The sequence below is a fragment of the Ursus americanus genome, chromosome 3 (assembly GCF_024610735.1).
Source record: "Ursus americanus isolate L20-20 chromosome 3, mUrsAme1.1.p, whole genome shotgun sequence".
Lineage (NCBI taxonomy): Eukaryota > Metazoa > Chordata > Mammalia > Carnivora > Ursidae > Ursus > Ursus americanus.
Window position 1 is genome coordinate 50570595 of NC_142129.1, and position 72089 is coordinate 50642683.

General features: G+C 39.7%; 1 protein-coding gene and 1 pseudogene across 9 annotated transcripts; one reads left to right on the forward strand and one right to left on the reverse strand.

Annotated features, from left to right (window-relative positions):
- Nucleotides 1–1102: 1102 nt before the first annotated feature.
- CCDC126 (coiled-coil domain containing 126) lies at nucleotides 1103–53129 on the reverse strand. 9 transcript variants are annotated; one of them, XM_087860969.1, is made up of 8 exons: nucleotides 52883–53129; nucleotides 52395–52473; nucleotides 48008–48218; nucleotides 45478–45530; nucleotides 44746–44864; nucleotides 43078–43179; nucleotides 37793–38173; nucleotides 1103–8613 (listed from the first exon to the last, which is right to left on the reverse strand). In XM_087860969.1, exons 7-8 carry the CDS (start codon nucleotides 38025–38027, stop codon nucleotides 8429–8431), a joined length of 420 nt encoding a protein of 139 aa, XP_087717095.1. In that variant the 5' UTR covers nucleotides 38028–38173; nucleotides 43078–43179; nucleotides 44746–44864; nucleotides 45478–45530; nucleotides 48008–48218; nucleotides 52395–52473; nucleotides 52883–53129; the 3' UTR covers nucleotides 1103–8428. The 9 variants fall into 9 exon arrangements, with proteins under 9 accessions (XP_087717095.1, XP_045648985.1, XP_045648989.1 ...); XM_045793029.2 differs by lacking the exon at nucleotides 43078–43179; XM_045793033.2 differs by lacking the exons at nucleotides 43078–43179; nucleotides 48008–48218.
- Nucleotides 53130–61087: 7958 nt separating this feature from the next.
- On the forward strand, nucleotides 61088–61488 carry LOC123789583 (intraflagellar transport protein 20 homolog pseudogene; annotated as a pseudogene).
- Nucleotides 61489–72089: the final 10601 nt, after the last annotated feature.

Consider the following 72089-nt stretch of genomic DNA (forward strand, 5'->3'; position numbering starts at 1 on the left):
CATGCAAAGAGCTGAGAGACGAGCATTCCAGACAGAGGCAAGAGCATAAATGACTGACCGAATGCTGAAACAGAGCCCACAGGTGATATGAGATCCCACAGAAGAAGGATCAATCCTTTGAGGTTGGGAACCAGAAACCTAGAATCCTAAGGAGGTAAAACGAGAGAGCACATCAGAGAAAAGGACCAGGCATTCCAGGCAAGGAAATGGAAAGGAACAAATCTGGACTGTGTGATGGAAAACAGGGCAGTCACACCTGACAAGAGGAAACAATAGGACTGTTTCATGGCCGTGACCAGTTCTGGGCTGGGCTTCATCAGTTTGGAATTCCAACATTACCTTCTAAGATGGCAAGAGCGCTCCAGCTGCGCGTAGAGTGGGAACACCGTTCCCATGTGGCCAGCACTCGGGCAAGAAATACTAGTTATTTTGGCTTTGCAGAAGCAAAGCAAAATACTTTCCTTCTGGCCTGAGTTGTGAAGAAACGAATTCTCCCCACTTTGGCACCAGTGGCACAAGCGTAGACTCCCGGAAGACAGGGGTGGAAGGTGTAGCTTAAATCTTCCTGGGGGTAAAAGAAGGATCCAAGGCCGTCATTTCCCTGGTGAAGTTAACTGAGCCCTAATCAACAATAAGAACAATTGCCTCCTTTTAGAGTTGTGGCCTCGGCTTCCTTTTTAGCCTCAGGAAAACTTTATCATTCTAGAAACAGGGCAGAGCCGCTACTCCTGTGGTCTCTCAGCCCCTGAGATGAGACTGTGTCAGAAAAGTCACTCATTTGAATCAGAGAAAGAGCTGCTTTTCATCTGCTCTTCACCATGGTTATTTAGCACTGTATTGAAACCCAATATTGTTTTTAGTACGTGATTTTAGGGAAGAAGATAAAAAGAACTAAGTCATGCAGAGAGACAGAAAGTGATTTTATCTTAAAATTCTCAAGAATTATACCACTTTCCCTAGGAGACTTTAATTCCAAATGCCACTTAGTTATTTTCCAAAGCAGAAAATGACAGCAGCCTGTCTGAGGAGAAAAAGAGAACAAACCACATTAATATATCAAAACCACCTCCCCAACCCCACCACCACCACCACCCCCACCCCCTGCCAACTTATACCTGCCTTCCTCCTGCAACTGTTTCTTTGCCTGGAAGCTAAAAGGAGAAGGATATTTGTAGCTAAAAGGCACTCTTAACAGTTAGCAATAAGCAGTCTTTACATTCTTTACATTTTTAAATACATCAGGTTCCGGGGAAGACCAAGCAGCTGCCCTTTTATTATATGGAGCAAGTAAATGCTAAAAACAAGGATTTCCAGGTCACTTTTTACCTCACTGGTCTATAGAGAGGTCGTTTCCAGTCTGATGACCAGTGTGTGGAGTGGACCAGAAAGAAAAGAGGTGGATCCAGAGCTTCTGCAATTTAAAATGCTCTCAAGGGGCGCCTGGGTGGCACAGCGGTTAAGCGTCTGCCTTCGGCTCAGGGCGTGATCCCGGCGTTATGGGATCGAGCCCCACATCAGGCTCCTCTGCTATGAGCCTGCTTCTTCCTCTCCCACTCCCCCTGCTTGTGTTCCCTCTCTCGCTGGCTGTCTCTATCTCTAATAAATAAATAAAATCTTTAAAAATAAAAAAAATAAAATAAAATGCTCTCAAATCTTGGGGCGCCTGGGTGTGCAATAGATTGAGTGTCCGACTCTTGGTTTCGGCTCAGGTCATGACCTCAGGGTCTTGAGATCAAGCTTCACGTTGGGCTCCATGCTCAGCACCGAGTTTGCTTAAGATTCTCTCTCCCTCTTCCTTGACCCCATTCCCACCAAATAAATAAATAAATATTTTTAAAATAAAATAAAATGCTCTCAAAGCAACAGGCAAGCTTCGGAGAAATGGCCAGATGTTTTTAAGGCTTTGTTAATATTTTAGAAAACTCAAGAGATACTATGTGAAACTCTTAAATCAGACACTATCATTATTGAGACAATCTTGGGCTTCCTCCAGAGTCATCAAATGGTCCATCTGTAAACCTAAGGAGTTTACAAAGAGGAAAACAGACCAAGAGAGTGGTGTTGAATCCCACTCTGTCTGGCCTCTAAGGAACTGGAAAATGATAGAAATATTTTGGCCCCACAAAAATCCCTAACCTAAGCCTTGTGAATAAAATCTTAGCGCTAGATTTTACGGTGACAGAGAACTGCTGTAGGTGAGTTGATGGTGCCCTGAATCCCACGCTGGGCTCAAGAAATGGCCCTGAGGGTAGACTGAGAAGATTCTGTTCGCCCTGGAAAAATCTGCATAAGCCAATCCTTCCCTTCCCTTTATTGCAAGATTGGATGTGAGAGACACTATCGTGGCAGGCTCATTTATAAACTCCCAAATACAATAGCCTGGTACTCCCAGCCAGTTCCCCAGGAATGGATTCACCTATGAATTCCAAGCCCTGGCCAACCTGGGCATCAGGATCCTGGGTGGTGGGCTACCATCAAGGCCAGGGCGCCAAATGCATATTGTGTGATGCCCTGCAGACTCTGCGCTCGCTGCTCACCCAGACCTTTAGGAGCAAAGTAAGGAGTGGAGAGAGAAGCAGATCTCTCTTTTGAATCAAAGAAGAGGAATTCCTACGTGCTAGGAACAAGATGGAGTGTACTTAAGCCAAGATTAGAAGAACAGAGGGTAAGACATGGTGGTCAAGAGCACAATCTCTGGAGACAGACCCTTTTGGGTTTGAATCTCTGTTGTATGGTCTGTAAGATCTGTGACCAGAGCCCCCATATCCAGTTTCTCTGCACCATAGTCCCTTATCTAGAAAACGAGGGTAATAGAACCTCACAAAGTTGTTTTGAAGATCAAACATGATACTGTACATGAAAAGCACTGTACAGGGCACAGTCCTTGGTAGATGCTCAATAATTATGACCATAATGATCCCATTAAATGGGGGCATTATTAAAAACAGATCTCCAAATCCTTCCTGCTATAAAGCTTTCCTCCCAGAGCACATTCCAGTTTTGAATAGTTTTCTTTTTTTTTTTAAGATTTTATTTATTTATTTGAGAGAGAGAGCATGAGCTGGCAGGAGAAGCACAGAGAGAGGGAGAAGCAGGCTCCCCACTGAGCAGGGAGCCGGACATGGGGCTCTATCCCAGGACCCTGGGATCATGATCTGAGCTGAAGGCAGACACTTAACCGGCTGAGCCACCCAGACGCCCCTTGAATAGTTTTAATATAAGAGGTGTAGAGCTTCCACCAGGAGGCAGACCAGTGGCCCCTTACCTGGCAGAGGTCCCCTTTCTATGCTCTCCTGCTTCAATCATCCACTCAAGTCTTTTGGACTGAAACTCCCAATTGAGATTCAAAGAAAAGAGTAAAAGGGAATTTTTTCTCTCCTTTTCAAAGTCATGAAGATGAGAAACAAATAAGCCAACAAACAAAAACATTTATGTCAAAACTGAACATAACCTAATGTTATGTATAAATTCCCAAACACCAGTGGCTCGAAATGTTTTGTTCCCTGAAGCCTTGATACCATCTCTACCATGATACTCTCCCACCTAAAAAGACTCCTCAGAACCTTAGTTTATTTCTTTGCCTGAAAAATTGGTAAATAGTAAAGAAAGGGTGGGTAGGTGGATGAATTAAGCACCTGAGAAAGTTAAACGAAAAACGATTTACTCAAATGAACAATGCTGCTTATCAACAATTAGAAGCAATGTGAAGTTATCCTTGACCTAAGGAAGGACTCAAAGGAGGTCCTAAAGTCATTCTGGAAGTACATTTGGAAGATACAGACATTGGTAAGACCTAAAAACCATTAATTTTTAGAAAAATCTTCATAGCCTATCTTCCTTACTTAAATACAGACTAATATTACTGAGCCAAAGGTGCAAAATGACAAACTTGATCTGATTAAGCACAAGTCTGTCAACGGACCAATCACCTCCCAGCTCTCTTACCAAATTATGGATTGGTGACTCTACATTTTATTCCCCGTCTTTTTCCTACTCTGCAAAACGCTTCTAGCCTGGTGTGTATGATCTAAAACAAGGTCTGAGGATGATCAGCCATTTTGGTTTTCCATCCTTGTAATTCTATACAAGTGGAGCTATTTCACCACTTTATTTTGTCTCCCCCAAATGGCTATTAATCACACTTTACTGGATCCCCCACTACCACCTAAAACAATGACAGCATGGAATAATGGCAAGAGAACAACCTCTAGATGTGTCCCATACCTAGGTCTCAATCCTTCGCTTGCAAGCAAAATGTCTAATAATTAAGGGAAAGACGCATCAGCTGTGATAGAGCCACACAGCAGAAGAGCCATGAAAGTTATATACTTACTAACTTGGAAAGAAGTTCTTACATTATACAGAAAGAATGTCTGGTATAATTTTTAAAAATATAAATAAAGGTATAGATGCACAAAGCAAAAGGTGTAGAATGGCTTAGTAACTACTTTTAACAAATACTTCTCAGGCACTTAGTATGTGCCAGACACCGTTGCACACGCCCAGATTGTATCAGTGAACAAAATGAAGTCCCCGTCTTCACAGAGCCTAGATTCTAAGACGCATCGGAAAAAACACAATACAGTAATATACGATTTAATGTTAGGTATATCACAACTATGAAGAAAAGTACAACAGTAATAAGAGTGCTAAAGACATGCTAATTTAGGTAGATGGTCAGAGACAACTTCCCTTAAAAAGTAACACCTGAATATGGGGGGGGGGGGGGCATGAAAATGTCTGAGAATGAGAGTTGCAAATAGAGGAATATCAAGTTTCAAGTTGCTGAGGCAAAAGCATGTGTGTATGTCCTGAGAAGAGAAAGTCAATATGGCTGAAGAGGAATTAAGGAGGAGGGTAGTTAGAGATGAAGTTAGGAGGCAGACAGGAGCAAATTAGGGTTTTTCAGGCCACAGTGAAAATGCTCGATTTTATTTTAAGTAGAAATGGTAAGACAATAGAGAGTGTGGGCAGGAGAGAGGAGATTCACATTTATATACGAAAATGTCAACAGCAGTTATCTGTAGACAGAAAAATTTCAGATTTGTCCCCCCACTTTGGTTTTCTGTATTTATTCTCATTTTCATATTCATTTCTTTCTCTCCTCTCTAGCTCATTAGCTCTCTCAAAAGATGAACTCTACCATTACCCCAACCAAAAGTTAAGAATCATTCAGGGACTTCCATTATTTAAAAAATGGTTTCAGGGGCACCTGGGTGGCTTGGGGCGCCTGGGTGGCTCAGTCAGTTAGGCATCTGCCTTCGGCTCAGGTCATGATCTCAGGATCCTGGATCGAGTCCTGCATAGGGCTCCCTGCTTGGCAGGGAGCCTGCTTCTCCCTCTGCCTCTGCCTACCTCTCCTCCTGCCTGTGCTCTCTCTCTGTCAAATAAATAAATAAAATCTTTTTTAAAAAATGGTTTCAATTCACTCATTCATTCATTCATTCATTCATGTCTCTTTCATTAATTCATGTCCCCTTTTCAAGTAAACACTTCTCTAAAAAAGGGGGGGGGGACTATAACTGTATCAATAGCTATTCAGCTGAAAGTGTTCGGTTAAAAACATAACACTGTTTGCAATTAATCCAAACATACAAGTCAGAGGTTCCTATGTAAGCTATTAACACTTTAGCCTTTTGAGACAGAATTAAGTAAGACGAGGCAGATTCTATAAATTCAAAAGAAGGAAGAACGTGGTGTCACTAAAAAGGCAGATCCGAGGGGCGCTTAGGTGATGCAGACCATTGAGCGCCCAACTCTTGGTTTAGGCTCAGGTCATTATCTCACACCCCTCTTCCTCCCCACGTGCATGTATGCGCACTCTCTCTTTCTCTCTCTCTCTAATAAATAAATAAATCTTTTTAAAGAAAAAGCAGACCTGAGCCTCTATACTCTACCCAACTCCACAGTCAAGGTCCTCAGTTATTTCTTGAAGATAAATGAGACTCAAGTTACCGTTAACTATATGAAATAATGTTTAAATTACTTTTTATTTTTGCCAGTATACTGCTTAAAGATATTCTGAAATAACCCAAATGAACTCTGAAATAAATTTGAAAGTTTTTAGTATGTTTAGTGATACCCTCTGTGCTGAGGTCCTGATTAATTAAGATTAACTGAAAATATAAATACTATGATATGACTCTTAAAAACTCAACATTAGGGGCACCTTGGTGGCTCAGCAGGTTAAGTGTCTGACTCTTGTCCTGAGATCATGCCCCACGTCAGCCTCCGTACTCAGTGGGGAGTCTGCTTGAGGGTTCGTTCTCTCCCTCTCCCTCTGCCCCTCCCCTCCTCAAATAAACAAATAAATCTTAAAAAAAAGAAAAAGGAAAATTGCCTTGCTCATGACAAGAGAGTCTGAGTTCAGGAATTGATGGAACCAAGACTGGGGATTATGATCAGAGTGGTTCTCACATTTACACCCTTAAGTTAAAGTTTACTGTTGAGTTTTTTATCTTTTTAAAGATTTATTTATTTATTTTAGAGAGAAAGAGAGCACGAGTAGGAGGCACAGAGGAAGAGACAGAATCTCAAGCAGACTCCACACTGAGCGTGGAGCCAGATGCAGGGCCCAATTTCACAACCCTGAGGATCCCAGGACCCCAAGATCATGACCCAAGCCAAAACCAAGAGTTGGCCACCTAACAGACTGAGACACCCAGGTATTCCTTCGTTGTGTTCTTTCAAAAAAGGCATCTGCAGTTGATAGAACAAAACCCCAAATTATCTAAGATTCCTTTCAGTCATTTACCACTTATTAAATGTACAACCACTATTAAAGGGAAAAACTTATAACACTTTGTGAGTACAAATAATATATTTTATTTCATCCCTGAAAACAAAAACAAAAAACAAAAATGTCCACATCTAATAAGACTGAACAATTATTCCAAACTTCACCTGGCAATGGTATGTAATTAATTTCTTCACATAAAGATAGAGTATACAGAAAAGAGTTTAGAAAGCTACCTTTCATGAAACAATATTTTCTCATACTTATTTTAATAAAGCATTATAATTATTGCTACTATGTGTGGTAGCATATTATAATAACGAACAATACAATATCCAAAACTAAATTCAATATAGCCTAAATCTAGAAGCTAGCTGCACTTCAGCAGTTATTATAGAGAATAAATACTACGAAATATAGGGCACCATACGGCAATTAAATTTGCTACAAAGGAAATTTAAATAAAGGTGTACTTTGCTCTATCCTAGAATTACCCATGATTAGGATTTCTTGTGCTATATACAATAGCTGTTTTCCTGAAAAGAGAGTCAATCTTCATAACTTAAATTATATTTTAAATGTTCTTAATCGTTTTTAACTGGTCATTATATAAAATGAATACCTAATGTATCTGTTACACAAATCCACAATTCCATAAAGCCAGATACTCTCACATAATGTCAATATTTTCCAAGCAATTTAATGCAGCACAAATACCTTTATTATATACACCTGGCTAAAGACCTTAAGCACCCAGTCTCACAAACATCTTAGTCTCCCCTTACACTGCCAACAAAACAAAAGCAAAAATTACCCAAATAAGGAAATAATGTGCTTTCCACCTAACACACTCAAAGGATTTAACTTTCAAATTAATATTCATGTATGTGAAAAATCATGAATTAATACTTTACTTATTTTTAACCTCATCATAAAAATATCTTCTATTCTTCAGAATATATGTAAGAAAATGTTATGTATGAGACTAGAGATTATTATTTATGTTATTTAATTGTCTCGATGTTTAGAATAGGTTACGGACAGTGGCTATTAACCATTTCAAGATTACACCCTTACAAATGTAATTTTTCAAAATATACAATAATTAACCTCCAGTTATTCTGAAGGATAGTGCAAATGAAGACATTCTTTGGGTCATGATTTCAAAACCTTATTTTCAACATCATACTTCCTTTCCCTGCTCATAATCTGAGTAACAAAATATAGTACTGGAAGTAAGCACATTTACTAATAACATTAGTCTAACAGTTAAACCTACTGAGAACAAATGACAAAATGACTCAATAACAATATCCTCCACTTGTCTAAAAAACATGTGATATATTTAAATAAATATTTTATAGAAATGAACCCATGTCTTTCAGTGTTTTTGTTCCACCTTGATCTCAAACACAAAAGATTTATAAAGATCACCTACCTGCTTACTACCATCAACCATGTCACCAAATTCCCTTTAAGGATATAGTACAGCATTGAGGAGACTTGCCTGAAAGCAAACAATAACTTTTAAAATTATGTACAGAATTAGAGTTCTGTGAATCCAGCATATTCCTCAGAAATGCGTGGGGCTTTTATTGTACAGTATTACTCTATCCTAGCCAGCAACTGAAAAGCTTTCTGCCATAGGACATGACCCACGGTGGATGTAGCCGCACAGGTGATCTTCAACTGCTATCTAATGCTGCCCGACGCGTTGATCCTTTTATTTGTGGTGACTGGCACCAGGTTTCCACCAGTGCCATTGGTAGTGTTGGTCGCCGAACCGTTCACAACAATATAGTCGACCTTGTTCTCCAGCTTTACCAAGCGTTGTAAAATGTCATCTAAAAGGACAGCAATTGTTCTTTTTAGATCCGCTAGGGGAAAAAAATCAGAATAAACTGGGTTAAACACTGATAGAGCACTTCATATTTGTATTTTCCTAGTATGAGCAGGGGAGGGAAAGTGAAACATTACTGAGTCATCAGAGAGAAAATATACTAGAGACAAAGTGCTCATACTACACATAGGAAAAAACCTAAGTATTTTAATCAATAGCATCACATATAGAGCTTCCCAAAGGAATTTCAGAGTTATAAATATGAAACTCACTTTTCTAGTGCAATAAAACACATTTAAAGTCTGGTTCGAAACTGTATTCCCTTGTAAGGAACCCCATTTACCTTGAGTTTCTGAAGCAGTTTGTAAAGACACCTGTAAAAACCAGGTGAGCTAAGTAAGAAATTCAATGAAATGCCGAAACAAGAAACCTGGATCCCCCAGAGGCTGAAGTGTGTGTGTGAGTGCGGGAGCCTAGGATTCAGGGCAGATGCCAGGAAACTGATTAGTGCGACAGAGATCCTAGCAGTGGTACTGACTTAAATTTCTTCCAAAATGACAGGGGAGTTTCTATCTTTTTGGGAGGTTAAGGGGTTTCAATAGGATTTACCTGGAAAGAATGAAATTATGACTCTTCCTTAGAATTATGTTTTTCAAGCTTCTCAAAGATACCTAGTACATATGAGGTACTCAGTAAGTGGCAACTAATATTGTTATTTTTTGCTGGTCCCAAACCAAAAAAGCAACTCAAGCCCTAACAAACATCTAACAATTGTTAAGTTTGCTGACAGTTCTGTAACAAAGAGATCAGAAAAAGCACAAGCAAAATAAAAAACAGATAAATTGGACTTCATCAAAATTTAAAACTTTTGGCCATCAAAGAACATTATCCAGAAACTGAAAATAACAAGCAGAATGGAAGACAATATTTGCAAATTATGTATCTGACAAGGGCTTAATCTCAAAAGCATATAAAGAACCCCTAAATTAAACAACAAAAGGATGAGCAACCCAATTTTTTAAGTGAGCAAAGAACTTGAAAAGACATTTCCCCAAATAAGATATGCAAATGGATAATAAGCACAAGAAGAGATACCCAACATCACAATGCGATACCACTTCAACTTACTAGGACGGCTAGAATCAAAGAAAGGGAAAAACAGTACAGGGTACTGGAACAAAAATAGAAACATGCTCAACGGAACAGAATGGAGACTCCAGAAATAAACCTGTGCTTATACTGTCAATTAATCCATGACAAAGAAGGCAAGAATACACAATAGGAAAAAGACAGTGTCTTCAACAAACGGTGCTAGGAAAACTGGACAGCTTCATGCAAAAGAATGAAATTGGACCATTTTCTAACATCATACACAAAAATAAACTCAACATGGATTAAAAACCTAAATGTGAGGGGCACCTCGGAGGCTCAGCCAGTTAAGCGTCTGTCTTCAGCTCAGGTCATGATCCCAGGGTCGTGGGATCAAGCCCTGAATCAGGCTTCCTGCTCAGCGGGGAGCCTGTTTCTCCCTCTCCCTCTGCTCCCCCCCCCCCAGTGCTCTCTCTCTCTCAAATAAATAAATAAAAATCTTAAAAAAAAAAAAAACCCTAAATGTGAGACCTAAATTCCTACAAGAAAATATAAGCAGTACTTTCTTTGACATTGGCCATAGAAACATTTTTCTAGATAGGTCTTCTCTGGCAAGGGAAACAAAAGCAAAATTAAAGTATTGGGACTACAAAATAAAAAGCTTTTGCACAGGGAAGGAATCCATCAACAAAACAAAAAAGGCAACCTACTGAATGGGAAAAGATATGTGCAAATTATCCCAGAAGGGGTGAATATCCAAAATATATAAAGAACTTATACAACGCAACACCAAAAAAACAAATAATATGATTAAAAATGGGCAGAGGACCATTATAGACATTTTTTCCAAAGAAGACACAGATAGCCAACAGATACATGAAAAGATGCTCAACATCACTTATCATCAGGGAAATGAATGCAAATCAAAATCACAATGAGAGGGGTACCTGGGTGGCTCAGTCAGTTAGCATCTGCCTTCAGCTCAGGTCATGATCCTGGGGAACTGGGATTAAGCCCCAAGTCAGGATACCCTGCTCAGCGGGGAACCTGCTTCTCCCTCTCCCCACTGCTCATGCTATCTCTCTCTCTCTTTCCTTCAAATAAATAAAGTCTTAAAAAATTTAAATTTAAATTAAAAAAACACCCACAATGAGATATCACCTTACGCCATCAGGATAGCTAAAATCAAAATAAGAAATAACAAGTGTTAGTGAGGATGTGGAGAAAAAGGAACCCTCGTACACTATTAGTGGGAATGCAAATTGGTGCAACCACTGTGGAAAATAGTATGGAGATTCCTCAAAACATTAAAAATAGAATTACCATATAATTCAGTAATTCCACTACTGGGTATTTATCCAAAGAAAACAAAAACATTAACTTGAAAAGATACAAGCACCCCTATGTTTACTGCAACATTATTTACAACAGCCAAGATACGGAAGCAACTCAAGTGTCCATCCATAAATGAATGGATAAAGAAGATGTATTATACATACAATGGAATATTATTCAGCCATAAGAAGAATGAAATCTTGCCATCTGCAACAACATGGATGGAGCTAGAGAGTATAATGCTAAGTGAAATAAGTCAAACGGAAAAAGACAAATACTGTATGATTTCATTCATATGTAGAATTTAAGAAAAAAAACAAATGAACAAACAAAGAAAAAAACAGATTTGCAAATACAGAGAACTGGTGGTTGCCAGAGGGGAGGTGTGTAGGGGAGACGGGTAAAATAGATAAAAGAGGATTAAGAGTACACTTATCTTGATGAGTGCTAAGTAACATACAGTCTGAATCATTCATTATATCGTACACTTGAAACTACTAATAACACTGCATGTTAATTATACTTCAATAAAAAAAAATTTTTAGAAGAAAATAAGCATTGGTAAGCATATGAAGAAACTGGAACTCTCATACACTGCTGGTGTGAATACCCAATGGTACAGCCATTGTAGAAACCAGTTTGGCAATTCCTCAAAAAGCTAAATATAAAATTACCACATGACCCTGGAATTCCACTCCTAGGCTTGTATATATTCTCCCAAATTGAAAAGAGACTCACCAATATTCATAAGGTGGAATACTGGTGTACAAGGTGGAAGCAACCCAAGTGTCCATGAATAGATGAAGAGATTGACAAAATGTGGTATATACATGCAATGGAATATTACTTAGCCATAAAAGGGATGATGTTCTTTTTTTTTTTTTTTTTAGGGTGGGGGGTCAGAGGAAGAGGGAGAATCTTAAGCAGGCTCCAAACCCAGCTTGGAGCCCCACGCAGGGCTCCATCTCACGACCCTGAGATCATGACCTAAGCCAAAATTAAGAGTCGGACACTTAACTGACTGAGCCACCCAGGTGCCCCAAAAGGGCTGATGTTCTGAGACATGCTACATTACAACATGGATGGATTTAAAGACATTATACAAAGTAAAATAAGCCAGACAAAAAAGGGGATGAATATCATATGGTTCCACTTATGTGAACTATCTAGAATAGACAAATTAATAAAGACAAAAAGTAGATTAGGATACCAAAGGCCAGGGAAATGGGGAAATGACAAGTTCTTGCTTAATGGTTAGTTTCTTGTTTAGAGTGATGCAAGTTTTAGAAAGTTAATAGTAATGGCTATACAACACTGTGACTATAACGCCACTGAACTGGATACTTTAAAAATGGCTAAAATTGCAAATTTTATGTTATATATATTTATTACAATGTTTAAAAAGTGAAAAAAAATATCAGAAAGGAGTAGTGAGAGTAGTGGTAGTGGGTGGTGGTAAAGGGTAATTAGAAAATGCTTATTAAAAATAAAAAAAAAATTAGAAAATACTAAAAAATAAAACAAAAAATCAATGTAATATAAACTGAGGGGAAAACTTTATTTGGAGGAAGACTAGGCATGGAAGAATGACACTTTCCAAGAAATGTATCTTCTGGCATCATTCATCATGAGAACTTACATATTCTAATTTGGTGGAAATGTATAAGAAAAAAAAGTATAAGAAAAATCCTGTGACAAGAAGCATTTAGGGATGAAATGTCAAATTGTACCCCCAAAAGTATATACATTTGTATAGAGAAGGAAAGATAAAAATAAATGCAGAAAAGTTTTTAGCAAATGTTGAGCAGACATGAAAGATATAGGATGTTTATTATACAATTTTCCCTAATTTTCTGTAGATTGAAAATTTTCAAAATAAAAGATCAGGGAGAGGAGACATTTCTTTATTAAGATCTTCTCATCAAGAGTTACAATAGTATTAGGTAAATAGGAGAGAATTCAATCTTTTTTAAAAAATCCTTTAGCAACAAGACTAAAGGATCTGTTTTCCCTGGGGGTTACCTCCTGTATATTTGAAGACATAGCAACATAGGCTAGAGAGGTCTAGATAGAATAGACCGGAATTTGTCTACCAGCAAGTTAATATAAAATGAAGCTAAAGCTAGGATGTTTGACACCAATTATAAAGGTACAGGCTAATCATTGATTAGAATTATGGTTTAACAGCAATTAAAGGAAAAGGTGGAACTAATGAGAAACAACTATATGGTAATTTTACTTTAATAATGTCCTAAATTGTTAAATGTACCCTTCCAAATATTCTAAAATCAATTTGGTTTTGTTTTGTTTTGTTCGAGACAGAGAGAGAGAGAGAGCATGTGAGGGAGCAGGGAGGTCAGAGGGAGAATCTCAGGCAGGCTCCAGGCCCAGCACAGAGCCTGACACAGGGCTTAATCACACAACCCTGAGATTATAACCTGAGCTGAAATCAAGAGTCAGAGCTTAACCGACTGAGCCACCCAGGCACCCCTAAAATCAACTGTTTTAATAAAACATTACAAAAAACTCAGATTGTAACCATTTTGCTCCATGACATAAAATCAGTTAGTTGACAAAAATAAAACTACTGTTTCCTCAACTTGGGATTCTTTTGAATATACCAAAATTCCCTTTCTCTAAATTCACAATATAATTTTATGTTTACATCCAATGGGATTACATATTTATGGGAATCACATGTTTATATTATATGGGTACCCCACAGTACTTCTCCACAAAGCCCATCGTTGAAGGCGCTGGCAATAGTAACTCCTTTCCTGTCCCTTTTCAGAACTCCTAAAAGCTACCTGAAAGCAGACACCATATCTTACCCATCCTTTTACTCTCAGCTCACCATTTTGATACTTACCACACAGTGAACACTCAACAAATGTTAGAAACAAAATTTGCTGAATGTCTGACTCATGTGTTTGATAGGTGATATCACTGTTGAGACTGATGTAAAGGATCAGATTTAGGAAATAAAGCCCTTTTTATTTATTTATTAGAGAGAGAGAGCATGGGCAGTGGAGGGGCAGAGGGTGATGGAGAAGCAGATTCCCCACTGAGCATGGAGCCCTATGTGGGACTCGATCACAGGACCCTGAGATTGACCTGAAAGTCAGACGCTTAACCGACTGAGCCACCCAGCCACCCTGGAAATAAAGCCTTTTAAGGTTGTTCTATTCCTGCTTTAAGCTTCCCTCTTCTGGAAGAAGAAATCAAATAGTTTAAAGGGGGGAAAAAAGGAAAAGAAAGAAAAAACATGAGCTATAACAAAGACATAGATACCGTCAAAATTGTACCTAGCCCAATTATTTCGCTATGCACAAAAACCAAAAGGAGGATATAACGCTATTAAATATACTAAAAATATTGCATATAAAAAGATTTTAACTACACTAAACATAATCAGGGACTGTGAGGCACAGCAGGGAGCAACTATCACACTAAGGCCTATGGAACACAGGGAAAAAGCAGTGATGTAACCAGAGCCCAAGTCCAAGGCCATCCAGGGGAAAACAAAACCTGAGGCAGAGAGGGAGGGAGAAAAATACCCTAGCCTTTCCCTTCCTCCTCCTTTCTAAACTCCTGCCAATGCTCCCCATTGGCTGAACCCAGGCAGAAGCTCGCTGATTTGGGAACTTGGGAAACACAACCTACTCAAATCACCCTCCCTTGAGATACAGAACAGAAGAGAGAAAGGATAAGTAACAAATCTGAAGGCAACCAGGCACAGGACCAGCATGAACAGCAAGTGTACATGCCTTCGCGAACCCAGTACTTATGTCTCTCTGCTTTGATTTATCTCTTGTTTGTACCTCAATAGGTTTTGCTGTTAGTATTCTTATGAGCTGCCTCAAATCTGCTATATAGAAGAGAGGCAGATATAAATACAGATAACCACGGGTGTAACAAAAAAAGAAATAAAATGTAGTAAAATGCAAAATGATTAATGAAAAGTATTTATTATATAAGTCAAAAACTTTGCCTTATTAATATTTTTCAAATTCAAATTGACCTTTTACCACCATTAACATCAGCTTAATGGTACAAGGAAGAAAGCTTAGAAGTCACTTCTTTTTTTTTTTTTTTTTTAAGATTTTATTTATTTATTTGACAGAGAGACAGCCAGCGAGAGAGGGAACACAAGCAGGGGGAGTGGAAGAGGAAGAAGCAGGCTCCCAGTGGAGGAGCCTGACGTGGGGCTCAATCCCACAACGCCGGGATCACGCCCTGAGCCAAAGGCAGACGCCCAACCGCTGTGTAACCCAGGCGCCCCTAGAAGTCACTTCTTAATTGTCAAAGCGAATTACCTACTATAAAGTTTTATTATGAAGCGAGCAATAAAAAAAGAATGCTTCCTAAGAAACACGAACTAATTTAAATTGAACAAAGACAGCATTGTTGGGTGAAAGTGGTTTCAAAAACCTCATAAACTCTACAATTAAATGTACATTAACTGTTGAATCTTTTACATTTCTAATACAGCCACCTTCTCCCACTGAGTACTGAATAAATTGTGTCATTCAATGAATTTATTACTTCTTTACTTCAGAGCGCAAGATATACTGTGTAGACCTCATAAGTGGATCCAGATATGTTCCTGTCAAATTTTAAATACAAATTAAATGCCTAGGGACGTAAAATAAGCGTAATTTTTCTTAAATGAGTAAAGAAAAGCTACATTTTAAACAGCCACATCAAAATCACTTCTAGTAGGAATTCTGAAATTAACTTTCCTTTAACATATTTAGAATATAAAACCTACTCATTTTATAGTTTGGTTTGCTTTTTTTTAAAATGGTAAATAACTTTCTGACTTTGAGATAATTGTAGATTTACATAGAGTTGTAAGAAGTAATAAATACAGAAATTCCTGTACCCTTACCCAGTTTCCCCCAATACTAACATCTTATAAACTATATACAATACTACAACCAGAATACTGACATTAATACAGACAAAACGCAGAATATTTCCATCACCTCAAAAATCTCTGTTACCCTTTCATAGTAATACCCACTTCCTTCTCATTAGGCTGTTAATATGATAAATTACTTTGATTGATTGTAAAAACTGAACCAGCCCTGAATCCTGGAATAAAAACCACTTAGTCTTGGTGTTAAATTCTGGGCACATGGGTGGCTCAGTCAATTAAGCGATGGCCTCTTTAATTTCAGCTCGGGTCATGATCTCAGGGTCCTGGGATCAAGCCCTGCATCCGACTCTGTGCTCAGCACAGAGTCTGCTTGTCCTACTTCCTCTCTCTCTCTCTCAAGTAAGTAAATAAAATCTTAAAAAATCTTATATGTTGCTGAATTCTGTTTGCTAATATTTTCCTAAGGATTTTCATATCTATATTCTTGAGAGATATTGGTCTATAGTTTTAGTTCTTAAACTATCTTTGTCTGATTATGATATAAAGATATTACTATCTTCCTAAAATGAACTGAGAAATGTTCTCTCCTATGGTCTGGAAAAGACTGTGTGGAATTGATATTCCTATTTAAACTTCTGAGAGAACTATCCAGTGAAGCCATCTGGGCCTAGAGATTTCTTTGCGGGGAGTTCTTAAACTATAAATTAATTGTCCTAATAGTTATAGAACTCCCACAATTTTTATATCGTATTTTCATTTAGTTCAAACTGTTTTTTAAATTTCCCTTCAGACTTCTTTGACCCATAGATTATTTAGAAATGTGTTGTTTAGTTTCCAAATACTTGGAGATTTTCCGTTACTGATTTCTAATTTGAGTTCATTGTGGTCAGAGAACACACTGTATGAGTTTAATTATTTTAAATGGATTGAGATTTGCTTTATGGCCTGTATGATCTATTTTGGTAACTATTCGATGGACTCAAAAAACAGGTATATTCTGCTGCTGTTGATGGAGCTTCTATATGTGTAAATAAGATCCCATTGGTTAGATTGTATTCTTCAGTTCTCCTATACCTTTGCAGATTTTCTAAGTAGTTCTATCAGTTCCTGAGAGGGGGGTGGTTAAGGTCTCAAATTATAATTGTGGATTTACCTGTTTCTCCTTTTAATTCTATCACTTTGTAGATACAAATTTAGAATTGTTATTTCTTCTTGGTGGTTTGACCCTTTTATGATTATACAATGTCCTTCTCTGACTTTGCTAGTTTTCTTTGCTCTGAAGTCTGCTTTATCTGATATTAATGGAGCCCCTACTGCTTTCCTTTGATTAATGTTTGCATGATATATCTTTTTCCATCCTTTTACTTTCAGCCAGCTAATATTAAATTTGAAATGAGTTTCTTGCAGAGAGCACATAGTTGGGTCACGTTTCCTAATCCAGTCTGCCAATGTCTTTTAACTGGTATACTTAGAACATTTATATTTAGGGACTGGGTGGCTCAGTTGGTTAAGTATCAAATTCTGTATTTTTAAAAAATATTTATTTATTTAAGTAATCCTTACACCCAACATGGGGCTCGAACTCATGACCCCAAAATCAAGAGCTGCGTGTTCTTCTGACTGAGCCAGCCTGGCGCCCCTAGAATTTTGTATTGATAGCTCTTTCCTTTCGGCACCTGAAGAATATTTTGTCACTTCATTCAGGCCTCAATGCTTTCTAATGAGAAATACACTGTTATTTGAATTATTTTTCTACTATAAGGTGACATTTTTTTTTTCTCTAGTTGCATTTAAGATTTTTTTTCTACTTGCTCTTCAAGTTTTCAGAAGTTTAATTACGATAAATCTTGACATGGATTTTAGGGGGCTTACTCTACTTAGGGTTCACTCAGCTTCTTAAATCTGAAGTCTATGTCTCACCAAATTTAGGAAGTTTGCAACCATTATCTTTTTGAGTACTTTTCCAGCTCTGCCCTTATTCTCCTCTCCTTCCAAAACTCCAATGACACAAATGTTACATCTTTTGTTATAGTTCCACAGGTTTCTAAATCTATTTTGTCTCTTGCTCAGATTGGGTAATTATATTGTTCTACATTCCAGTTCACTGATTTTTTCATTTCCATTCTTTTAAGTCAATCTGCTGAGCTTTTTATTTCAATTACTGTACTTTTCAGTTCAAAAGCTCCCGTTTTAAACTGAGGGCCTCAGAGGGGAGGGGGGCGGCGGAATGGGATAGACCGGTGATGGGTAGTAAGGAGGGCACGTGTTGCATGGTGCACTGGGTGTTATACACAACTAATGAATCATCGAACTTTACATCGGAAACCGGGGATGTACTGTATGGTGACTAACATAATATAATAAAAAATCATTAAAAAAAAAAAAAGCTCCCGTTTTAAACTGAGGGCCTCAGAGGGGAGGGGTCGGGGGAATGGGATAGACCAGTGATGGGTAGTAAGGAGGGCACGTATTGCATGGTGCACTGGGTGTTATACGCAACTAATGAATCATCGAACTTTACATCGGAAACCAGGGATGTACTGTATGGTGACTAACATAATATACTAAAAAAAACATTAAAAAAAAATAAGTTCCCGTTTTGTTTTTTCTTTATATGTTCTATTTATCTGCTGAGACTTTCTATTCCTTTGTTGAGGCTATTATTTTCATTTGCTCTGTGTTCATTAATTCCTCACTGAAGCATTTTTAATGACTGCTTTAAAATCTTTTTCAGATAATTCTAGCACCTGCCAATGATTGTCTTCTCTCATTCAGTTAGAGATTTTCCCAATTCTTGGTATGACAAGTGATTTATATTTGAAACCTGGACGCTTACATATTAGTTTATGAGATCCTGGATCTTATTTAAACCTCCTGTGTTAGATGGCTTTGTCTGATACCACTGTGGCAGGGCAGAGGAGTGCCTCCTTACTCTTGCCAGGTGGAACGAGAAGGCTAAGTTCCCTGTTTAGCCTCCACTGTCACCTGAAGGTGGTGAGCTCTTCATCACTGCTGAATGAAGGTAGGAGCTTCAAGTCCCCAAGTACTCTTCATTGATACTGTGATGGGGATGACCTCCTTACCCCTGAGCAACAGTGAAAGTCCTGACTCTCCATTAAGACTCCTCCGACATCACCCCAGAGGGTGTGGGATGGGCACCTCATTACTGCCAGGTGGGCATGAAGTCCTAGTCTTCACTGGCACCATGAGGGAGTGGGATGTTGGATGCCTCATTCTAGCATCACCAGGGTGGAAATGTAGCCTCCCCATTTGGCCTTTGATCATGCAGGTGGTGGTGCAGCCACGGTATTTTTCTGTGATGTCTGGCTGGAGAATTGTTATTGTCTAAAAGTTTTCTGTCTTGCCAGGCTGCCCCTTTCTTGGCTACAAGAACAGGTTTCTGTTGGGGAGGTTACCAGCTTCTTCAGCTCTAAGTCTGGAATATATGAGGTTAAAACAAAACAAAACAGGAGCACCTGGGTGGCTCAGTTGGTTAAGCATCTTCCTTTGGCTCAGGTCATGATCCTGGGGTCCTGGGATCAAACCCTGCATCAGGGCTACCTGCTCAGGGGGGAGCCTGCTTCTTCCTCTCCCTTTACCCCTCCCCCCACCCGTTCTTGTGCTCTCTCATTCTGTTTCTCTAATAAATAAATAAAATCTTTAAAAAAACAAAAATTAAAAAACTGAGATCATACCACTCTGTCCTGAGGTCCCTAGCCAGTCTGACTTTTTCTCTTCTAGATCCTTATGTTTGTTTTATATAAAATGTCCAGAGTTTTCTGTTGTACTTCTCCCTCTCCCTCTGCCCCTACCCCTGTTTGTAAGCTTCCTCTCTCTCTCTCAAATAAATAAAATCTTAAAAAAAAAAAAAAAGATATTCTGTAGCAGCTTTTTTCCTGAAAATGTTTATAGCACTGTTGGTATAGTGTGGAGAAACTGGCACTTTCACACTGGTGGCAAAGTGGTAGTAGGAATGTACTGGTGGAGTCATTCTGAAGGACAATCTCACAAATGTCTAATTTAACATGCATATCCTTGACCAAAAAATTCCACTTCTAGGAAATCTATCCCCTGGAAACATTCACACAAACATGAAATACCCACACACTTACACTCATACATATATTTCATACTGTACAAACATACATACATTGCAGCACTGAATTAAACACAAAAAAGGTCAGCCAACAAATTATCCATCATAAGGGCAGGGGTGGGGGCAGGTTAAGGAACAGTTATAAAATGAAACAATATTAAGTCGTTGTAAAGGATAATAGACCTATATGTAATAACATGGAAAGATATTCACAGTAATTAAGTGAAAACAGATAAGCTGCAAACTAGTATGCACAGTACAATCTCATTTTTGTTCAAAATCAAACAATGTGCTAGATCATGTGTAGGCAAACTACAGCTGGTTGGGTGACTGTCTTGGTAAATAAGTTCCATGGCTGGAACACAGCCATGCTCATTTATTGCAATGGAGACCATATGACCCACAAATCTGAAAATATTTACTATTTAGCCCTCAAAGGAAAAGTATACTACCCCAATACGGGCCAAATTAACTGACATTCTCTCTGCCCTACTTCTACTTCTCTATGTTGTATATTTCTGCAATATTTGAATGTTTATAATAAACATTTATATTCAGAAATAAGAAAAGCAATATTTCAGGGGACTGGTTAAATACCAATGATGTAGGTATATATTCACTGACATAGAAGTATTTCCACCATATATTAAATTTTAAAACACAGTTTATCAAATACCATACATAGATACGTCTGATGGTTGCTTTCAAAACCAAGACGTTATGCACAGCTGGGGAGCATAGCACAGATGGCTGCTACCCTTTAAAATATCACAGTTATTTTGCTCAAGTAGAAGGAATTTATTTTCAAGTATTTCTCTTGTTCTAAAAGATTTGCTTCTTCGTTGTTTCTATCAGCATCCTCAGAGTAAGCCGAATGCAGAACAATGTAATTCCCGCATCTCTATCTGCCCCAAATACCTCCATCTCAGTGTACACCGCTCCTTACCTCTAAGTCATCTAAATTTGATCCTCAGGAGCAAATGCAGGCTAACCCTCATCAATTCATAAGAATCGGCTTAAAGGGGAGAAGAAATAACAGAAAGTGTCCAGGGCACTCCCAGATAAAGAGGGTAAACTGAAAAAAGGCATCTAATCTCTGTTGACTCTGAATGAAAGAGGACTTCAACCACCTCCATTTTGACCTCAGTCTGTACTTTCTAATTAAGTTCTTCTTTCCAGCTTATCTCTTAACTCAGGCAAAAGATCTTGTGGACAAAGCATCCCATGATGGGAACCCAAACTACCCCCTCAAGTATAAGGACTGCCCTGAGCCAGCAAGACCCTGCATGACTGACCCCAAGACAGTGATCAACTGAACCTTCACTGCCTACCTGCACGTACCCACCAACCTATGTCCCACATTTTCTTTATATAAGCCTGGAAGTATTTTTGGCATTTTGGAGACAGGCTTAGGGACAGTAGTCCACTGTCTCCCAGTGGTGGCCTCACTGAAATAAATTCCTTTCTTGTTTCACCACTTCTCATATCTCTGCCTCTGCATTTTGTCAGGGCAAGTGGCAGAACCTGATCTGTTTCAGCCCCCCAAAGCCAGATGTTCTCACACCCCTGCATCTTGGCTACATGGATACTCCACCAAAACAGTAAGGGTGCTTTTTGCTCTTCTTTTCTTTCTTTCCTTTTTAAAGCATAAAACCACGAGACCAAAGATAGCAGAAGATGAGACAATAGCAAGACAACTCCAGAAGCTGGAAAGCAGAGGGATGAGTGTTAGCTGACTTAGCAGGCCTGAAGATGTTGGATCTTCGTAGAAAAACCAAGAAGCAATTCAATTATCTCCAAGGAACTGTGAGGTTCTTAAAAGGCCCAGGAATTGTTATACTGGGTACAATGAAAATAGAGGTTGGAGGTGCACCTGGGTGGCTCAGCCATTAAGCATCTGCCTTTGGCTCAGGTCGTGATCCCAGGGTCCTGGGATTGAGCCCCACATAGGGCTCCCTGCTCAGCGGGAAGCCTGCTTCTCCCTCTCCCACTCCCCCTGCTTGTGTTCCCTCTCTCGCTGTGTCTCTCTCTGTCAAATAAACAAAATCTTAAAAAAAAAAAAAAATAGGGGTTGGAGCACTTGGGTGGCTCAGTCGGTTAAGCATCTGACTCTTGATCTCACATCAGGTCTCAATCTCAGGGTCATGAGTTCAAGGCCCTCATTAGGCTCCACACTGGGTATTGAGCCTACTTTAAAAACGAAAAGAAAATAGGGGTAAAGAAAGGACTAAAACAGAAGAACTGGGTGAAAACTTATGTATTTTGACATTTGATTCCTAAATTATCTAGGACACTCCCACACTGGGCAATAGCCCCTCACCCACTGCAGAAAATCTGAGATGCATTTTCTTTTTATTTTTTTTTAAGATTGTATTTATTTATTTGACAGAGAGACAGCCAGCGAGAGAGGGAACACAAGCAGGGGGAGTGAGAGAGGAAGAAGTAGGCTCCTAGCGGAGAAGCCTGATGTGGGGCTCGATCCCAGAACGCTGGGATCACGCCCTGAGCCGAAGGCAGACGCTTAATGACTGCACCACCCAGGAGCCCCTGAGATGCATTTTCTGAAGCCAGTAAAATAGTTGAGGGCCTGGGTACCACACTGAAAACTCAGAGAGTAAATGAAAATTTACATTCACATTTCACTCACTCAGTGAGGCTGAGACTACCCCTCCTCCCCCACCCCTTTTCCTCTCATTCAGATCCTAGACACTTGGAGGCCTATACTCTCCAGCAAGAGACTAAAGTCCTTCTCTAGGGAATCTGACCAGATCAAGAGGAAAGGCTGAAATACACTGATATTTGGGATACCACAAAGAAATAGACACTGATATTATATAAGAAAGTTTGGCTGGTCTTTGTCCCTAGTACCTGGAAGGTAGCCTCTAAATGTTTGGAAATTCTTGAGTGATAAGAGCTTCTGTTATTCACAGTGGGCCCCTGGGACCCCACCTGATAGTTTATATTAACAAGGTGACTGAGACTGGGCCCCTAGGTAGTTTGTGCTAATGAGAGACTCAGGATGGGGGCGGGGCATGCCAGAAAGACCAAACTATGTGATTAACAAGTCAGGACTTTTCAGTAATGTCAGAGAGAGAAGGGCTGGAAATCAAATTCAACCATCTGGCCAATAATCCAATCAATCACACCTGCACAGGGGTGCCTGGGTGACTCAGCTGGTTAAGTGTCTGCCTTCGGCTCAGGTCCTGATCATTCTGGGATCATGCTGCCCGTCCCACTCCCCGCTCAACAGGGAGTCTTCTTCTCCCTCTGCCCCTCCCCCTGCTTGTGCTCTCTCCCTCACTCTGCACACACTCTCTCTCTGAAATAAACAAATAAAATCTCTATATTTTTTAAATTTATTTGAGAGAGAGTGTGTGTACGAGTGGGGGGGAGGGGCAGAAGGAGAGGGAGAAGCATTCCTCACTGAGCAGGGAGCCCAACACAGGGCTTGACCCCAGGACCCTGGGATCATGACCTGAGCTGAAGACATACATTTAAACAACTGAGCCACCCAGGCATCCCTAAATGAAATCCTTAAAAAACGAAACAAAACAAAACAAAACAAAACCACACCTACACAATAAAACCCCATTAAAATTCTGGACACAAAACCCAGGTTAGCTTTCCTAGTTATATTCCCACTACTACCCAGGATCACTTGGGACTGGTATCAGAACCCTGGGACTAGCCACTGATATACAGCTGTACTAAAATCAACTTTTTGGATGACAGGAACCAAATGGTCCCTAGGGTAGAGCAATATAACACTGGAAACTCCTTTTCCAACACATTGATTTTGCTGACACAAAAGATAAAGTGCTGGTGTTTTTCAAGCTGCAACCTGAAATAATTACCAATCAGAATCTACATAACACTCTTGTTTTATCAATGTTAGAATCACCTATAAATTCCCTTTATGCTGTCTGCAAGAGACTCATTTTAGGGGCACCTGGGTGGCTCAGTCAGTTAAGTGGCTGCCTTCGGCTCAGGTCATGATCCCAGGGTCCTGGGATCGAGCCCCACATCAGGTTCCCTGCTGCTGCTCCTCCTGCTTGTGTTTGCTCTCTCCCTCTCTCTCTGTGTCAAATAAATAAATAAAGAACCTTAAAAAAAAACTCATTTTAGACACAAAGACACCTCTAGATTAAAAGTGAGGGGGTAGAAAACGATTTATCATGCTAATGAACATCAAAAGAAAGCTGGGGTGGCAATCCTTATATCAGACGAATTAGATTTTAAACCAAAGACTGTAATAAAAGATGAGGAAGGACACTATATCATAATTAAAGGGTCTACCCAATAAGCAGATCTAACAACTATAAATATTTATGCCCGTAACATGGGAGAAACCAATTATATAAACCAATTAATAACAAATTAAAAAAACACATTGACAGTAATACAATAATAGTAGGGTAAACTTTAACACCCCACTCACTGCAATGGACAGATCATCTACACAGAAGATCAACAAGAAAATAAGGGCTTTGAATGACACACTGGACCAGATGGACTTCACAGATACATACAGTGCATTCCATCCTAAAGCAACAGAATACACATTCTTCTCAAGTGCACATGAAGCATTCTTCAGAATAGATCACATACTGGGTCACAAATAAGGTCTCAACCAGCACCAAAAGATTGGATATTTTCTGCATATTTTCAGACCGCAATGCTTTAAAACTTGAACTCAATCACAAGAGGAAAGTTGGAAAGAACTCAAATACACGGAGGATAAAGAGCATCCTACTAAAGAATGAATGAGTCAACTAGGAAACTAAAGAAGAATTTTAAAAATTCATGGAAACAAATGAAAATGAAAACACGACTGTTCAAAACCTTTGGGATGCAGCAAAGGCAGTCCTAAGAAGAAAGTATATAGCAATACAAGCCTTTTGCAAGAAACAAGAAAGGTCCCAAATATAGAACCTAACCTTACACCTAAAGGAGCTGGAGAAAGAACAGCAAATAAAGTCTAAACCAGCAGGAAAAGAGAATAAAGATCAGAGCAGAAATCAATGAAGTAGAAACCAAAAGAACAGAACAGACCAATGAAACTAAACCCTTGACCAGACTTACCAAAAAGAAAAGAGAAAGGACCCAAATAAATAAAATCATGAATGAAAGAGGAGCGATCACAACCAACACTGAAGAAATACAAACAATTAAAAGAACATATTATGAGCAACTATATGCCAACAAGTTAGGCAATCTGGAAAAAATGGATGCATTCCTAGAGACACATTAACTACCAAAACTGAAACAGTAAGAAACAGAAAACCAGAACAGATGCATAACCAGCAAGGAAACTGAAGCAGTAATCAAAAATCTCCCAACAGGGGTGCCTGGGTAGCGCAGTCGTTAAGCGTCTGCCTTCGGCTCAGGGCATGATCCCGGCGTTCCGGGATCAAGTCCCACATCGGGCTCCTCAGCTAGGAGCCTGCTTCTTCCTCTCCCTCTCCCCTGCTGTGTTCCCTCTCTCGCTGGCTGTCTCTCTGTCACATAAATAAATAAAATCTTAAAAAAAAAAAAAATCTCCCAACAAACAAGAGCCCAGGTCCAGGGGAATTCTACCAAACATTTAAAGAGGAATGAATACCTATTCTTCTGACGCTACTTCAAAAAACAGAAATGGAAGGAAAATTTCCAAACGCTTTCTATGAGGCCACCATTACCTTGATCCCAAAACCAAAGACCACATCGAAAAGGAGAATTACAAACCAACATCTCTGATGAATACGGATGCAAAAACTCTCACCAAGATATTAGCTAATAGGATCCAACAGTACGTTAAAAGGATTATTCACCAGGACGAGGTGGGATTTATTCTTGGGCTGCCAGGGTGTTCAACATCCACAAATCAATCAATGTGATACACTACATTAATAAAAGAAAGGACAAGAATCATCTGAGCCTCTCAATAGATGCAGAAAAATCATTTGACAAAGTACAGCATCCTTTCTTGATTACAACTCTTCACAGTGTAGGGACAGAGGGAACATACCTCAATATCATAAAAGCCATCTATGAAAAACACACAGCAAATATAATTTTCAATGGGGAAAAATTGAGAGCTTTCCCCTAAGGTCAGGAACATGGCAGGGATGTCCACTCTCACCAACACTGTTCAACATAGTCCTAGAAGTCCTAGCCTCAGCAATCAGACAACAAAAAGAAATAAAATGCATCCAAATCGGCAAAGAAGAAGTTAAATTCTCACTCTGCAGATGATACGATACTTTATGTGGAAAACCCAAAAGACTCCACCCCAAAACTGCTAAAACTCATACAGGAATTCAGTAGAGTGGCAGGATATAAAATCAATGCAAAGAAATCAGTTGCATTTCTATATACCAACAATGAGAGAAGAAAGAGAAATTAAGGAATGGATCCCATTTACAATTGTACCAAAAACTCAAAGATATCTAGGAATAAGAGACAAAGGATCTGTACTCAGAAAACTACAGAACACTCACGAAATTGAGAAAGACACAAAGAATGGGGAAAACGTTCCATGCTCATAGATTGGAAGAAAAAATAGTGTTAAAATGTCTATGCTACCTAGAGCAATCTACACATTCAATGAAATTCCTATCAAAATACCATCAACCTTTTTCACAGAGCTGGAACAAATAATCCTAAAATTTGTATGGAACCAGAAAAGACCCCAAATAGCCAAAGGAATGTTGAAAAAGAAAACCAAAGCTGGTGGCATCACAATCCTGGACTTCGAGCTATATTACAAAGCTATAATCAGGGGCACCTGGGCAGCTCAGTCAGTTAAGCATCTGCCTTTGGCTCAGGTCATGATCCCAGGGTCCTGGGATCGAGCCCCACGTGGAGCTCCGTGCTCTGCTTCTCCTTCTCCCTCTGCCCCTCCACACAACTTGAGCATGCACTCTCTCTCTCTCTCTTGCTCTCTCTCCTCCTTCCCTCAGTAAAATAAAATCTTAAAAAAAAAAAAAGTTGTAATCATCAAAACAGTATGGTACTGGCACAAAAACAGAAATAGACCAATGGAACAGAATAGATAACCCAGAAATGGACCCTCAACTCTATGGTCCACTAATCTTCAACAAAGCAAGAAAGAATATCCAATGGAAAAGTCTCTTCAACAAACGGTGTTGGGAAAATTGGACAGCCACATGCAGAATGAAACTGGATGTTTTCTTACACCATATACAAAAATAGACTCAAAATGGATGAAAGACCTAAACGTGAGACGGGAACCCATCAAAATCCTGGAGAACACAGGCAGCAACCTCTGTCACTTTGGCCACAGCAACTTCTTGTTGCTTTGAAGACACATCTTCAAAGGCAAACGCAAGGGAAACAAAAGCAAAAATGAACTACTGGGACTTTATCAAGACAAAAAGCTTTTGCAGGGCAAAGGAAATTGTTGACAAAACCAAAACAACCAACAGAATAAGAAAGGATATTTGCAAATGTCTTATCAGAAAAAAGGCTAGTAGCCAAAATCTATAAAGAACTTATCAAATTCAACACCCAAAGAACAAATAATCCAATCAAGAAATGGGCAGAAAACATGAACAGACATTTCTCCAAAGACATACAAATGGCCAATGGACACAAAAAAAATACTCAATATCACTAGGCATCAGGGAAATACAAATCAAAACCACAATAAGATGCCACCTCACACCAGTCAGAATGGCTAAAATTAACAAATCAGGAAATGACAGATGTTGGTAAGGATGCGGAAAAAGGGGAACCCTCCTACACTGTTGGTGGGAATGCAAGCTGATACAGCCGCTCTGGAAAACAGTATGGAGGTTCCTCAAAAAGTTGAAAACAGAGCTACCCTACAACCCAGCAATTACACTACTAGGGATTTAGCCCAAAGATACAAATGTAGCGATCCAAAGGGACACCTGCACCCCAATGTTTATAGCAGCAATATCCACAATAGCCAAACTATGGAAAGAGCGCAGATGTCCATCGACAGATGAATAAATAAAGAAGATGTGGTGTGTGTGTGTATATATATATATATATATATATACACACATACATACATACCATGGAATATTACCCAGCCATCAAAAAATCAAATCTTGCCATTTGCAACGACATGGATGGAACTAGAGGGGATTACACTAAGCAAAATAAGTCAATCAGAGAAAGACAATTATCATATGATCTCACTCCTATGTGAAATTTAAGAAACAAAACAAAGGATCATCGGGGAAGGGAGGGAAAAATGAAACAAGACAAAATCAGAGAGGGAGACAAACCGAAAGAGACTCTTAATCACAGGAAACAAACTGAGGGTTGCTAGAGGGGAGACGGGTGGGGGGATGGGGTAACTAGATGACGGGCATTAAGGAGGACACATGATGTAATGAGCACTAGGTATTATATAAGACTGATGAAGCAATGACCTCTACCTCTGAAACTAATAATACACTGTATGTTAATTAATTTTAATTTTAAAATTTAATTTGAAAAAAATAAAATAAAATCATGATTTGATGGTTATAAACGAAATATATCCTTCATAAGTAGCAGGATTTACTTAAGGTGCATATTTAACATGGATACATGTAGAAATCCAAACTTTTAAGAAAGTTGAATTCCCATCTCCAGTAAATATTTTTCTCAAAACACTTTATTAGCCTTTTGCAGGTAGACAGGGAAAAAACAAAAGTCTAATACACTAACAGTTTGTCCATGTGGAAGTAGTATATTCTTCTGAAAGAATGTTCACTTTATTCAAATTAGCATATTGAAGTAATCTGAACTATAAAAAGTCTTAGTTTTATACCTGATTGATTTTTCCTTGATATATTTACAGAGAGGTAAAATAAGTGACCGTGTTTAGTGCAGTTACAAAAAAGTCTATTTTTTTTTAAAATAAATATATAGTCATTTTCTATTTGTTCCCAATATTATTTCAATAATATCATTTTAATGAAGTGTTTGAAACGGTTTTAAAACTTTTTTGTTAACAATGATGAAACGTGGCAGGGAGGATTAAGATGGCGGAGGAGTAGGGGACCCCTTTTTCAGCTGGTCCCGAGTCGAGGTGGATAGGTACCAAACCAGCCTGAACATCCACGGAATCAGGCTGAGACGCAGGAAGATACATCTGGATCTCTACAAATGAACATCTCCAGCGCTGAGTATTGAGGTACGAAGCGGGGAGCCGTGAAACCGCACACAGATATTGGAAGATAAACGGAAGGGGGAGGGAGCTGCCGCATTCGGGCACCGGGAAGCGGTAGCCACTTGCACGGGAGGAGCGGGTGGACTCGCGGAGGGCACCTGGGAGAAAACAGACTGTGACCATGAGCGGGGAGCGCGCGACACCAGACTTCTCACGGAACTCCGGTGTGCTCACTGGAACCAGACTGAGACCGGGAGCTCCGGGAACACGTGGGAACCAGGGGCGGCTGACGGTGTTAGAAACACAAAGGACAGAGACCTGCCAGCCCTGGAAGTGAGGGCTGGGACGCCGGGTGTGGGGCGCACATCCCGGGACGCTGCAGGGTTGAGCAGCACCAACAGAAACAGAGTTAAAGTGGCCAGGACATTAGTAGAGAACGGCCCACGATTCCCTCTGTTCTGTGACAGAGGCTGAGATTCAGCCACTGCTGCTCTGACTCTCAGAAAAGGCACAGCAAACCTCCAGGGAAAGCCACCGGAGAACAAAAGCCTGGAAACACCTGCACAGGGTGCCCACCCCCATGCCCCCTCGCAGGGGACACAGAGACTCTACCCAAACAGGGTTGTCTGAGTATCGGCGCGGTAGGCCCCTCCCCCTGAAGGCAGGCTGAAAAATCAAGAAGCCCACACCCCTAAGATCCCTATAAAACAAGGGCACACGGCCTGGGTCCCGGTCAATAATTTGGGCTCTGGACAACCCCGCATCCTCTCCTCATCAGAATGATGAGAAGGAGAAATCCCCCCCAGCAAAGAAAAGACAATGAGTCTGTGGCCTCTGCCACAGAACTAATGGATATGGATATAACCAAATTATCAGAAATGGTGTTCAGAGTAACAATGGTCAAGATGATGTGTAGACTTGAAAAAAGTATTAATGAAAATGTTAATGAGAATATAGAATCTCTAAGGGCGGAAATGAGAGCGAATCTGGCAGAAATTAAAAATTCTATGAGCCAAATGCAGTCAAAACTAGAGGCTCTGACGGCCAGGGTAAATGAGGCAGAGGAACGTATTAGCGAATTGGAGGATGGATTAGTAGAAGACAAAGCGAAAACAGAAGCTGGACTTAAGGGGCGCCTGGGTGGCACAGCGGTTAAGCGCCTGCCTTCGGCTCAGGGCGTGATCCCCGCGTTGTGGGATCGAGCCCCACATCAGGCTCCTCCACTGTGAGCCTGCTTCTTCCTCTCCCACTCCCCCTGCTTGTGTTCCCTCTCTCGCTGGCTAGCTCTGTTAAATAAATAAATAAAATCTTTAAAAAAAAAAAGAAGCTGGACTTAAAAAAATCCACGCCCACGAATGTAGGTTACGGGAGATTACTGACTCAATGAAACGATCCAATGTCAGAATCATCGGCATCCCCGAGGGGGTGGAGAAAAACATTGGTCTAGAAGAGATATTTGAACAAATTGTAGCTGAAAACTTCTCTAATCTAGCAAGGGAAACAAACATTCGTGTCCAAGAGGCAAAGAGGACCCCTCCCAAGCTCAACCACGACAAACCTACGCCACGTCACATCATGGTGCAATTCGCAAATATGAGATCCAAGGATACAGTATTGAAAGCGGCCAGGGCAAAGAAATCTCTCACGTACCAAGGCAAAGGTATCAGAATTACGTCAGACCTGTCTACACAGACCTGGAATGAGAGAAAGGGTTGGCGGGGGAGCATTTTTAAAACTCTTTCAGAGAAAAACATGCAGCCAAGGATCCTTTATCCAGCAAGGCTATCGTTCAGAATTGATGGAGAAATAAAGACCTTCCAGAATCGTGAGTCATTAACCAATTTCGTAACCACGAAACCAGCCCTACAGGAGATATTAAGGGGGGGTTCTATAAAGGTAAAAAGGCCCCAAGAGGGATACAGAACAGAAAGTCACAACCGATACAAACAAAGACTTTACTGGCAACATGGCATCATTAAAATCATATCTCTCGTATTCAGTCTCAATGTGAATGGCCTAAATGCTCCCATAAAAAGCCACAGGGTTGCAGATTGGATAAAAAGAAATAACACATCCATTTACTAATGACAAGAGAATCATTTTGAACCCAAAGATACATTCAGACTGAAAGTAAAGGGATGGAGTACCATCTTTCATGCAAATGGACCTCAAAAGAAAGCTGGGGTAGCAATTCTCATATCAGATAGATTGGATTTTAAACTAAAGACTATAGTTAGAGACACAGAAGGGCACTATATTATTCTTAAAGGAGGTATCCAACAAGTGGATATGACAATTATAAATATATATGCCCTCAACAGGGGAGCAGCAAGATACACAAGCCAACTCTTAACCAGAATAAAGAGACATATATATAAAAATACATTAATAGTAGGGGACGTCAACACCCCACTATCAGAAATAGACAGAACACCCTGGCAAAAACTAAGCAAAGAATCAAAGGCTTTGAATGCCATACTCAACGAGTTGGACCTCATAGATATATATAGAACACTACACCCCAGAACCAAAGAATACTCATTCTATTCTAATGCCCATGGAACAGTCTCAAGAACAGACCATGTTCTGGGACACAAAACAGGTCTCAACCGATACCAAAAGACTGAAATTATTCCCTGCATATTCTCAGACCACAATGCTTTGAAAGTGGAACTCAACCACAAGGAAAAATTTGGAAGAAACTCAAACACTTGGAGACTAAGAACCATCCTGCTCAGGAATGACTCGATAAACCAGGAAATCAAAAATCAAATTAAACAATTTATGGAGACCAATGAGAATGAAAACACAACAGTCCAAAACCTATGGGATACTGCAAAGACAGTCGTAAGGGGGAAATACATAGCCACCCAAGCCTCACTCAAAAGAATAGAAAAATCTAAAATGCAGTTTTTATATTCTCACCGCAAGAAGCTGGAACAGCAACAGAGGGACAGGCCTAATCCACGCACGAGAAAGCAGTTGATCAGGATTAGAGCAGATATCAATGAATTAGAAACAAGGAGTACAGTAGAGCAGATCAACAGAACTAGAAGCTGGTTCTTTGAGAGAATTAATAAAATTGACAGACCTCTGGCAAGACTTATCCAAAAGAATAGAGAAAGGACCCAAATTAATAAAATTATGAATGAAAAAGGAGAGGTCACAACCAACAACAATGAAATTGGAAGGATTATTAGAAACTTTTATCAACAGCTTTATGCCAATAAATTAAGCAATCTGGAAGAGATGGAGGCCTTCCTGGAAATCCATAAACTACCAAGACTGAAACAGGAAGAAATTGATTTTTTAAACAGGCCAATAAATTTTGAAGAGATTGAGTCAGTGATAAACAATCTTCCAAAAAATAAAACCCCAGGCCCGGACGGTTTTCCTGGGGAATTCTACCAAACAGTCAAAGAAGAAATAATACCTATTCTCCTAAAGCTATTTCAAAAAATAGAAACAGAAGGAAAGCTACCAAACTCATTCTATGAGGCCAATATTACCTTGATCCCCAAACCAGGCAAAGACCCCAACAAAAAGGGTAATTACAGACCGATTTCCCTAATGAATATGGACGCCAAAATTCTCAACAAGATCCTGGCAAATAGAATCCAACTGTACATTAAAAGGATTATCCATCATGACCAAGTGGGATTCATCCCTGGGATGCAGGGGTGGTACAACATTCGCAAATCTATCAGTGTCTTAGATTTTATTCAGAAACAAAAATTCAGAAATCATATGATTCTCTCAATAGATGCAGAAAAAGCATTTGACAAAATACAGCATCCTTTTCTGATTAAAACCCTTCAGAGTATAGGAATAGAGGGTTCATTTCTCAAGCTCATAAAAGCCATCTATGAAAAGCCTACAGCAAATATTATTCTCAACGGGGAAGAGCTGGAAGCCTTTCCCTTACGATCAGGAACACGACAAGGATGCCCACTCTCGCCACTATTATTCAACATAGTACTAGAAGTCCTTGCAACAGCAATCAGACAACAAAAAGGGATAAAATGTATCCAAATCGGCAAAGAAGAATTCAAACCGTCTCTCTTCGCAGATGACATGATACTCTATATGGAAAACCCAAAAGAAGCCACTCCCAAACTATTAGAAGTTATAGAGCAATTCAGTAATATGGCGGGATACAAAATCAATGCTCAGAAATCAGTTGCATTTCTATACACGAATAATGAGACTGAAGAAAGAGAAATTAGGGAAGCCATCCCATTTACAATAGCACCAAAAACCATACGTTACCTTGGAATTAACAAAGACGTAAAGGATCTATATTCTAGAAACTATAAATCACTCTTGAAAGACAATGAGGAAGACACAAAAAGATGGAAAAATATTCCACGCTCATGGATCGGAAGAATTAACATAGTTAAAATGTCCATGCTACCCAGAGCAATCTATACTTTCAATGCTATCCCGATCAAAATACCAATGACTTTTTTCAAGGAACTGGAACAAATAGTCCTTAAATTTGTACGGAACCAGAAAAGGCCCCGAATCGCCAAGGAACTGTTGAAAAGGAAAAACAAAGCTGGGGGCATCACAATGCCGGATTTCGAGCTGTACTACAAAGCTGTGATCACAAAGACAGCATGGTACTGGCACAAAAACAGACACATAGACCAATGGAACAGAATAGAGAACCCAGAAATGGACCCTCGGCTCTTTGGGCAACTAATCTTTGATAAAGCAGGAAAAAACATCCAGTGGAAAAAAGACAGTCTCTTCAATAAACGGTGCTGGGAAAATTGGACAGCTACATGCAAAAGAATGAAACTTGACCACTCTCTCACACCATACACAAAAATAAACTCCAAATGGATGAAAGACCTCGATGTGAGACAGGAATCCATCAAAAATCCTGGAGGACAACATAGGCAACAACCTCTACGACACCGGCCAAAGCAATCTTTTTATGACACATCTCCAAAGGCAAGAGAAACAAAAGATAAAATGAACATGTGAGACTTCACAAAATAAAAAGCTTCTGCACAGCCAAGGAAACAATCAAAAAAACTAAGAGGCAGCCCACGGAATGGGAGAAGATATTTGCAAATGATGCTACAAATAAAAGACTGGTATCCAAGATCTACAAAGAACTTCTCAAACTCAATACGTGAGAAACAAATAAACAAATCAAAAAATGGGCAGAAGATATGAACAGACACTTTTCCAATGAAGACATACAAACGGCTAACAGACACATGAAAAAATGTTCAAAATCATTAGCCATCAGGGAAATTCAAATCAAAACCACACTAAGATACCACCTTACACCAGTTAGAATGGTAAAAATCAACAAGGCAGGAAACAGCAATTGCTGGAGAGGATGTGGAGAAAGGGGATCCCTCCTACATTGTTGATGGGAATGCAGGTTGGTGCAGCCACTCTGGAAAACAGTGTGGAGGTCCCTTAAAAAGTTAAAAATTGAGCTACCCTATGACCCAGCCATCGCAATACTGGGTATTTACCCCAAAGATACAGATGTAGTGAAGAGAAGGGCCATATGCACCCCAATGTTCATAGCAGCATTGTCCACAATAGCTAAATCGTGGAAGGAACCGAGATGCCCTTCAACAGATGACTGGATTAAGAAGCTGTGGTCCATATATACAATGGAATATTACTCAGCTATCAGAAAGAACAAGTTCTCAACATTTGCTGCAACATGGACGGCACTGGAGAAGATAATGCTAAGTGAAATAAGTCAAGCAGAGAAAGACAATTATCATATGATTTCTCTCATCTATGGAACATAAGAACTAGGAAGATCGGTAGGGGAAGAAAGGGATAAAGAAAGGGGGTAATCAGAAGGGGGAGTGAAGCATGGGAGACTATGGACTCTGAGAAACAAACTGAGGGCTTCAGAGGGGAGGGGGTGGGGGAATGGGATAGACTGGTGATGGGTAGTAAGGAGGGCACATACTGCATGGTGTACTGGGTGTTATACGCAACTAATGAATCATCAAACCTTGCATCAGAAACCAGGGATGTACTGAATGGAGACTAACATAATGTAATAAAAAAACCATTAAAAAACAAACAAACAAACAATGATGAAACGTAAAATAAACTTTGTACTATGACTGCATCACTGGTAACATCATGCAACACAGTAAATGAGTGAATAGATAAGAGAACTATAATGGATAATACCTATGTGGCATTAAAGCCACCTCCATTAGGTAAATAAAAGAAATGAATCCAATTTAAAGACAATTAAGCCAAAGGTAAAAATAAATGAATAGACTTCCTGCAATTCTTACTTTTTCTTCTGATTTTCATGAAATTTGTATTTGTGAAGGAACTTGCAAGGTATTTGCATAAAGAAGTAATATATCATCTGGTAGGAAAAGGAAAAAATGATATGGCAGGTATAGAGTTGTAGCAGCTGAAAAATCTGAAAACATTTTGACTATATTGCTTAGGTACAATTACAATTATGTTTAAAAATGAATACATTTTGGAATTTCATAACTTGAACAGTACATCCTTATTGAGGTGGTTGACTTGGTGGAGACCACTCAGGATGTTGTAGATGATGTGTGGAGACAAACAGAACGTGATCATTAGCCTAAGTCATGAATGTTACATCTCTTAGATATCATAGGTACTGGTAAAGAAATAAACTTTTAAAATTTGGGGGAAAATAGAGTGCCCACAGAGGTCCTGGCACATGTATGAAAGAAATCCATACCCAGAGACATCGTTTTGAAAAATTTCAGAACAGTATTATGGGACAAAGATCTCACAAACTTCCAAAAAAATAAGTTACATATAAAGAATGAAGGATCAGAATAGCATTAGATTCTCAAAAAGAACACTGGAAGCCAAGGAGGGGGAAAAAAAAGAAAAAACCTTTAAAAATCCAAGGGAAAACTATTTCCAAACTAGGATTCTATATTCAGTCAAATTTTCAATTACGCATGAGGGTGGGGGATAAAAAGATCTTTCCAGGTATGCAAGGAATCAAAACTTTGACCTCCCTTATACCTTTCTGAGGAAACTACAAGGATCTGTTCCCCTAAAATGTGGGGTCACCAATAAAGAGGAAGCCACAGGATTCTAGGGAATAGGAGATCCAAAACAAGAGAGAGGTAAAGGGAGTCCCAGGATGATTGTGGAGTAAGAGCCCAAATAATTCATCACCACAAGCCTAGAGAAGAAATTGTCCAAACCAGAGCAGATCAGGAAAGATTTCAAGATGAAGAATGTGAAGAAATAGCTAATGTGTCTGAATATCCTGGGAGGAGACTTAAACAACTGTGGGGAGTTAGAGTAGAAAACTAGGCCAAGAAACAAAAATCAGTGTTTACGGATTCTAGAGGGGAAAATAAAGTTGTACATGAAAGGAAAAGTAAAAATGTACTACAAGGCTCAGTAATGAATACCACTAACACAGTCATAACAACACAAACAGTGAATATTGTTCTAACAAAATTATGTCAGGAAAATGGCAGACTAGAAGGACATGTGTGTGTGAAAGCAGCCTGGGGTGGGTGGGATGCAATTTTGGGTTAAAAAGGAAAGCTGAGCCCTCACCCTACAGAGTGGGAAGCTAACAGATAACTCTTATAATCGAAAAATCAAGAAGAAGCTCATAGAGCATATTATTTAGAGATATGTAGGTAATCATCAAGTAAATCAGATAAAATAATTTTAAATGGCTGGCTCTAAGGATTAAATGGCTGGCTCTAAGGAATGGGAAATTTAAGGACTGCTGGGGGTGGGAAGAACTGCCCTTTTTTATTACCAGACTCATAACACATTTTGATTCTTTAAATACATACATGTATAACTAAAAAAAAAAAAAACCCACTGAAATAGAGAAAATGCCCACACACTCATATACAAAGTGTTCCATCTCTCTTTTCTCTCTTTTTTTTAAGTCTTAAAGGCAAGAGAGAACATGGCATGCATATAGAACTTAAAACACAGCAAGAAGGGGCGCCTAGGTGGCTCAGCTGGTTAAGCATCTGCCTTCGGCTCAGGGTCCTGGGATCAAGCCCTGTATCAGGGTCCCTGCAAATCGGGGAGTCTGCTTCTCCCTCTCCCTTTGCCCCTCCCCCCACTCATGCATGTGATCTCTCTCTGTCTCTCTCAAATAAATAAGATCTAAAAAAATAAAAAAAACAAAAAAAACCCACAGCAGAAACCCATGATGTGAAAGGGAGAATGGCAATAAACAATACTGGAGATATGAGCAAATGCTGCTTCTTAGGCACTGATAGATGTATATAACTGATGGTCTATATTGGCACAATCAGATAAATGTAAATATGAACAATGTATTATTATAATACTATTATAATTGTGTATAAAAAGGTCATTTGTTTAGAAATACACACAGAAATATCTAGCAGTGAAATGTCACAATTGCTACAATCTGCTACAATTTAACTGGTCTTCAAAAATTAGACAAAACAAATGCTTTAACGTGTTAATAATTGTTAAATCTAGGCATCAGCTACATGGGTATTTACCATATTGTTTCTATTTTTCAGTACATTTGAAATTTTTCATACTAAAAAGTCAAGAAAAATTTGCTTTGGAAAGACCTACACATGAAGTAATGAGTTGGATTTCCTTCCATAACTATCTTTAAATGGGGATAGGTTGAAGAGGAGAAAACCAGGAAGAGTCTATGGTTATCTTACCATATCCTGCCATAGAAGCGCCATTTTCAACATCCGAGTTCTTATTTTCCTCTGCTAGAGCTTTAACATATCTTTTGCTTAAGTCTAGTATTTGTTCACGTAACTTGACACTGCTTTGATGTCTTGGTTGTTGAAAAGTATAGTGCAGTAACATCAATCCCCAAATGAGTCCAAATACAAGCAACAGTAAACTCAATTTCTGGGACATGGTTTTTCTTGAGATTGTAAAAATCATTTCTGATGAAGCAAACACAGTCAGTTGAAGAGTGGTGACTAGATGTAAGCTGCCAAACCACCAAGACTTGTGAAAGAAAAAGAAATCTCCTCTAATACTGTATATTCTTCATCTTCAGCAAAGTTGCCTCCAACTCTCGATTCACTCTGTAAAATTGAGAAGAGAAAAGGTAATTAGTCTTAACCTATACCAGTAACAGAATAGACAATGACAAACTTAAGAAGAGATTCTATAAATTGTTGTGACTTGAAACTGTATCAACTTCTTTGACAACCTTCTCTCCACCATGAAGCAAGCTTGGAGGTCGTCTATTAGTTTCATTTATATTGCCCTTCAAAAATTTAAACTGGACATAAATGTCAATTAATTGAAATGCCACCATGGTCACAAAATTCTTTGAATGACTTCTTGTCATTAGTAACTAAAACTATGGACATATAAGATTTATAGGAGTCTATTCAAATATAGGTTTCTAAACTAAATGTCTAAAACCTATTCCTTCTCTTCCATTAAAAAAAAAAAAAAAAAAGGCAGATGCCAAAGTGAAAGTGAGAAAATGAGGAAAGGTGAAACAAACTAGAAAATCAAAATGCCTGACCAAAAAAAAAACAAATAAGTGTGACAATATTTGAAAATATCACTAGAAAATATTAATGGCAACAAGATCATCTTAAGCATCCAACCTAAGATGAAAAATAAGTTACAATCTCTTAAGTTTATACTTCTAAATTTATGCCAGACATAATGAGAAGTGCTAAAACAGTTTAGAAAATTTTCCTCTATTTCCAAATCTGCAGTTCTAAATTTTAAATGACACAGGAATGTACTTTAATAACTTAAGGGAAAACTGTATAAGGGAAAAAAGGTTATACTTCAATTTTTTTTTAAAGATTTTATTTTTATTTATTCGACAGAGATAGAGACAGCCAGCGAGAGAGGGAACACAAGCAGGGGGAGTGGGAGAGGAAGCGGGGGAGGAGCCTGATGTGGGGCTCGATCCCACAACGCCGGGATCACGCCCCGAGCCAAAGGCAGATGCTTAACCGCTGTGCCACCCAGGCGCCCCATACTTCAATTCTTTTAAAAAAGGATAAAGATGATGACAATCATGGAATCTAGAAAGACCTGGAGAGTAATAATGTATATGAATCACCAAAGTGTTCAGTGGAGAAAACTCTTCAATTATACCTAGTGGAGTAAAATTCTTTACATAGATATACATCTAGAGTCAAAAAGTGTATTTCACAGCTTAATGAAAATAATCCTTAAGAACTTTTTAACTTCCTGTAGTATGGGCAAATAAAACATACCGATTTTAATCTGCTTACTAGGGTATAATCACATAGCCCAACTAATAAAATCTAGTTTGAGGATAAGACTAGAAATGAATACAGTAAAGGTTAACTCTGCAGAGCGTTTAATCACCTAATCACCTTCGACAGATGTTTACTGAGCCAATGTATATGCTAGGCACTAGGGAAACTACGGTTCTGCCCTAAAAGTTTGCTTTCTAGCACAGGTGCTTTTAAATCTTTTTTCAAATAACAAAAGAATAAAGAGTATCTTTTATAATCGTGTGTAAAAAATCAAAATACAAAACTTTATAATCAAAACTTCTCCAGATGTGTGTGTGTTGAGATATGCGTAAGCAGGGGATCTTCTACCCTGGCAATTCACCTGTCCAATTCAGAAAATTCCCACTCTTTCTTCCTCCTACCTGGCCCCCCAGTCCCTGATACACTGCTAATAAATTCTGGGCCTCCAAGGTTTGAAGAACACCCATCTGCTCTTGTTGAAATGTACCCATCCTGCCAAACCTCACTACAAGCATGATTACCCCAATAACTGGGCATATTAATTAGTATAACAAAGTAATAACTGCATTAAAAATTGAGAATTAACTCCTTTTCAAATTTTCCTCTACTTCTGCTTATTTAGTTACCATACAAAGAATAAATCTCTTCAGATCTTATTGAAACTCTACTATTAATATCAATACTGGATTACTAAACTTTACTTAACAAAGTCAAATAAATGTAACCTAATATTTTTTCTAGAGTTTGCGTTTGAGTTCAGAAAGTGGAAGTTCTGGATGCCACCGAAAATTTTAAAAGAATTTCTTTACACATGTATGTTAAATATATTCTTCCTTTAGAGATCTTTCTTTACTGGCTCTTTTGCCTTTTCAAGTCTGACCTGCGTGCAACATGATCTGACCCAGCACCCAGGAGAAGCACCAACCGGTATGCACCCTGAAGCAGTCACAACAAGATTCTAAAGCTGGCATGACAACAAAACCAGAAAAGTGACATCACTGGAGAATTAAGAATATAGACTCTTAGGTATTTTGGCCAATAAAGGTTAAAATGATGGCCTGGAAAGTTTTAGGTCACTATACACAAAGTCAAAACCAGAGGCAAAGAGGGTACTTTAGTGAAATAACAGCCTCACTACAATCCCTTACTTCGTACCAGCTTCTGCTCTAAGCTCCTTATATGAATTAACTCATTAAATCTTCACAACTCCCACATTAATAATATTCTCACTTAACAGGTGAAAAAAACTGAGGCAAAGAGAAGTTAAAATTTGTCCAAGGTCTTAAAATGGATAGTGGTAGAAACAGGATTCAGAGCTCAGGCCCTGAACCCCTGCCCCTCTTTTACAGCAATGGCAATAAAATCAGAACAGCAGAAACTGCAGCCATGAACAACTACTGAGTTATGGTATGAAGGAAACACTTCACAACAGCTATTCCGTTCATTTTTTACAATGACCTCAAAAAGAAAGATGTTGTTATTATTCTCACGTTAAAGACGATCACATTAAAGCTGAGAGAGGTGGTTAACCTGCCTAAGATTCTTACCTAGGCCACAGACCTCACTTGCCTGAAATTTGGTAAGAGTACAAGCCCCAAGTTCAGAATCTATATCTCCATTCAGGATCTGTCCTTTCTTTTAAAAAAGGTCCTTAAACCCAGCCCTACTAGAGCTCATGGGTTTTACAGAACTCCACCAAAGTGACAAATCCCAAGACAGTAAGGCATTAAGCAGAGAATGGGAGATCCAGGGAGGGAGGTGGGGTTGAGAGTCAAACACGGGGAGTCTAATGTTTAAGAGGTAAAGTCCTTCCAATCAGGTACAAGCTGTACAAGTCTTTCCAACCAGGTACAAGTCCCTCCAACTAGGTACAAGCTTAACCATAAACTTTGCTTAAAGAGTGAGTGGTAGTACCAACACCAGACATGGAGAGAAAACACACTGATAGTGGACAGCGCAGAAACTTAGCTAAGGAGGATATGCCCCCAAAGTAATAAATCCCAAGGAACAAGAAAGCCTAGTTTAAACCTAGTGTTTCTCAGGGTGGGGGGCCCAAAGATAAATAAAGAGCCCCTTATTGCTCTATACTGACTGTATATGAGCTATTAAATTCAGATAACAGGCCTATATGAAAGGTCTTCATGGGGTGCCTGGGTGGCTGAGTTGGTTAAGTGTCTGCCTTCCACTCAGGTCATGATCCCAGGGTCCTGGGATCAAGCCCCACATTGGGTTCCCTGATCAGCTTTGAACCTGCTTCATCCTCTCCCTCTGCCACTCCCCCTGCTTGTATGCTCTCACTCTCTCACTCTCAAATAAATAAAATCTTTAAAAAAAAAAAAAATGAAAAGTCTTCGTAGCCTTGACTCTCCACAGAATGTGTCTGGCTCACCACTGCCCTCAACAAAATTAAAGCAGCCCATCTCAGAGAGAAGTCAGGAAGCTTTATAGGGACTGTTATAGTAAAATACTCATATCCTTTATAATTTGCTTGTGTTTGCTACCCATTTTTCTATAGTGGTCAGAAGTTAAACATTTTCTTAAGATTAATTTATTTATGTTGAGAGTGTACACATACACGCATACCATCAAGGGGGTAGGGGCAGAGGGAGAGGGAAAGAATCCTCAAGCAGACTCCCCACTGAGCATGGAGCCTGACGTGGGGCTCGATCTCAAAACCCTCAGATCATGACCTGGGCTGAAATAAAGAGTCAGATGTTTAACCAACTGAGCCACCCAGGTGCCCCAAGAAGTTAAACATTTAACATGAAAAGGGTGTCTTTGAGAATAGCAAAAAGGTGAGAAGTTGGGGGCCATTATCCCACTCTACACTAGGGAACTACAAAAGAACACCAAGGAATAAAGTGAGCTACTAAGGAGAAAAGACACCCTGGAGCCTTCTCCAAGTTAAAAAGATGGCCTGGAGCCAGCTAATACCTGCATAGGGCTGAGCAGTTCAAAAGCCCATAAGGGTTCTCTGAAGCAACCCAAGAAGGCCTGAAAACTTTTCTAAGGGTTCATTTCCACAAGTAATTCCAAGCAAGCCCAGCAGAGGTGACTAAGGTTCCCAAAAGGATACATTTATGCCTTCGGTCTCTTCTCAGAATGCTTCACATTAAAAACACCTGGAGAGTTTTCTAAAAATCCCCATGCCAGGTCACACCCCATACCAATTAAATTAGAATGTCTAGGGGGAGGGAGACAGGCATCCGTTTTGTTTTGTTTTGTTTTGTTTTGTTTTGTTTTGTTTTGTTTTGTTTTGTTTTGTCTTTAGGAGCCCTAGGTTAGGGCCACCTGGATGGCCCAGTCTGTTAAGCCTCTGCCTTCAGCTCAGGTCATGATCCCAGGGTCCTGGGATCACCCTGCTTCACCCTCTCCCTCTGCTCGTCTCTCATGGTCTCTCATGTTCTCTTTCTCTCTCTCTCTCTCTCTCTCTCTCTCAAATAAATAAATAAAAACCTTAAAAAAAAAAAAAGAGCCCTAGGTTATTCCAATGTGCAGCAAAGAATGGGAACCACTCTCCAGATCTCAAATTTCTTCATAAAGTCACAATGAGAGCTACAGGTAGGACCACTAAATTCAACATTACAAGTCAGTGCATCAGATGTGACAGAGGCTTCTTACTTGGACATACCTATAATGACTCTGAAGGGGAAGGTGGAAGAGGGAGGAAAAAACAGGTATCTTTGCTATAACCCAAGTCATTCCTGCCAGGGTAAGCTAAGCCCTATACTTACAAGACAGAGGTGAAGGCAGAGTGACGAGAAAGCAATTTCTACCGGTACCACTTCAGTCCCTGTGTCAATATGAATACACTGTTCTGTTCCCTGAACGATACTCTCGTGATGCCATATAGAAAGAAAAAAGCAGACAAGATGTTAATTGTTTAGCAACTAAAGGCAATTTATTTTAGCACTTTTAAAGAGAAATTATTCTTAGACTCAATCTTTAGGAAAGAAACAAAAAGGGAGGGTTTAATATCTCCTTTCTGTGCAATGTTCAAAGCTGCAAGTGACAGAGGAACCTGCACTGTGAACCTCCCCACTTTTTCTTTAGGTTTCAAGTACTGGTTCAGCACCAGAAAGGCCACCTAGGTCATGAGGGAAAAATAACAACTATACCTAAAAGGTCTACATTGGCACTAAGGGTTTATGGCTACAATCGAGCACAGTATTTATTAGAATCCCTTCTCCACCAAAATAGTATGTGATCCAAAAACTTTTTCATCCCAACTTCTAGGCCACCATATTAATTGTCTACTAATGACTAAAAAGTCAAACTTCAAATTTGGCCCAAGTAGTTTTTAAAAGCAAAAACAAGGGGCACCTGGGTGGCTCAGTCAGTTAAGTATCTGCCTTTGGCTCAGGTCATGATCCCAGGGTCCTGGGATTGAGCCCCACATCAGGCTCCCTGCTCAGAAGGGAGTATGCTTCTCCCTCTCCCAATGCCCCCCCCCCAGCTTGTGCTCTCTCTCTCTCACCCGCTCTCTCTCAAATAAATAAATCAAATCTCTTAAAAATAAATAAATAAATGCAAAAACAAAATCATCATCACCTTCATCATCATTATTTTAACCTAAGATAGACTCACAAATATTTTTAGGATTCCCAGGGGAAAGCTATTGGGCAACTGCAGAAATTACAAAAGGAATTAGAGTGCATATGGCCCAAAAGCAGAAGAATGAAGGAGAGGAGACACATCTAAAATGAAGTTATCTGTACAGCACTAGATCTGAAGAGGCAAAGGAGTGTGGCCCAAGTATCATCATCTCCAATTGGATTCCTACAGCTGTTTCTCAAGTGGTTTCCCAGATTCCTTTCCAACCTCACTTCAAGCCACTGTCCTCAGAGCAGCCAAAATGTTCTTTTAAAAACAAGTCACAATTTGAATAGTCACAATTCCAATGGTTCTCAAAGGAGATATGTAAATGAACAATAAGCACATGAAAAGATGCTCAAATTACTAATCACTAGGGAAATGCAAATTAAAACCACAATGAGATACCACTTCATACCCATTATTAGGATGATAGGAAGGGCATCAGAGTATGTCACCCCAAAGTATGCCACTGTGGTATAAGGATTATTTGGAAGTGAAGATGACTAAGAAACAGCAGATGCTGGAAGTGTTCCCTGCCTTGCTTTCCCCCCTTCTACCTAAAAGCAAGACAAGAATTTCCCATCAGAAAGGTAACAATATCCTCATCATGGGAGACAGGGAATTGACACTGAGACAAATCTGTACAAATACATCCTAAACAACCCTTACCTTCCATTAATTTCCCCCATAGAATACCTGCGCACAAGTTACTGCCTCTAGAAGCTAAAATTCCTTTTCCTTTGTCTTATCAGATCTTCACAATTTATGGCTCTTTGTCTAAATGATATATAAGCTCTCAGGCCTACCTGCTTCTTTGGTTTTCATTTCATTTCTGTAATGCTCCTCAATTGCATATGAAATCAACCTTTTCCTCCTATTTATTTGGCTTCTGTCAGTTTAATTTGCAGTGCCCCAGATACTGAACCTAAGAAGATAAAGAAAAAAGATTTTTCTTCCCCTATAACACTTATCAAAACAAAACAAAACAAAAAAACAAGTGTTGGTAGATGTGGAGACGCTGAAACTCTTGTGCACTGCTGATATGAATGAGAAATGGCGCAGCCACTGTGGAAAACAGTACATCAGTTCCTCAAAAAATTAAACACAAAATTACAGTATGATCCAATAATTCCACTTCTGGATATAATCACTAAAGAATTGAAAGCACGGACCCAGAGATACTTGTGCACCTATGTTCACTGCAGCATTATTCAACAATAGTCAAAGGGTGGAAATAACCCGTGTCCAAAAAATGAACAGATAAACAAAATGTAGTATATACATACAATGGAATATTATTAAATGGGAATAAAATTCTGATACAAGCTACAACATGGATGAACCTTAAAGATACCATACTAAGGGGTGCCTGGCTGGCTCAGTCAGTGGAGCACTAGACTCTTAATCTCAGGGTCATGAGTTCAAGCCCTATGTTGGGCATGGAGCCTACCTTAAAAATGTATATATATCACACTAAGTTAATCAACCAGACACAGAAAGACAAATATTGTATGATTCCACTTAATATAGGTACTTACGATAGTCAGATACATCGAGACAGAAAGTACAATGGTAGTTACCAGGACTGGGGCTGAGGATAGAAGAATGGAGAGTTACGGTTTAAAGTTTAGGGTACAGCGTTATTCTAGGATGATGAAAAAGTTCTGGAGATGTATAATGGTGATGGTTGCACAACAATGTGAACGTACTTAATGTCACTGAATGTACGCTTGAATATGGTTCAAATGGTACATTTTATGTTATGCATTTTTTACCACACACACACAAAGTCGTATCACATCACTCCCCTGCTTAAAAACCCAACAGTTTCCCACTGCACTTAAAATTAAAACTCTTTACCTCAGGCCACAGGGCCCTGCAAAACCTGACTTCTGCCCTTAACTCTTGTCCTAATCTCACACCACTTCCACTTGCTCACTGTGCTACAGACACACCTGGCAAGACAAATCAAATTCTTTCTGACCTCAGGGTCTATGTACAACTGCTATTTGTCTCCCCGGAATGCTTTCCCCGCAGCTTGTTCCTTTTCATTTTTTAGTATTATTTATCTCAAATGTCTCCTCTTCAAAAAGGCACACTCCCACTCCAGCCTCACCTCCAGCCTCAAGGTACTCCATATGAACTTTCATACTCTATCTTTAAAACCTTGAGCAAGTTACTTTATCTCCCTAGACCCTGATGTCCTCATTTATATAATGGGGACAACAGCAGCTACCTAATACCGGTAAAGATAAATGACACCTCATACTACTCAATATACACTAACTTTTATTATTAGAGTCAGGCACTAATGCAGCAATGCCAGAATTCCTAATAATCTGAGTGATCTGAGTTAATACAGGGGAGGTTTTACCAGACCCAAATAAAACTCCTCTGATTAGCTCCCATGGTCCTCCGTAATCCAGTCCCCAAAGGCAAATTTATATCCCATTAGTCACAAAAATACCTCCCCCAATCAGGCCGGTCTTCTCACTGTCTCATGCAATAGTAATAATAACACCTTACATTTATATGTATTTTTATTTATGAAGCATGTTTCCTTACAACCTCTCATTCAGTTAGTTAACAGCTATCAGAGAGGCTGCAGGCTTGAGGTTTCCACTCAGAACCTGTGGACAGCATGAAATATTTCATTGGTACTAGTCACTGAAGAATTACCCAGTCCTAAAAAATGATCCAATGGTTTACTGTTGATGAGAAGACTTCATCTTCCAAATAGCCTAAAATGAGACTACAATATCTCTTTAAATGCCACCTTAACCAAGATTTCAAAACTTCATCACCTTACCCAAGTCCATGCTGATTTTCTCTCACAGCACATTATATCAGCTGATTCCACACATCACATCTTCTCATCAAGTCATGAGCCTAGTCCCCACAATCCATGTTCCTAAGGCCAAGAGTAACCTGCCCTACACAGCTGCCACAACTCCCACAGAGCCCAGTGAACAATAGACATACTTACAGCTTACTTTAAGCACATCCCTGGGTCTAACCCCACCTTCTCCCAAGCAGCAATGACTTGCCTGCAATGTTTTTTTTTGGGGGGGGGGTGGTAAAAGGGCAGAAGAGATAGAAGTTTCAAGATAAAATTAAAGTATCTTCCATTATCCATTTTGGGGCTAGGTGAACCTGAGCAGAAATCTAATACAATCCCCTGACATTTCAGATGAAATAAAATGCAGGGTATCTTGCCTAAAATGAGACATTTAATGGCAGAAACTATATTGATCTAGAAGACAGATCCTGACTCACTATTTAGGTTTTTCTCTATGCCATCCTACTTTCTTTACCTCCACTAAAAAGGCTAGGTTTGTGAATACTGAACAAACTGTAACATTAAATGAAGCTTATTCTCTTTTGCTTTAAAAAAACATAACCAGAAGGCGCCTGGGTAGCTCAGTTAAGCATCTACCTGCAGCTCAGGTAGTGATCCCAGGGTCCTGGGATCTAGCCCCCACCTCCCTGTTCAGCAGGAGTCTGCTTCCCCCTCCCTCTCTCACTCTGCTCCTCCCCCCAGTCTGTGCGCACAAGCACACATGCACGCATGCTCTCTCTCAATCTCTATCTCACTCTCAAATAAATGAATGAAATTTTTAAAAAAGAAGAATATAACCAGAAAACAATAATGGCAGTTTAGAAAATATATGCTCGGACTATTCATTAAATTATCAAGTAGGCACATTAAAGTTTCAAATACACTTTATTCCCATAAATCAAACTATTACAAAGTTGCTACAAGAAGGATTTAAGAAATCTTTGAGCTCAGCTTTTTTTTTTAACATAAGCAAAAAAACAACAGAAAAAATATGAAGTAAAAAGCACAAATAAATACAAGATCTTCTGGATGGAGACACCTTCACATGACCAGAAGACATTGATAAGAAAAAACATATTTCCAGAAAAAATAATTTGGGGGTGGGGGAGGGCTGCACAAAGGCCTAAGCTCAACAATCTTTACTATATGAAGTTTCATTTAAAGCATGAAAGAACTTGGTTTATTCATTCATTTGCTAACTTACTCACAATATTTACCGCAGTACCTACTATGTGCCAGAAGGTGAAAAGGTGAAACAAGACAGGATTCTTCTTGTGCAGATTAGGTTTTAGTTGGAGATAATAAACAAGCAAACACAGAAACAAGTTAATTTCAGCTTGTCATAAACTGCTATGGAGAAAATAAACAGGGTGACGTGAGGATATCTGAGGAGTCTACATGAAGTATCAGGTCAAGGAAGGCCCTCTAGGGAGGTCTGATCTGAAAAAGAAAAGGAAGTCAAGTCTGGTTCCAATTTCCTTCCAACTAAACCTTTAGAATTCTTTTCTGACCAGAATCTTGGGAGCAGGCAGTAAATTCCTTATTCCTAGTCTCCTCAGTACAAACAAATGAGAATGGGAGGGATCCCAATCCCCAGCATGGAATGGCCTAGTTTGGAGAAATCATCCAAAGTGAACAGAAGGAAACCCACAAGCAAAGAAAGTTTTGTGTTCCCTTTTCTTAGAAGAATGGCAGTTTCACTGTTCAGTAATATACAGGAATAGTAATAATCTGATATAGTGATTTTGCACAGAAAAATATATAAATATATTCCTATTAGCATTTTCTAATATGAAGGGGGCAGTGTGGTAAGATGGGGTATGGAATAAAATCTAGGCAGCAATCTGCCAGCATGTTAACTTAAAATCGTTATAAAGCAATTTTTTTTTAAGTAGGCTCCACACCCAGAGTGAACCCCAGCACGGGGCTTGAACTCACAATCCTGGGATCAAGACCTGAGCTGATATCAAGAGTCAGACACTTAACGGACTGAGCCACCCAGCTGCCTGGTTACTAAAAACATTTTAAATAGAAATTTTCAAACTCTTAAAGATTCCTTGTCAAAGGACACAAAGAAAAAGAAAAAAAGGGGGGAAGATTTTTCTTAGTTTTCACATTTATTAAAGGCCTTAACGTCTCCATTTCAATAATCTCCAAAGATCTGTTCCAAGTTCATCTATGCCACTTACCAAATAGCAAACATGCAAACAAACAACTAGACATTTAAACAATTTTTCAGTTGTTTCTCCCCAGCCAGGGACCTAAAGACAAATATATTAGTTCAGCATTATTACTACAGTCAAGACAGAGGATCACCCTTATTTTAAAGAAAAGGAAAGTGAAGCGCAAAGAGGATTAATGACACCCATGGGCAAACAAATGGGGGGAAATTAGGTATACAAACTCTCAGCACAGGATCTTCGTGTTTTTCAAAAGCAGGGAACAAAAATCAACCTAACAGTTTGCAAATGGCACTTTTTAAAAAAACAAGATAAAATAGAAACTATCAAAGTAGACAGACTGTACACACTACAGATTTTGTTTTCTGTCCGTTTTCTTTCAGTTAAAAACCTAATATTTTTTTTCTTACACAGACACACGCATGCACACACACACTTGTGTATCTATAGAGTCTTGACATAAAAAGATCTCTTGCTATGGGTTCCAGTCAAAAATTTTAAAAACACTTGATTTCACACTGCCTGTCTTGAAATACTTGCTTGTATTTTTTATGGAAACAGTCCAATAGCAACATTAAAAACATTAATAGATGATAATCCTCCCTAAAAAAAAAAAAAAAAAAACTCCGCTTCAAATCCCATTTTTGCATTTATTCAGCGCTCTTTTTGTGCTTCTTTATGACTATAGGTAAATTCACTATAACAGCAATAGCAGCAACTAGCAAGGAGAGAAGCTGTCGCTCAGCCAAAGGTGCTACAAGAATCAGGGCCTATTAGTCTCCCAAGGAATTTGCAGTTAGAGAAGCAGATATGCTTTACAAAAAGACACAGTATGTTCACCAGAGCGCAGAAGTTCAGTCAGTTCTCTCTAAAAAAGACTCAGAAATGAGTCCTCCACAGACTTGACCTCGGAATGTAATTTCAGGGGGAAAGGCCCATTCTTAAAATACTTTTTCTACACAATATTGCCCAAGGCTAATATCTAAGAAAAAAATTAACAGAAAACACAGCCATCCACTCCTAATGAGGTCTAAAATTTTAAATGTGAACTGCTTTGAGAGAAGCTACACGAATATTCCAGCCAAGATACAGAAATACGTCTCAAGATATCAGATCATTTTTAGATGGCATATTTGGGAGAAAAGAGAGAAGATAATAGCTCTGAAGAGTACAAAGATAAAAGAAAATGGGTAAAGTAATTCAGGGTTAAGAATAGAAAATGTTAGGACAAAAGGGAAACTACTCAATCACTACGCCACAGTAAAAGTTTAATCTAAAATATATTAGGTTGGGACACCTGGGTGGCTCAGTCAGGTAAGCATCTGCCTTCCGCTCAGGTCATGATCCCACGGTCCTGGGATCAAGCCCCCAAGTGGGCTCTCTATTCAGCAGGGAACCTGCTTCTCCCTCTCCCTCTGTCTGTCGCTCCCCCTGCTCGTGCTTCCTCGCGCTCTCTTTCTCTGGCAAATAAATAAATAAATAATCTTTAAAAAAATAAATAAAATAAAATATATTAGGCTGTACCAGCTATTTCAATCACCTGTCCACGACCTCAGCCAATTATGTTTTGAGCCGCATGAGCCCACCTCCGCTTCTACAGCTAACTAGACTAGCACTAGGCACCTTTGCCTGAGGCCTTGGGGAAAAAAGAGCCCCTAAGAACACCAGGATGTTGGGAATAGGAGCAAAAAGGGAAAGAATTCACAAAAAGAAACAATGAAGTTTGGATTAGGGGACTGACAAACTAGATTTACAAAGAAACAGGCACAATAGGTAAGCAGAGGCTTTAAATAAAATAAAAGAGATCCACAGTAGAGAGAAAGTGAACTAAGCATCTCAAAAATGTAGAAAAAAACATGTGCAGTTCATGAAAGAGGAATGAACTGGTCAGTAGAAATTCTTATTTGTGGCAGCTTTCTGTTCCTGTATGTGCCTCCCCTTCCTCGAGGTGGAGAATAAAAAACCCCTAAGACACAAATAAATGACTAAAAGGGCTTTAGAAAGAACATCTAAAAACCTGTATCATTGAAAGTCTGAACTAGAAGTGTCCTTGAAACCAGACCAATTCACTATGTTAGGCATGAGGAAAATGAGGACCACAAAGGAGCACAAGGGATAGTGACGGAGCTAGGACAACAACCAAGGTCTTCTTTTTCCATAGTCCATTACTCTCTGTCCTGTACTGCACTAACACCAACATAGGAACTTTTTTTTTCAAAATATTTTTGTCACATATTTTTAAGAGAATCAGAAATCTTTATATGCATTGATCAGCTACCACAGTTTAAATAAGTTTTCCCCTTATTTACTTCCTTGCTCTCTATTATCCTTATGAAACACATTCATCAGATTTCTCCTTTTCTTCCTAAATTTTTTTAAATGCATCAGTCACTGAAGACATGACATAGAAAATTCATCAGGCCCTACTGGCTTTTCTTCCACTATAACTGTACATTCAAAAACAACGTTACTCGGGACATGTTATTTCACATATTACACAATAGTGTTTGAACCTAAAGTAGCACAGAACAGACATTTTCAGTGAAAAAAAAAATCGACAAAGGTCTATAAAGATTTCCTTAAAGAAAAACTCATCACCAATGTCAGTAAATATCAGAACAGTGCAAGAACCAAAACTATAGAGGAACTAATGTGAAATGTTTCAAATCACTCCTTATAAATTTTGTTGCATTCATTCAACTTGTTCTGGGTACAAAACTACCACTGGCAAACAAAAATCCCAAAGGGGTAAAATTATTAACCAGTGAGAAAGTGTAGAGAGCGGTGAAAAAAAGTTGACATGAGGTAAAGATGGCGAAGCCCCAGGTCAGAACTGCACAACACCTAGATGCTTACTCTGCCAAAACAAACACTTAAGCTCCTCTAAAGATTCTCCCAAAGGACACAGCTGGGGGGGAGGGGGCGGTGAATAAGTCCTTGTATCTCCAGAGCTGATCCACAGAAAAGCAGAGTCATCAATTTCCTAAGAACATTCTCAGCCATCTTAAAACAGTGGAAATTAAGAAGACAGCATACTTTAAAGGAATTCCTTCCTTACGTTTAAGGTGAACAAGTTATTAAATGAAGAACACACAACCTAGGGTGCTAATCATTAAACAAAGAAAAGCACAAAACTCAAATCAGAGGCCACTTCAGTATAACTAATAAAAGTATCATATTCAAAGGATTTTTGTCATCAAAGGAATTAATGGCGTTGCAAGCACATTATTTTTTATTCCAACAACTTAAAGGTGTGTACTGTTATCTCCATTTGATTGATGAGAAAACTCAGGCTTAGAACCTTTAATTAACCAAGGTCACAAAGCCAGGCAGTGACTCGATCAGGATGGGGGAACCCAAACTGCCTGAGCCACTCTTAGTACCGTTTTCGAGAGTGTAAGTCATAGTCGACACAGCAGTTTAAGTTCATCCTTACCAGTCGCCCAGGAGCTGAGTTTGAAGAGGGGGTAAAAAAGGGGATTTGACTTTCTGCCTCAAAGTAGAACAGAGCTGAGCTGTCAAAAGCAGAAAAAGAAGTGAGTGCGGCTGCCGCGCGGGCGCTCCTCCATCCCTGCACCAGGTCAGTAGCTCCCCCGCGCCAGTGGCCACGGGACCGAGCCCGCCCCGCTCGGGTCAAGCAGCCCGAGCTTGGCTCGGTTCTCCGCCCGGGGCCCACGGGGTCACGGCTGTCAGACCAGGAGGGGCAGGGACAAAGAGCCTCCTCGGCCGCGGGCTACCGGCCGATCCCGAGCCGGTTCTCTGCGGACACCTGGGGGCAGCGGCCCGGGTGGGGCGGAGGGCACGAGCGGGACACGGCGGAGGAAGGGCGGCCGCCGGGCCTGAGGGGAATACCGGAGAGGCGCGGGGCGGGCGGGCGGAGTCGCCTCCACCCCCCCCGCTTCCTACTCGCCCCCTCCCCATTACCTTGCCTGTGGGCTTCTTGTCACTGCCGCCGCCGCCAACGGGCTCCCGAGCTGGGGCGGCGCAGCGAAAGTCGATTAGCAGGCGTCAGTTGCGTCCTGCGCTCGCGAAGCAGCCTCCAGGTCGGGACGGAGAAAGGCCAAGATTGAGAATCACGGACGAGGTGGTTTCCAGCTCGTGGAGATTCTACTCTTCTCGTCCCTCACAGTCCGCTTCCGCTCCGCCTCCCGGCCAGTCCTGGCCCTTCCCCCACTTCGGAGACCAGCCGATCGCGGCGCTCGGCATTATGGGGGATGTAGTCCAGGAATGCGGAAGAGGCGGCACGTGCTTTTAGCCCGGCTGATCCTACTCCTGGGGCAGGACGCCGCCGTTGCGTAGCAACCAGAGGAAGCTGCCGGCTTCTCCTGGATTGGAAAATGAGTTTACGGCAGGCCGACACTCTGTCTTAACTCCTTGCAGTAAGTGAAAGGAGAGTATGAGCGTCTTACTCCTGACCCTCCAGCCGGCGAACAATTCCAACCCTGTGAGCTGGAGGCAAAGGGACTTAATAGTGATTAAAAGTGTGCTGCAGACAAGTATGTACGTTATTGCCCCTGAATGCCCTTAGCGGAGTAAAGCAAGAAAAATAAAAGGACTAACGATTATATAAGGAGGAACAAATTGTTATTTTTCACAGATGATGTCATTATTATGTATGTGGCAAATCCAAAAGAATCTACAGATAAATTGTTACAATTAATAAAAGTTAAACGGGTTAATTTAAAAGTTGCATTTTTTAAAAAAATCAATATATATTTCTATATTCCAGGGGAAAAGAGACTATTTTAAGATACCACTTACAATAGCTTCAAATTAAATATCAAGTACCTAGGAATAAATCAATCAAAGAAAGGCAAGACCTACATGAAGAAAACATTTTTTAAAAAACATTGAAGAGGGGGCGCCTGGGTGGCACAGCGGTTAAGCGTCTGCCTTCGGCTCAGGGCGTGATCCCGGCGTTATGGGATCGAGCCCCACATCAGGCTCCTCCGCTATGAGCCTGCTTCTTCCTCTCCCACTCCCCCTGCTTGTGTTCCCTCTCTCGCTGGCTGTCTCTATCTCTGTCGAATAAATAAATAAAAAATCTTTAAAAAAAAAATTGAAGAGGGGTGACTGGATGGCTCTGGCAGTTGAGCATCCAACTCTTGATTTCAGCTCTGGTGGTGCTCTCTGGGTGGTGGGATTGCGCCCCAATGGGCATGGAGTCTACTTGAGATTCTCTCCTTCACCCTCTCCCCCGCCCCCAAAAGTCATTGAAGAAGTGCCTGTCTGGTTCAGTTGCTAGAGCATGCAGCTCTTGATCTCAGGGTCATGAGTTCAAGCCCCATGTTCGTCATGGAGCTTACTTAAAAAAGAAATTTAAAAACAAACATTGAAGAAGACTTAAACGAGAGATAATATGTTCGGGGCACCTGGGTGGCTCAGTTGGTTGAGTGTCACCTTCAGCTCAGGTCATGATCCCAGAGTCCTGGGATTGAGACCGGCATCGGGCTCCACACTCAGGGAGGAGCTTGCTTCTTCCTCTCCCCATCTCCTGCTCCCTCTACTTGTGCGCTCTCTCTCTCTCTGTCAAATAAATAAATAAAATCTTTTTTAAAAATTAAAAAAAGAGATAATATGTTTATAGAAGTTTCAATACTGAATGAAGTCTCCCCAAATTTATCTGTAGATACAATGCAATTCCAGATTAAATTTCAATAGATGTGTCTCTGTGTGTGTGTGAAACTTAAGCCAATTAGACGTTTTATGGAAGAGCAAAGGCAAGCATTCATGAGGAAGAGAAGAAAGTGAAAGGAAGAGGAGGTAGAGGAAGACTTGTGCTACCAGACAGTAAGTTTTATTACAAAGCCATAGTGATTAAGGCAACATGGTATTGGATCAAGAATAGACAAATATACCAATGGAACAGAATAAAGAACCCAGGAAGTCTCACCCATACATGGGAATTTATATTGTCATGGTGATGATGCGTAGCAATATCTAAAAAATAGTTTTTGATAATTGGCGCTAAGATGAATAGATTCCCATTTGGAAGAAAAAAAATGAAATTGGGCCTTTCACATCACACACAAAAATCAATTCCAGGTGGATAATAGACATAAATTTGAATGGCAAAACAATAAAGCTTTTAGAAGGTAAAACAGAAGCATATATCCATGACCTGGAGAGTAGAGGACAGGCTTTGAAGTGCCTGGCCGGCTCAGTTGGTAGAGCAGGAGACTCTTGATCTTGGGATTGTGAGTTTGAGCCCCATGTTGGGGGTAAAATTTACTTAAAAAAAAGTAAGGGACAAACTTTTTAAACTAATCCAAAAAATACTGACTATAATAGAAAAACTGATCAATTTGACTACATTAATATTTAAGATTCAGTTTCATCAAATGACACCATTAAGGAGTTAAAAAGCAAGCCTCAGAGTCTAATAAACTTACAGCATTATACTATACATCTTAAACTTATACAGAGCTGAATGTCAATCATAGCTCAATAAACCTGAAAAAAATGTATAACACGTATAACGAAGAAAAATCTTGTGTCCAGAATATATAAAGAACTTCAATCATAAGAAAAAGATTTGAACAGGCACATCACTAAGTAAATCCAAATAATCAATAAACATGTGAAAAATGTCAACTTTTTTTTATGAAAACAGGGAAATTGAAACCACATTAAGAGACTACTACACCACCCACCAGAATGGCTAAAATGAAAAAGAATGAATATGACAACTGTTGACTGGGAGTGGAGCAATGGGAATTTTCACTTCACTATAGGGAGAGTAAATTAACAGACCAGTTTGGAAAAATCATCTGGCCCCATCTACTAAAGTTGAACACAGGCCCATATGTGAGCCAGCATGTCACTTCCAGGTATATACTCTAAGAAAGTCATGCTCATGGGCACCGGGATGCATGTCAGAGAATGTTAATAGCAGTACTATTATTATAGCTAAAAATGATAAATGATCCAATGTCCTCTATCAATAACATAATGGATAAATATATTATGGCATAGTTGTACTAATGTAATATAATACAACAGAAAAATTAGCAAACTATATGCAATGATATATATGAATCTTAAAAATATAATGTTAAGGGATGCCTGGCTAGCTCAGTTGGCAGAACATGTGACTCTTGATCTCGGTGTTGTGAGTTCAAGCTCCAAGTTGGGTGTAGAGATTACTTAAAAGTAAATCTATGAAAAATAAATATATATATATACATAATGTCAAAAAAAAGAAACCACTCACAAAAGAATATACACTGTATTATTCCATTTTTATAAAGTTCAAAAATATGAATAAAGAATGAATACTTAAGGGGAGCCTGGGTGGCTCAGTAGTTGAATATCTGACTCTTGGTTTTAGCTGGTCTCATGATCTCATGTTCCTGTTGGGCTATACACTCAGCAGGGGTTCTGCTTGTCTCCCTCTCTCCCTCCCCCCACTTGTGTGTTCTCTCTCTCTCAAATGAATAAATAAATCTCAAAAAAAATGCATACTAGGTGTTAAAACTGTAAAGAAGAGCAAGGAAATAGGTTAATGGCTACCTCTAACAAGAAACTTTACGGAGAAGGTTTGAGACTGGGAAGAAGCAATGGGTTGGAATTCTACAAATCTTCTGTTTCTTTTCTTTATTATAATTATTTTTTATTTTAGAGATGGAGGGTGGTGGGGCACAGGGAGAGGGAGAGAGAGAATCTTAAGCAGGATCCACACCCAGGGCAGAGCCTGACATAGGGCTCAATTTCACAACCCTGAGATCATGACCTGAGCCGAAATCAAGAGTTGGACACAAACAATTGAGCCACTCGGGCACCCTCAAATCTTCTGTTTCTTGATATGGGTAGTGGTTACACTGTTGTGGGCTTTATAATAATTAGTTAGACTATATATTTATTTTTATTATGTATACATTTTTCCACATATGTATTATGTTTCCCAATTTAAAAATAAAAGAGCATAAGTCTGGAGTCAGATTGCATTCTTTCAATTCTAAGCCCTACAGCTGTCTGATCTTGGGCAAGCTCCATAACCTTTCTAAGCTTTGGTTTCCCCACCTGCAAAATGGCAGTAGTAAAGGTACGACACAAATATGTTATGAGAATTAAAATGAGAAAATGAGTTAATGTGTCTAACGCAGATTGCGTAGTGCTTAGCACATGGCAAGCCTTCAGGAAATGTTGTTTGCTATCATTGTGATCACGTTAAAGTATTAAAGACCTGAGGCACCCTGATCTGCCTTTCTTCTTTGGGGTTTGGGAAGGTGAGAAGAGCCTGCTAACCGTAGGAAAAGCTCCTAATCAAAAGTATAAGAAAGAAGACATACAGATGGCCAACAGACACATGAAAAGATGCTCAGCATCACCCACCATCAGTGAAATGCAAATCAAAATCACAATGAGGGGGCGCCTGGGTGGCACAGCGGTTAAGCGTCTGCCTTCGGCTCAGGGCGTGATCCCAGCGTTCTGGGTTCGAGCCCCACATCAGGCTCCTCTGCTATGAGCCTGCTTCTTCCTCTCCTACTCCCCCTGCTTGTGTTCCCTCTCTCGCTGGCTGTCTCTGTCTCTGTTAAATAAATAAAATAAAAAATCTTTAAAAAAAAAATCACAATGAGATATCACCTTATACCTGTCAGATGGCTAAAATCAACAACTCAGTAAACAAGAGGTATTGGTGAGGACGTGGAAGAAGAGGAACCCTCTTGCACTGTTGGTGGGAAAGCAAACTGGTACAGCCACTCTAGGAAACAGTATGGAGGGTCCTCAAAAAATTAAAAAATAGAACTATCCCATGATCCAGTATTCATACTTTTGGATATTTACCAAAGAATAAAAAATAAAAATAAAAAACCACACTAATTTGAAAGTATATATGCACCACCCATGTTTATTGCAGCACTATTTAAAATAGACAAATTATGGAAGCAGCCCAAGTGTTCACCGATGGATGAATGGATAAAGAAAATATGGTACACACACACACACACACACACACACACACACACACACACCCTGGAATATTATTCAGCCATAAAAAAAGAATGAAATCTTGCCATTTGCAACAACATGGATGGACGTAGAGAATATAGTGCTAAGCAAAACAAGCCAGTCAGAGAAGGACAAATACCATACATTTTCATTCATACGTGAAATTTAAAGAAACAAAACAAATGAACAAAGGGAAAAAAAGAGAGACAAACCAAGAAACAGACTCCTAATTATAGAGAACAAACTGATGGTTACCAGAGGAGAGGTGGGTAGGCGGATGGGTGAAATAGGTGATGGGGATTAAAGAGCACACTTATCATGATGAGCACTGAGTAATGTATAGAATTGTTGAATCACTTATTGCACACCTGAAACTAATATAATACTGTATGTTAACTATACTGGAATTAAAACTTAATAAAACAAACAAACAAACAAAAAGTGTAAGAAAGAGTTTTGGCCAAAATAGTTATGTCCCCTCTGCCCCTTATGCTCAGAACTCATCATACCTCACCCAGTTGAAATGCAGCCTACCTTATAGAAAAGAAGATCTTATTCATTTAAACTCCCAGATATAAATTGCAAAAAAAGGCAAAGATGAACAACCAATTATCAGGATCATAATGACCACTATATTTCCCAGCCATCTCACGTTCATGCTCACATACACTCAGTGGGTTAGATTTTAACCAAACAAAAGATGCGAACATTTATCTTTTTTTGCTAACTTGCCTAACCACAAAATTACCTACATTTTGTTCATTATTTTAAAATTCAGAATGATTACCCATGTAAGGTAAAGGAGTTGATGAATGTTACTGCATTCAAAACTCATTATTATACATTTTTCCCACATTCTAGACTTAGAAATTAAATCCTCCAAATATTCTAAATTATATAAAAAGGATTCAACTTTCAAAAACTGTGTTTGATAAACCCCAAAGATTAAGCTACTTTCCTTGGCTATGTCTTAGTTTACCCATTCGTTAAAAAAAGTATAGGTATCAGGTGGGTGGATGGGTGAAATAGGTGATGAGGATTAAAGAGGGCACTTATTGTGATGAGCACAGGGTGTTGTATGGAAGTGTTGAATATTACACTGTATGTTAACTAAGTGGACTTAAAATTAAAACTTAAAAGAAAAAATTTTTTTTAATTTTTAATGTATAGGTATCTGTACTTTTTCTCAAGTAGATTATGAGATTTAGTCAATCAAGATGTATGACACTGAATTTAGAAAAAAGATGTTACATAGTGCAGAGTTGTATTAATATTTTGGTCTAAGCATTATCCAACTTCATTGTATCTAATTTGTGTAATCCCAAGAGCTTTGTCTGTCATACATTCCACTTTAACATGTTCTATAAAATTCACACATTCCAATACATTCCCCATTGCACACATCTCAGATCAATCCTTTAGCAAAACAGATAGATGCAGCCTTGAAACTCAGTCCCTGTCGGATCCGTCTATGCCCACCCACAACCTGTCAGCCGTCTCGCTCAGATTCCACAAAAAATGAGAGGGAGGGAATGAAGAGAAAAACTGGCAGGTATTAACTATATTCTCTCCTCACTCCCTGCTTGCCTGCTCTTATGGCTGATGGTAACAAGCAGGGCATATATTCACAGTTATCATACAAATAATTATCAATCCAATCGCTCTACCAACAAGTATTTATGGAGCACCAACTGCCCAGCTTTATGCCTAGTGCCTTGGAGAACATGTGGCAAGCACAAAACAAGGCTTGATGATTTTACAAGGAGGTTGGGGAAACAAGCCCAACAAGGAAAGTAATTAAAGAACAATACAGATATTACTAAATCATATAATTCTGGTGATAAGTATTATAGAAATACAAGAAAAAAATAATGTTTACGATGTGCTTAACTCAGACCAACTGGTAGATAAGTAAAGTTCCATCATGAAAGGATGCTGTTAACTTTGAAACCCTATTCTTCTGTTACCGGGACTGTTGGGAACTCATAACCAAAATGTTCTTTACAACGTATAGAGACAATAGCATCTGTGAGGAAAAACTTAGTGTCTGACATTTGTATAATTTTCAAAGCATTGTTGCATTGTCTCATCTAATTGTTATAACACTTTGAGAAGTACTCAAAGGAGATATATCTCAGTTTTTTTGTCAGGCAAGCTAAGGCTCAGGAGAGAGACATGACTTGCCCAAAAAGACATGGACAGTTGGTGGCAGAGGCAAGATTAGAAATTAGATCTTTTGACATCCCGTCTAGGACTCTACTCTTTCAATAATAGTAGTAATCCGCTTTCTGAATACTTGTGTGATAAGATAAAATATAAAAGCATTTCCCACCCTTTTCCTATATATGGGATCAACCATAAGAATGTTGAAGACTTTAGTTTTCTTTCCTACAGTTTCCTAACACCTACACCAATACCTGGCTCATATTAGGTGTTCTCAATAACCATTTGTTAAAATCAACCCTATATAGGGGCGCCTGGGTGGCTCAGTCGTTAAGCGTCTGCCTTCGGCTCAGGGCGTGATCCCGGCGTTATGGGATCGAGCCCCACATCAGGCTCCTCTGCTGGGAGCCTGCTTCTTCCTCTCCCACTCCCCCTGCTTGTGTTCCCTCTCTCGCTGGCTGTCTCTCTCTGTTAAATAAATAAATAAAGTCTTTTAAAAATAAAATAAAATAAAATAAAATAAAATAAAATAAAATAAAATAAAATAAAATAAAATCAACCCTATATAATATTTTGGAGAAAGATTGATTTGCTTAGGGCAGAGATGGTTCTCAGAGATGGTTAAATATGGCTCGTTAAATATGGATTTTGAAACTATTCCAGGGAAGCCTGGGTGGCTCAGTTGGTTAAGCATCTGCCGTCAGCTCAGGTCATGATCTCAGGGTCCAGGGACTGAGTCCCGCATCAGGCTCCCTGCTCAGTGGGGAGTCTGCTTCTCCCTCTCCCTCTGCCCCTGCGCTCTCTCTCTCTCTTCCATGAATAAATAAGATCTTTAAAAAATAGTATTTAACTTCCGCAGTCAGGTAATGACGTTCTGGGTAAACAGGTCCTGTAGCCCCTGCAGCAGCAGAAGCCCCTGGCGAGGCACCCGCGGCCGCTGACCAGGGAGAGAAAGCTTCTGCCTGCCACAATCAGCCCCAGCGGCAGCGCGCCGCCCCTACAGGGTTGGCAGCTATGGCCAAGGACATTCTGGGTGAAGCTGGGCTGCACTTTGATGAGCTGAGCAAGCTGCGAGTGCTGGACCCTGAGGTTACCCAGCAGACCATAGAGCTAAAGATAGAGTGAAAGGACTTGTGGACAAAATTGGTCAGTTTCAGAAAATAGTTGGTGGTTTGACTGAGCTTGTTGACCAACTTGCAAAAGCAGCAGAAAATGAGAAGATGAAGGCCATTGGTGCTCGGAACTCGCTCAGATCTACAGCAAAACAGAGAGCAGCCCAACAGCAGCAGCAACTCTAAGCACTAACAGCAGAAAAGAAAATGCAGCTTGAAAGGTATCGGGTTGAATAGGAAGCTCTGTGTAAAGTAGAAGCAGAACTAAATGAATTTATAGACCAATTTATTTTTCAGAAATGAACTGGAAATGTCATTTTATAGCAGGAGGGCAGAAAACAAAATAAAACCCTCAAAAAACCCCTGTACCGTTCCAGTGACTTGACTAATGACCCATGTATGTCCTAAGCGATGGTGTGTAAGGGACGCAGCCTCTCTGAAGGCAGTAAATTATCTGGGGAGCTTGTTGCAGATGTCCGTGCACAGCGGCTGGTGAACACCCCGTGGCCACAGTGGTCCAGGCTCTCACCTCTTGGCATTCTTAGCCTGACCTGAGCAATATGTAAACTCTGATCCTTTTTTTTTTTTTTTGTAAATTCACAAAGCTTTTGAAAAGAAGAGCAATGAATTACTGTTTTCAAATAGAAAAAATAAAAAATAGTATTAAAAAAAAAAACTATTCCAGAGGTCCACTCATGGAAATTTTTACTCAGGGGCTCTTGAATGAGGCCCAATGAGTGTTTTTAAGACGATCCTTCAACAATTCTAATGAGCCACCAGGATTGGAAACCTCTGGTTTAAAGCATCTTGTTTCTCTTTATTCCTTCCTTCCCTCAGATTAGTCAGTAAAGAGAAGCAAAAAGGTAGATGGGAAGAGGGGTACCTGGCTGGCTCAGCTGGTAGAGCATGCCACATGTAACTCTTGATCTTGGGGTCCTGAGTTCAAGCCCCACACTGGGCGTAGAGTTTACTTAAAAAAAAAAAAAAAAAAAAGACAAATGGGAAGAGAAATAGGTAGAGATAAACACATAGGCCTAAAGATTAATCCTTGGGAGAGAACCTTGCCCCAGTCTTGATGGTTTTCCTGTTTTCAATTCTAGTCCCTTATGAACCTTGATTCTGTGTCCACATTTGGATTCACGTATTTAAAGCATTCCTTCAGCGCTGAGCCACATGCTGGGGAAATAGCAGTCTCTGCTGTCCTGGAGTGACAGTGCTGCAAAGGCAATACACAAAGGGAGGCTAAGTCAGAAGATGAGAAATGCTAGAAGGAACAGCAAAGCAAGATAAGATGGAGAACAGCGAGGGGCATGGAGCTACTTTATGCAGGGAGGCCTATTGGAAATGAGTTCCATGAGAATCCTCTGTATCCCTATAATACATGTGCCCTTCTCTGAAGCCTTCTTGACTGAAGGGATCGGCAGGATTTCCTGATTACAGGCAACCGAAACTGAGTCTAATGATCTTTTTTTGTTCGTTTGTTTAGATCTGATTTATTTATTTTTCAGGAGAGAGAGAGCACAAGCCGGAGGAGCTGCAGGCAGAGGGAGAGGAAGAAGCAGGCTCCCTGGGATCATGAATTCTGAGCCGAAGGCAGACGCTTAACCGACTGAGCCACCCAAGCATCCCTGATTCTAATTATCTTAAGAAAAAAAAAAGGAAGTATGTCAGGGGTTCGGTGAATCAATAAGACACTCTAGAACCAAAGTGAGAAGATGGATAGGAATGGAGGCCTCACTGGCGTGTCCAGCAGTCCAATGACTGTCTTTTAACAAGGATAACCTGGTCAGAACACCTCTGCCATTGTTATGTGACACTGCTGGCTTCACAGGTATACTTCATAAATCCTAACAGTCTCTTCACCTATGCACTGTTCGCTCCAGAGTTAAAGCCCCAGCTGGGAGAGGCTGAAAGGTCAGGCCTAAGGCCACCTGCCAGTGTTCCAGCTGCAATGAGTAGGAGAGAAAGTAACTCCCTTCTGGGGCAACCAAGGAGGGGAGCACAGCATAGTCTCCCCAAAAGCTTCCATCTTAATAAGATATTCCCCAAGCAGGAAGGCCTTGAATATTGGACTACCAAAAAAGGCAAAAATTCTACTATAGTTTCAGTTTCTTGCAACTAAATTAGCCCTGACATAGCCCCCAGAGGAAGGCTATAACCTAAGAACAAGTCAGAACACAGAATGTAAAATTCTGCTCTGTCTCGGGACATTAAATAAGCATTAACTGGGCACAATGCCAGGATGTTGAAGACCCAAATGTGAGGCCCCCAAAAAAAAATTATTTTTTCTTGGCTTAATGATCCTTATGGTCTAGGTGGGGAGACAAAAAATATAAAAAAGAATTTTCAAAATAAGAGAGCATACGCCATGGGCCCAAAAGTGCTCATGGGAAACAATTCAATATAGTGCTTAAAACACTTGCTCTAGAACTAGACTGCCTAAATCTCAATATTGCCTCCATCCCTTACTAGGGGCAAAACCCCAGGAACATTAATTTCTCTGGGCCTCAATGTCCTCATTTGTAAAAATGTGGATAATAAACATAGCTACCTTGTAGATTTCCAGTGAAGACTAAACTAAGATAATCCATGTCAAACCCTTCCTACTATGCCTGGCCAACACGTAGTAAGCACTAACACCAGTTAGCTAAGCTAAGCGCTTCTGTATTTTATCAGTTGATGCCACCACTTGTAAAATACGTCATTATTTTATGAATTATAATGAAAGAAAATCACTTCTAATCAAACTCTGATACAATGCTTTTCTCTAACTTAGACTTTTTCTGTACAATCTCATCCTCCACTCCATCAGGAATGTTGGTGATATAGCCTTGCTCGAAAGAATGCTCCCTGGGGCACCTATTAGCTCAGTCAGGAGAGCATGCCGCTCTTGATCTCGGGGTCATGAGGTCAGGCCCCTTGTTGGGTGCAGAGATTACCTAAAAAAATAAAATCTTTTGGGGAACCTGGGTGGTGGAGTCGGTCAAGCATCGGATTCTTGGTTTCAGCTCAGGAAGTGATCTCAGGGACGTGAGTTTAAGCCCCACATGGGACTCCACTAGGAGTCTGCTTGAGACTCTCTGTCTCCTTCTCCTTCTGCCCCTCCTATGCCGCCCCCCCAAAATACATAAATAAATCTTTGAAAAAATAAAATACAATCTTAAAAAAAAAAAAGAGCGCTACCAATTATCTCTGGGATTATCTACCAAATTACTGGCATCCATTTTGTAAGTCATTCTGAACATCAATTACATTCAACATATGTGGTACCAATAATGCATTTAACTCAGCTGAACAGCTATGGCCATAATTACGGTTACAGTTATAGACAATTATATCTATGTCATAACTGCCACCTGACTGATGGTGATTGCAGATACAGCCTGATTTCACAGATGTTAACATGTGAAAAAATGTGTCTTATAATTTATAAAATTATTAGAATTTATAAAATTTTAAGGGACTCAGAAGACTATAGGAGCCCAAACTGCGATTTTATAAAACGAAGGGACAAAAAGGAATAGCTTTGACAGATGTTTGCAATGAATCATCTTTGTTACTGTAAACTTGTAGAAAACTGTTAAAATTGTTACTATAGTGAATACTAAAAGGAGAGTATTTTCAGAATTGCCAGGCCAAACTGATCTGCAAAGTTTTCTCAGAATCCAAGAACTGTAACAGTGGAAGGGAATCACACAAGACTTGAATCCGTCCATTCCACATCATTCCTGATATCTAAAGGTCACCCAGCTCTTTTTTTTTTTTAATTTCTGCAGTGATAGTAAACTCACAACTTTCAAAGGAAGTTTATCTCTGGGAAATTCTGCTTAAATTTCTTCCATATATTTAAAAACAACAACAAAAAAAACGTACTTCCTGTGTCATCCACCTCTTGGCCTAAGTCCTATCGTTTAGGACTATACTTTCAAACATACTCACTCTTCATTCCACCTGTGGCCTGCCCCACCCACACCCCCCACATTGTGCCTTCTCTTTTCCAAGGTCCATCAATTTTGAGGGTCAACAACTTGAGCTGAGCTCAGCTGTATGGCTCTTCTACTGGTCTTACCTGCAATCAGCTTGCATCATCTGGCAGCTTGACTGCTGCTGGGTGGCCTAAGATGTTCCCACGCACATGCCTAGAGTTTGTCCTGGCTGTCAGCTCCATGTCTCTCCACATGGGCTCTTGTCCCCAAGGGGTCTAGACTACTTTACCACTAGTGTCAGGACAACAAGAGAGTGAGAGCAGAGATTGCGCAGCCTCTTAAGGCCCAGCCTAAAAACTCCCACAATGTTGTTCTGCCACATTCTATCGGTCAAAATGAAAAACAGGCCAGTTCAGATTAGAGGTAGATAAATAGACTCCACTTCTTGTTGGGAATCATAATACAAAGTCACATATACAAAGGGGTGTGCATACCAGGAGGTGCTTAGCATTTGACTTGCATTATCTCACCTACTTTCTTCAACAACCTGTTGAGTAGGAACTATTATTATGTCGTATGAGATATGAGTATGGCTGATACACTGAACAGGTGGGATTCACAAGTTATAATTGGGGAAAAAAAAAAACCTGTCTTTCTTTTCTCCCCTTTCCATTCAAACCAGTTCTTTAGGGATGAAATCTAAGGCAAGTCGTGTGACTTTTCTGGTCACTCAGATAATTCAAAGTCTGTTTCTAGGCTTCTAAAACAGTCTTAGTTCAATAATTAAAATGTCCAGTCCCATCTAATAGGTTGACTTGCAACTTCTCATTCTGTAATTGTCATAGCACTAATTGATTCAAGCAAGAATCATCAATGGGTACTAAACATAGTTGGTGGAAGTTTGATGAGGAAAAAGGAAATTTTGCTGTCTCAATCTATCTTCCTTCAAAATAGTTATTTATTACAAATGGGAAAATTATAACTTCATGGTGGAGAAATCTGGCAGACACCATATTATCCAAGCAATCAAAGTTAACATGAGAGGCCGCTGGTTGACTTAGTGGAGCATTCAACTCTTGCTCTTTGGGTCGTGAGTTCAAGCCCCACATTTGGCTTGGAGGGTATTTAAAAAGAAGGAAAATAAAGTTAAAGGGAATAATGGAGCAAACTCCATGTGCCTCTTGATGTAAAGTGTTAAGAAGAACACAGAGTCAATTATGAAATATTCCCACTAAAAATGCAAAATTCCAATCCAATCATAGGGAACATCTAATAAACTCAAAGTGAGAGATGTTCTACAAAATAAATGGCCTATAATCTTAAAAATGTCAAGGTCGTAAAGGACAAAAATGGCTGAAGAACTGTCCAGATTAAACGAGAATAAAGACACATGACACTAAATGTAATGCATGAGGGGACCCCACTTTAGGGTCAGGAACTCATAGGACACCTAGAGCGACAGTTCTCTCCAAGTATGCTATTCTAATTTCCAGCCTTCCCCTCAGGATAGGGGTGGTCAGCTAAGAGTTGGGAAATCAGTGTTCAACCACCTCCTCTTCAATTTCTGATTTGGTGATCTTACCCATCACTTTGGAATTCGGGATAGTTTATAATAATCATTTTAGGGGGACTCATTCACAATGGGAACAAGAAGAGTCCTATCTTAACATTTTATTCCATGAGGAAACTAAGGCTCTAAAAGTTTAAATAACTTGTCTTAGGTCATAGATAATAAAAAAGAGAGTTGAAATTCCAAATTAGTGTCTTAAATGTATGCTTAAAAATTTCACATTGGTAGATTTAGCCTGTTGCTCTGGGCAGTTGTGTTTTCTTAGATCCTGATTAGGTTACTTCAGGAACTTGTTCTACTCCTTGTTTATCAAGTATTGACTGCGATGTGCCTTACATACATTGCCTCAGTTTACTTTTTATAATTGTATCATTTAACAGATGAGAAAATTGAGAAAATTGAGGTTCAGAGAAGTTAAATGGCACGCCCAAGATCTGACAGCTAGTAAGGTATTAAGCCAAGATTGAAAGCCACCTGTATCCAAACTCCAAGCTCATGCTCATAGCCACAATGCTTAAGGATTTGAAACAATATTTAGTTCAATGCAAGGACGCATATCAGCCACAAAGTGCAAAGGAGAGAAACACTCAACTCAGAAATGGGAGGGGCAGTGGCTAATTGAGATGATGGAGGTTAAGGAGAGGATGATTACACAAAAACTAAACAAAAAACAAAACAAAACTTAACGAAAGGAAGAAATTCAAAATGAGTACAAAAGGGTTCTGAGTTTCCTGGAAGTGAAGGCAGGAAGGAAAATCTCCATGAATCACACAGTTCTCAAGGAAAAGAAGAAATGTCAACATTCTCACCAGATCATAAGGAAGTATGTCTATTACTGCATAACAAACCGCCCTAAAACTTAGTGATTTTAAACAAACACCAGCTAATTATGGCCCACTTATGGTCCCGTGGGTCAACCGGGCTCATCAGCTGGATGGTTCCGGGTTCCACATCTGTGAGCAAACGGCCTGGAGAGGTTCTAGATGACACTCACAATTGTGGCACGCTGGTGGACAGCTGGGAGGATTGCTCAGCTGGGACACTAGGAGGGCTGGGCCTCTCTATCCATGTGGTTTCTGGGCCTCTGTCTCTTCTTTTCCATGTAGCTTTCTTCACTTGATCTCTTCATATTGCCTCTTCAGCAGGGTCGCTGGACTTCTGACATGGGCTCAGAGCTCCCAAAAGTGAGCATTCCAAGAAAGCAGAAGCGGAAACTACCAGGCTTTTTAAACAGTAGGCCTAGAATTGACACAGTGTCACTTTTGCTGCATTTTACTTATTAAAACAAGTCACAGGCCAGCTGGATTCCTTGTAGGAGGGACTAATACACAAGGGTCTGAATATCAGGAAGCATGATTTATTAGTCTTCTTTGGAGAACAGCTACCACAAAAAGAAATCAACTTTTTTTCCTAGCACTTTACTATGAAATTATTATATATATTTTTATAATAATTGTACAGGAAATACAAAGGTATGCTACCTTTGACCATGACTTTTTATGTGACTCTTTTTTTTTTATAATGTGACTCTTGAAGTCAAAAATACTGTAAAATGAGAGAAAAGGTATTTCTGAGGAAACCCAGGATAATATATTGTAAACATATTGCTTAATAATAACTTGAATTGAAATAGGGGTAGAAGAGAATTTATAGAAATGGATGGTTAACATTTCTCTTGAGTTATTCCACTTGCATACCTATTGCTTTAGCAGGGAATATTTTTTGCAGGTACAATATAGCTAATAATTCAAAACCTAGGATGACTATACCAATGTTCTCCTGCCAAAAGAGCATCAGAAACATACCCAGTGCTGAACAATATTAGATGATATCAGGAAACAGAGATGATTAAATGATTTGTTATCTTAATAAGCCTTACCTAGATGTAGGAAAGAGGCTAAAGCTAAAATGAGGCTAAAGCTAAAATTGCTAAAGAAGCAGCTCATATTTTTCCAGGACAGGGACACATTTGGTCATTTTCGTGATTCTGGACAATGTACTGTGTTTTGTCTGTGTTCAAACAGGTGTCCATCATAATCACAGAGCAGCCTTGTCTGATGTTGGTGTTCTGGGAAGTTATTTACGTTAACAGAAGAACATCAAGGCACAGCTGTGAGCGCCAGCCTAGGTCATAATAACACCAGCTGATAGTACTAACATTCCCAGCTGCTAGTACCAAACCAGCACCCAGATATTAGGGGCTCTTTTCCTCTGTCTCAAGTGTAATGGCAAGGTAAAGAAGGAGGAAATAATCTTAATGTTTAGTTGTAGGGGGCCACTAGAATAAATTAGGGTATTATGCATCCATATGATAGAATACTATGCAACCAGTAAAATGATGCAATGGAAGAATGTTTAATCACATAGAAAGCTGTTCTCATTATATTGTTAGGTGAAAGGACTGCTTAGAAACCAGTATTTATGGGGCGCCTGGGTGGCACAGCGGTTAAGCGTCTGCCTTCGGCTCAGCGCGTGATCCTGGCGTTACGGGATCGAGCCCCACGTCAGGCTTCTCCACTAGGAGCCTGCTTCTTCCCCTCCCACTCCCCCTGCTTGTGTTCCCTCTCTCGCTGGCTGTCTCTATCTCTGTCAAATAAATAAATAAAATCTTAAAAAAAAAAAATCTTCCATAAAAAAAAAAAAAGAAACCAGTATTTATGGTGTAATTACAGTTCGGTAAGCTATATATACACCTGCATAGAAAAAATACTAAGAGAATACAAACGACAATATTAAAATTGGCATATCTTGGATCATCTGGTTGGTTCAGTTGGAGGAGCATGAAACTCTTGATCTTGGGGTGGTGGGTTTGAGCCCCATGTTGGATGTAAAGAATAAATAAATAAAATTGGCATATCTGATTGCTGAGATTATGGGCAATTTTTTTGCCTGCTAATCTATATCTCCCAAAGTTTCTCAATACTGATGTATTACTTTTACAATGAGAAAGGACAGTGTTGTTGTTTTTTTTAAGTAGGCTCCACACCCAGCATGGAGCCCAATGCAGGCCTTGAACTCATGACCCTAAGATCAAGACCTGAGCTGAGATGAAGAGTTGGATGCTTAGCCAACTGAGCCACCCAAGTGCCCCTGTTGCTGTTGTTGTTTTAACAAGGCTCACAACATGAATGAAACCCAGAAGCAGAGATTCATGGGGAGACCAAAAGGACATTCAAGGGCTTAAGCCACTAGCATGTATGAAGCGAGGTTTACATTCCAATGTGCAAATTAAGGATACGGACTTGCATTTCTCTGCAGATAAGGGTAAAAAAAATGAAATATCTTTGGATTAACTCAAAAGGATTGGCTCGAAGTACTAGACTTCTGCATCAATAAGCAAAGAATAAGTGATAAATTACTGTCTGCCAAATACTGTTCAAAGTATTTTGCACGTATTAAATCAACCAATCTTCACAATAACCCAAAACATAAATACTGTTACGATTCCCATTTTACAGAAGAGAAAACTCAAACAAAGATATCAGTCAAGTAATTTTCCCAATGTGCTGTAGCTAACAAGCAGTAGAGAGGAATTTGAATCCAGACCCATTTCTAGAGTCTGTGCTCTTAACTTTTATTTGAAAAATGAAGGCAGACATTTTCAATGACGTAGATGGAACTAGAAGGTATTATGCTGAGCGAAATAAGTCAATCAGAGAAAGACAATTATATGCTCTCACTGATATGAGGAATTTAAGAAACAAGGCAGAAGATCACAGGGGAAGAGAGGAAAAAATGAAACAAGATGAAACCAGAGAGGGAGACAAACCCTAAGAGACTCTTAATCGTACGAAACAAACTGAGGGTTGCTGGAGTGGAGGGGGGTAGGAGGGATGGGGTGGCTGGGTGATGGACATTGGGGAAGTTATGTGTTGTCGTGAGCGCTGGGTGTTGTGTAAGACTGATGAATCACAGACCTGTACCCCTGAAACAAATAATACATTGTATGTTAATTTTTTTAAATCATGAAAAAAAAAAGAAAAATGAAGGCAGAATTTAAACATACTTGTCATAAAATCATATAAATATTTCTATACTCTCCTTAGACTTTTAAAAATCTGTATGTTGGGGCGCCTGGGTGGCACAGCGGTTAAGCGTCTGCCTTCGGCTCAGGGCGTGATTCCGGCGTTATGGGATCGAGACCCACATCAGGCTCCTCTGCTGGGAGCCTGCTTCTTCCTCTCCCACTCCCCCTGCTTGTGTTCCCTCTCTCGCTGGCTGTCTCTATCTCTGTCGAATAAATAAATAAAATCTTTAAAAAAATAAAAAAAAATAAATAAAAATCTGTATGTCATCTCAGTGGGCCAGCCCCAAATTTCTTAAGCCAAGTAATTGATGAAAATGTTAGGCAGCCTCAAGGATCGAGCCTGGTGGATTTAGAGTCAGAAACCTCACTTCAGCTCAGTAGTTTCATAAATACTACACATGTATGTAAGTATATGTATGCAGTTTTTTATTACAAATGTAATACCCATTGGGGAGAAAATCAAAATAGAAAAATAGGAAATTAAAATAGGAAAAATAGAGTATGGGAACTGAAAATCAGTACCATAGATTTGAATGTTTGTTTGTCCCCCTCACCCAACTGCCTCAAATTCGTATGTTGAAACCTAATCCCCAGTGTGATGGAATTTGGAAGTGAGGCCTTTGGGAGGTGATTAGTGATGTGGGAAACAAAGGCAGAAGAAAAATTATTAAATTTCCTTACTACCTACAGCCCACTGACAAGTCCTTGAAACAGGCAGGGTGACATTCCTCTAGGGACTCAACTGCCAATGTCAATACTTTGCTAAGGGCAAAAGACAATCCGAGACCAGCTCCCCCCACCCCCAAGACCCTGTACGTCTACTTTAACATATAAAAATTCCTTTAATGTTTCCTTTATCTCTAAACCCCCCAAGACACATGTTGGCAATCACCTCCCCCAGGCATATGGTCCGCCGATATCCATCTGAAGGGTCTCATGTCTAAGGTTTCACTAGACACTAATAAATGACTTTTTCCCAACAATAGCTATCCCCCTCAAGGTCCTGGAAAAGCGGCTTCCAAAATACCTGGGAGGCTTATGCTATCCCTAACACCCTCAGAACTTGAAAGTATATAATCAGCCACTCCTCATGACCCCGGTGCAGCTCTTTCTGCCCACGGGTCCTGTCTCCATGCTTTAATAAAACCATCTTTTTGCACCAAAGATGTCTCAAGAATTCTTTCTTGGCCATTGGCTTCGAACCCCAACATTCTTTCCTACGTCAATTAGGTCACGAATGGTATTCGTAGCCTTACGAAAAGACCCCAGAAAACTCCTTTGCCCCTTCTGTCAAAGGACAACACAGGGAGAAAGTGGCCGTCTGTGAACCGCCAGGAAGCAGGCTCTCACCAGGCACCAAATCTGCTGCTGCCTTGCTCAG

Excerpts from the sequence above, each read along its gene's own strand:
- CCDC126 (XM_045793028.2), bottom strand. The coding sequence starts at position 38,027 with ATGATTTTTACAATCTCAAGAAAAACCATGTCCCAGAAATTGAGTTTA. Across the intron at positions 8,614-37,792 it reads CGCTTCTATGGCAGGATATG|CGGATCTAAAAAGAACAATT; the intron begins GTAAGATAACCA and ends TTTTTCCCCTAG.